This window comes from Ostrinia nubilalis, chromosome 23 (assembly GCF_963855985.1).
Source record: "Ostrinia nubilalis chromosome 23, ilOstNubi1.1, whole genome shotgun sequence".
NCBI classification, from domain to species: domain Eukaryota; kingdom Metazoa; phylum Arthropoda; class Insecta; order Lepidoptera; family Crambidae; genus Ostrinia; species Ostrinia nubilalis.
Genome location: NC_087110.1, coordinates 3,234,390 through 3,295,337, shown reverse-complemented (window position 1 = coordinate 3,295,337; position 60,948 = coordinate 3,234,390). Strand labels below are relative to the sequence as shown.

Genomic DNA, 60,948 nt, shown 5'->3' with positions numbered 1-60,948 from the left:
TTTGGATACTGATAACAAAGTCACCTGTATATTTCTGTATTGCAATATTGTCACACATGTTCTGATAAATAAAAATATCTTTATCTTTAACTAGTCAGTGCCTGAGGTATGGAAGCGGCACGGGAGGGGTAATCGCCTCTGTGGTCTAGTCGTAAGACCACCTGCTTCAGACGCAGAGGTCCCGGGTTCGATTCCCAGTGGGGGCAGAATTTCTGTTCGGTTTGGTTGGTGGTAGGGCTTGTTCTAAGTCCGCCTGGCCAGCTTCCACCATCTTACCTAAGTCTGTCGCCATAACAATGTTAACAGCATTGTTGTGTTCCGGCAGTTAGAGGTAAGATAGCCAGTTCCTCCGTGGTTGAGGATTCCGGGTGAAGGTCGCTTTCACCTTCGGCCTGATTATCACTTACCATCAGGTGAGATACAGGCCAAGAGCTTCCTAGTTGTGGATAAAAAAAACATTTGCATACAAATCTGAAGTGTCACTGACGTTTGACGTCACAAATACACCATCCCGTGCTGCTCCCATATGTCAGTATACAGGGTGTTAGGTAAATGGGTATATGAGCCGACACTAGCCCATGTTAACATGGGCATATAAATGGTATGGTGAAGTCAGAAAATTGATATCTTCATTTTAATTATTTTAATTTTCATACAAATCGGATTTTATAAAATTTATTGTGTATGAAAATTTCGTTTCGTTTCGTTTCGTTTCAGCCAAATGACGTCCACTGCTGGACAAAGGCCTCCCCCAAGGTTTTCCACAATGAACGGTCCTGCGCTGCCCGCATCCAGGCTCTTCCCGCGACCTTTACCAGATCGTCGGTCCACCTAGTAGGAGGCCTGCCCACGCTACGTTTTCCAGCCCGTGGTCGCCACTCGAGAACTTTCCTGCCCCAACGGCCATCGTCTCTACGAGCTATGTGCCCCGCCCACTGCCACTTGATTTTAGCAATTCTGCGAGCTATGTCGGTTACTTTGGTTCTCCTACGGATCTCCTCATTTCTGATTCGATCACGCAGGGAAACTCCGAGCATAGCCCGCTCCATCGCCCTTTGGGTGACCTTGAGCCTTCTTATGAGGCCCATAGTAAGCGACCACGTTTCGGATCCATATGTCAACACTGGCAACACACACTGCTCGAAGACTTTCGTCTTGAGACACTGCGGTATTTCGGACATGAGTATATGGCGAAGCTTCCCGAACGCTGCCCATCCGAGTTGGATTCGACGATTGACCTCTTTCGTATGAAAATTTAAAAAATTAAAATTTTTAAAATTTTAATTTTCATACAAATCGGATTTTATAAAATTTATTTTGTATCATAATTAAAAAAATTAAAATGATGATATCTCTGACTTCACCATACCATTTATATGCATATGTTAACATGGGCTAGTGTCGGTTCATATACCCATTTACCTAACACCCTGTATAGTTACTTTTTTTAACCACAGTTTGACTACACCAGTCTGTAAATCTTACCTAGTAGGGAGTTCAATTTTCAGATTGTGCTTCCGTAAACTAATCACCGTGGTGTCACTGTCATCATCCTGTAAAGAAAAAATAAAATAAGACACCTGAATTCTTTAAGTTTTTTTAGCGCTTCAACATAATAAAAAGATAGAATAAATAATTTTATCCAGCAGTGGACGTCAATTGATTCACCATAATAGTCCAGCGGCAATGGAAGTAGCACTCCTCGAATCTCGAATGGGCAGTTTGACGCTGGCTTCGTTACGCTATTGTCGCCTCTTTGAACCATAATAATAAGGGAGTACTCTCTTTGAACCATAATAATACACCTCTTACCACGTAGGAAAATTACGTAACTTAAGTGGCAGTGGGCGGGGCTTATAGCAGTGTCTAGAAGACGTAGTGTTGACAGGCTTCTTACAAGGTGGACCGACGATCTGGTGAGGGTCATATGGAGCACCTAGATGCGGGTAGCAATTGCTGCATTGCTGAAATCTTTAGGAGAGACATTTGGTGGAAATAAACGAAGAGTAGGTTTCAATAGCAAAGCGGTCGACGGAGTTCGAACTAGCGTTTCTCGAATCTCGAATCTCGAAATTCGAGAAACGCTTTCTCGAGATTCGAAAAAGGCCAGTTTGTGTCAGTTTGCTAAGTATAGGAAGTATCTGAATGCGAACAACGCAGGACCGGTCGCTGCTGAAACACTTGGGGGAGGCCTTTATCCAGCAGTAGACGTAAACGGTTCCAAATCTCGGATTAAATTCGAGATTTGAGATTCGAGAAATGCTAGTTCGAGTCAGTTTGACACTGACACTGTCACGCTATTGTCACCTCTTTGAACCATAACAATAAGGAGGTTTTTACCAACCTTGACCTCGCTATCTAGCTCTCTCCCACCAAATGGGCGGGGCCAGCTCTTACTCACTTGCTCAAATAACTTAAGTGGCAGTGGGCGGGGCTTATAACAGTGGCTGGAAGACGTAGTGTAGGTGCTTCTCGCTTACTCCGAATCTCGAAATTCGAGATTCGAGAAACGCTAGTATTGCCTCTGAACCACGATTAACGAAGAGTAGGTTTCAATAGCAAAGCGGTCGACGGAGTTCAAACTAGCGTTTCTCGAATCTCGAAATTTGAGAAATGCTTTTTCGAGATTCGAGAAAGGCCAGTTTGCTATCGCCTTTTTGCACTATGATAAAAAGGGGGGTATTACCTTTACTAACCTTAATTTCTTCATCTATTTCTCCCTTACTAAACAGTACCACCGTATGAGGCGGCACTCGCGACGCTTTGTACACAACTAGTGCCCGTCGCTCCGAAGAATGCTGTCCGCCGAAGAAGCACAACAACGATTGCTTGTTGCTTCGCTTGTGGACGCCGTAGTTGACGCTTTCACTGCCTATGTGATATTACACACACAGTATTGTGCATACCGGCACAAAGCACAACAACGATTGCTTGCTTCTCTTGTAGCTACCATGGACTGTGTGACAGTAGGCGGGGCCAGCTCTTACTCACCAAGTAGCAGAAACAAACTTGCTTAGGCTACTTCTTACTTAACACGTAGGAGTAACTAAGTAACTTAAGAGGCAGTGGGCGGGGCCTATAGCAGTGGCTGGAAGACGTAATGTAGGTAGGCGTCTCGCTTAGTGGACTGACGATCTGGTGAAGGTCGCCTTGTACACGACTAGTGCCCGTCGCTCGGAAGAATGCTGCCCGCCGAAGAAGCACAACAACGATTGCTTGTTGCTTCGCTTGTGGACACTATAGACTGTTACTGCCTAGGTGGCTAACAGGCTACTTACTTACCAAGTAACAGAAACAAACTTGCTCAAGTAACTTAAGTGGCAGAGGGCGGAGCTACCTCTTACTACGTAGGAAAACTAATTTAATAGCAGTGGGCGGGACCAGCTCTTACTCACCAAGTAACAGAAACAAACTTGCTTAAGTAACTTAAGTGGCAGTGGGCGGGGCTTATAGCAGTGGCTGGAAGACGTAGTATAGGTAGGCTTCTAGCTTACTCCTTTCTCGAATCTCGAAATTCGAGATTAGAGTATTACCTTTACTAACCTTAGAGAGAGTATTACCTTTACTAACCTTAATTTCTTCATCTATTTCTCCTTTACTAAACAGTACCACCGTATGAGGCGGCACTCGCGACGCCTTGTATACAACTAGTGCCCGTCGCTCAGAAGAATGCTGCCCGCCGAAGAAGCACAGCAACGATTGCTTGTTGCTTCGCTTGTGGATACCGTAATTGACGCTGCCTAGGTGGCTAACAGGCTACTTACTTACCAAGTAACAAACAAACTTGCTTAAGTAACTAGTGGGTGGGGTCACCTTTTACTCATCACGTAAGAGAAACTAAGTATTAGCTGGTAGAACTGATGACCGTTGGGGTAGATAAACTTACCAGTGTCTAGAAAATGTAGTGTTGACAGGCTTCCTACAAGGTGGACCGACGACCTGGTGAGGGTCACAGGGAGCACCTAGATGCGGGTAGCATAGGTCAAGTCATTGCTGAAATCCTTAGGAGACATTTGGTGGAAATAAACGAAGAGCAGGTTTCAATAGCAAAGCGGTCGACGGAGTTCGAACTAACGTTTCTCGAATCTCGAAATTCGAGAAATGCTTTCTCGAGATTCGAGAAAGCCCAGTTTGAGTCAGTTTGCTATCGCTTTTTTGCACTATGATAAAAGGGGGGGTATTAATTTTACTAACCTTAATTTCTTCATCTATTTCTCCCTTACTAAACAGTACCACGGTATGAGGCGGCACTCGCGATGCCTTGTACACGACTAGTGCCCGTCGCTCCGAAGAATGTTGTCCGCCGAAGAAGCACAACAACGATTGCTTGTTGCTTCGCTTGTGGATACCATAATAGACCGTCGCTGCCTAGGTGGCAGTGTCTAGAAGACGTAGTGTTGACAGGCTTCTTACAAGCTGGACTGACGATCTGGTGAGGGTTGCAGGAAGTATCTGAATGCGAAAAACGCAGGACCGGTCGCTGCTGAAACACTTGGGGGAGGCCTTTATCCAGCAGTAGACGTAAACGGTTCCAAATCTCGGATTAAATTCGAGATTTGAGATTCGAGAAACGCTAGTTCGAGTCAGTTTGACACTGACACTGTCACGCTATTGTCGCCTCTTTGAATAAGTACCACCATATCAGCAGCAGCAGAATTAAGCAGCGTAAGTAGCAGAATCAAACTTGCTCAAGTAACTTAAGTAGTAGTGGGCGGGGCCAGCCTACTTACTTACCAAGTAACAAACAAACTTGCTTAAGTAACTAGTGGGTGGGGTCACCTTTTACTCATCACGTAAGAGAAACTAAGTATTAGCTGGTAGAACTGATGACCGTTGGGGTAGCTAAACTTACCAGTGTCTAGAAGACGTAGTGTTGACAGGCTTCCTACAAGGTGGACCGACGACCTGGTGAGGGTCACAGGGAGCACCTAGATGCGGGTAGCATAGGTCAAGTCATTGCTGAAATCCTTAGGAGACATTTGGTGGAAATAAACGAAGAGCAGGTTTCAATAGCAAAGCGGTCGACGGAGTTCGAACTAACGTTTCTCGAATCTCGAAATTCGAGAAATGCTTTCTCGAGATTCGAGAAAGCCCAGTTTGAGTCAGTTTGCTATCGCTTTTTTGCACTATGATAAAAGGGGGGGTATTAATTTTACTAACCTTAATTTCTTCATCTATTTCTCCCTTACTAAACAGTACCACGGTATGAGGCGGCACTCGCGATGCCTTGTACACGACTAGTGCCCGTCGCTCCGAAGAATGTTGTCCGCCGAAGAAGCACAACAACGATTGCTTGTTGCTTCGCTTGTGGATACCATAATAGACCGTCGCTGCCTAGGTGGCAGTGTCTAGAAGACGTAGTGTTGACAGGCTTCTTACAAGCTGGACTGACGATCTGGTGAGGGTTGCAGGAAGTATCTGAATGCGAAAAACGCAGGACCGGTCGCTGCTGAAACACTTGGGGGAGGCCTTTATCCAGCAGTAGACGTAAACGGTTCCAAATCTCGGATTAAATTCGAGATTTGAGATTCGAGAAACGCTAGTTCGAGTCAGTTTGACACTGACACTGTCACGCTATTGTCGCCTCTTTGAATAAGTACCACCATATCAGCAGCAGCAGAATTAAGCAGCGTAAGTAGCAGAATCAAACTTGCTCAAGTAACTTAAGTAGTAGTGGGCGGGGCCAGCCTACTTACTTACCAAGTAACAAACAAACTTGCTTAAGTAACTAGTGGGTGGGGTCACCTTTTACTCATCACGTAAGAGAAACTAAGTATTAGCTGGTAGAACTGATGACCGTTGGGGTAGCTAAACTTACCAGTGTCTAGAAGACGTAGTGTTGACAGGCTTCCTACAAGGTGGACCGACGATCTGGTGAGGGTCACAGAGAGCACCTACATGCGGGTAGCATAGGTCAAGTCATTGCTGAAATCCTTAGGAGTCATTTGGAAGAAATAAACCAAGAGTAGGTTTCAATAGCAAAGCGGTCGACGGAGTTCAAACTAGCGTTTCTCGAATCTCGAAATTTGAGAAATGCTTTTTCGAGATTCGAGAAAGGCCAGTTTGAGTCAGTTTGCTATGGCTTTTTTGCACTATGATAAAAAGGGGGGTATTACCTTTACTAACCTTACTTTCTTCATCTATTTCTCCCTTACTAAACAGTACCACCGTATGAGGCGGCACTCGCGATGCCTTGTATACAACTAGCGCGCGCCGCTCAGAAGAATGCTGTCCGCCGAAGAAGCACAACAAGGACTGATTGTTGCTTCGCTTGTGGATACCGTAGTTGACGCTCTCACTGCCTATGTGGGCGCGGTCGCCTTTGCTGATTGTGAAAAAAATATGAATCAATCAATAGTTTATTCAGTAATAGGCCCTTTCCAGGGCGCTTATACACGTCCAAAATATAGCTTGCCCTACCATCACTTCGGGACAACATATGGGCTGATGCTGAGAAGTGAAGAATGAGGTTGAGGATATGAAGTTAGTAGAATTACAGTCTATTGAATACACAGAAAAAGCCACAGTAAAAGATAAATAACTAATAACTTCGTTTATTTCAACAGGTAGGCTTACATTATACCATAAAAGTTGATTTTAACATATAATATTTGGGCAATAAATTCGATGGGTGCCGGGAATAAAGCCAAAATCGACAAAACACAATTTTACAGGAGAAGAGATTTAGTGTCAATTTTGAATAATTCTAAACTACGAGGCGTATCAAAACGGTTTGTATATCAAACGATGCGTTATTTTTTCTGGAGTAACATTTAATGTGCATGAGGTGGTAGTGCTTAGAATATACTTTAAAAAAGGTAGAAATACATATTGCCGCTTCATACATTGAAAGTCGGTTCCGTAAGAGTCCATTGTGGTTTTATTCCGGTAAAAAGTGTGCAATTAATCAAACAGCAATAGTGTATTGCAGCCTCGGGCGCTGATCTGAAGGATACAGTAATAGCCGTTTGCTTGTAGAAGATTTAAATAAAAGTTTTAACATTGTATATGGCACGATTATTCCGGTCAACAAATTTTAAATGATGAATGGGAATAACGATTCAATATCCATAGTGCTTTTGGTAAATCAGGCAGTTTCAAAGATAAAATTCTGAAAAAAATTCAAAAGGTGTATGTGGACCCGCAATTTACTAAAATCACTTAATCGGAAAACTGCTGCTATGGCTATTGCGGCTTTATTCCAGGCACCCATCGAATTATTAGAAGTAGTTTCCTCATCATCCAGAGAGTTTTGACCATTTCAACTCCTTGCCAACCAGTTTATTTAGGGTAGCTGCCAAAGCCACGATGACCCAAATTTCATGATTCACCAGCATTCTATCCTATATTGGGAGCATACGCTGACAAACTTTCAGCCTTTATAAAATAACGTAGGTCTGGCGTTCACTAGCTCTTAGTCTATAAGTAGGGGAGAGGGGGGCAGCTTTGGACCGGGGCAGCTTAGAACAAATGAATTTAAAAATCACTGGTTTAGGCTACAATGGTATAAATCATAATTTATATTGCCAGCACTGATGCGCATAGCCGTCACATCTCATTTTTAATATTTAACTGTAGGTTAACCGGTAAAATTGTTTTTTTTGTTTTTGACTGCCAATTTCGCACTTTTTTATTTTGGTTCTAAGGATTTTGTGGACGTAGTTTTATAAAATAGTGAGTGGTTTATTTACTATATGGAAGTTTAAATAGTTTCAATGAAGATTTGATAAGAAATTGCAAAATAAAAATATGTTCCGTTTTTAAATTTATGTTTTTTTCTGGAAATATACCCATGGGGCAGCTTTGAACGAAATGGTTGGGGCACCTTTGAACTTTATAAATTTTCTTTTTTAAGTGATATTATGAAATCTTAAGTTTTCTAATACTTCGTAGAAGTTTCTTACTTAAAAAATAAGCAGATTGCTTTACTGTGACAGATAAAATTTCAAGCTGGGTGAAGTCCGGGCAAAAGCTAGTTTTAGTAGTTGATTAATATTTTTTAAATTATGCAGTTTTGTCTTTGATGTGTCATTAAATAGAAAGTTTATTAGTATTTAGTTAATTGATGTATCTTATATTTACTTTTTTTAAATAATATCCCTAAGTTTTGTGTTACTTTGTACAGAGTGATGTAAAATAAAATAAACATGTTAAATTGATCCCAAATGACACTGATCATTTAAAATTTTGTTTATTAATTATTTAAAAAATACACATTCATAAATATTCAGTTTTATTTAATTGAAAAAAATACTAATTCAAAACTGCCCCAGGCGTGTTCAAGGCTGCCCTACGGGGCAGTTTTGAACGTTTACAGGTCTGTGCAAAAATCTAAATATCTTAATAAGCGTTCATGAATAATAAAGAACAACATCATTATTTTGTTGTGTGATAACCATGACCTCTATCTAGGAAGAAAAAATTAATAAAATCAGTCAAATTTAGAAGATATTTAATAAAGTATGAAAATTGTTCAAAGCTGCCCCCCTCTCCCCTATAGCAATAATAAGTCATTTAGCAGTATTTATTGAAAAATCACCTCGTAAACAGCTCAGTAACTGTAGCCAGTTTCCCTTTAGTCTTCACATGTCTTTTAGTGGTGAGCAGAGCGTCCGCTCCGGACAGTAGCATGGCTGCGGACAGCTCCTCGACGTCCGAGAACCGGGTCAGCTCCTCGGTGTCCGGATTCGGTTCTACGAAGCCGGACTTGAGGAGCTGTTCTAGGTGGAGATTGGAGAGCGCTGAAAATATGCAATAATTATGGGGTTTTATTGGCTGTCCTGCCCTTTGCCACTTCAGCTTGCTAATCCGTGCTAATGCTAATGCGTTACAAGGTGGACTGACGACATCGTAAAGGTAGCAGGGAAACGCTGGACGCAGGCCGCTACCAATCGATCAACGTGGAAAGCATTAGGGGAGGCCTATGTTCAGCAGTGGACGTCCTATGGCTAAAATGATGAATGATGATGATGATTATTGGCTGTGCAGAGAGGCAGGATCTTATTGTCATGTTTGTCTAACTGAACCAGCGAACTTCGTACCGCCCATGTTCATCACCATAATGTAAGATTCTAATGGTGAAGAAGAAGAAAGGATAGTGTACAGATAGTGTACTGTTTTCGCCACTAGCAATTGAAAGTGAAAAAAAAAAGAATATGAATGAATATGAATATCCTTGGACATTTTACACTGCGCTTCTAGTCCCAAACTAAGCAAAGCTTGTACTATGGGTACTAGACAACGGATATAGACATACTTAAATACTTTTTTTTGTAAATACATACTTATTATACATAGAAAACACCTAGTCCAAGTGACCTTATTCTACAGAGGCGCCAACTGGTGAGCAAAAAGATAGTGTATGTAGTGAGTAGGCGCTAGGTTGAAACGACTTACGTTTAACCTGCCTGTCTCCCCTCAGTCCATTGACAGTATTCTCGAAGTCTCCCTATATCCAGTATAGCGTAAACTAAACGCATTCATAGGTCACTTAAAGAGAGTTGAGGCCATCAACACAAGCAAAGATTTGTATCTGTATACACTGTCGGCGCTAAAATCAAGTGCTTTCTGTTTCGCTCACAGACATTAAGGAAGAGCGAGATAGCTGTGTATTCGATATTTGAATTGAAATGTGTTGTGTTCTGTATTCAACTATTACATTAATGTGAATACGTGTTCGTCTCAACTTTCGTTGCGCGAGCTGTAACAATTTATACTCACATTTAACATAATTGAGCCTGTCTCTCCTCAATCCATGTTTCTCGCACCAAACATCAGCTTCTTTCCAACCGAGTTCATTAACAGTATTCTCGAAGTCGTATTGTATCCAGTGCAACGCGCTGTGATCTGACGTAGCGCTGAATTTTGATTTGATTTCACGGATTTCTGTAAAGAAAGAGACAGGTAATTAGAGATGGTAAGAGAGGGGGAGTGAGAGGGAGTGTTACTGTCTTTCCTGAATACTAAATCCGGGCCTTTTCAAGGCGAGAGTGAATAGGCGCTTACAGGGCAGATATGTACCATCCTAGACTGCATCTCACTTAACATCAGGTGCGATTGCGGTCAAATACCTGCCTTGTCTTGGATAAAAAAATATAGGGGCAAAATAAATAAGAGAGACATTAAGATAGCAAGAAGGCGAGAGAGAGAAAGACAGAATGAGAGAAATATAAAACAAGCAAGATCGAGAGAGAAATCCTGATAGCAAGACAGATGGAAAGAAAAGAGAGAGAGGTAGGACCATTCATCTTATCAGCTGCATTTATTTAGAAAGAAAGCAAGAAAGAGAGAAAAAGATCAAGAGAGAGAGAGAGAATAGGAATAGCCTCCTCACCACCTCAACTTACATCAGCGGCATCTGTTTATACAGGGTGAAATGGGTATATGAGCCGACATTAGCCCATGTTAACATGGTCATAATAATATAAATGGTATGGTGAAGTCAGAAAATTGATTCATCATTTTAATTATTTTATTTTTCATACAAATCGGATTTTATAAAATTAATTTTGTATGAAAATTAAAAAAATTAAAATGATGATATCAAATTTCTGACTTCACCATACCATTTATATGACCATGTTAACATGGGCTAGTGTCGGCTCATATACCCATTTACCTAACACCCTGTATAGAGAGAGAAACAGACAGAGAGAGAAAAACTCACCATATCTCCTATCGGCCGCGTCTCTAAACATCTCCACATTGTCGAAGCAGTGCGTGGCAATATTAGCGAACGCCAGAGAGAGAAAGAGAGTGCACGAAAGAAAGAATAAGAGAAAGATAAAAACAGGCTCATCATCTCACCTTATGTCAGCTGCGTCTATTTGGAAAGAGAACAAGAGAGACAGAAAAGAGAGGGGAGAGAAATAGAGAGGGAGTGAAAGAAACAGAAAGACGAAATTAAAGTCTCTTTATCATCTCACCTTTTATCAGCCGTGTCTATTTAGAAAGAGAACAGGAGAGAGAGAGAGAGAGAGTGAGAGAATAAGAACAGTTTACTCACCATCTCAATCACCTTATGTAAGCCGCGACTGTTTAGAAAGAAAGAAAGAGATAGCAAAAATAAAACAGCTCCCCATCTCTCCTATCAGCCGCGTCTCTAAACACCTCCACGTTGTCGGAGCAGTGCGTGGCAATATTAGCGAACGCCAGCACGCTTCCACTCGCGGCCGCTTGCAGCAGGCCGGTAGCAAGTCGCGGGTGTAGCGTCATTGTGGATATTATACTGCTAGCGGTGTGAAGAGAGAGAAAGTGAGATAGAGAGAGAGAGAGCGAGAGAGATAGAAGAGAGGGAGGAAGAAAGAGAGACGATAAGCGGGAGAGGGGAAGAGAGAGAATTGGCGAGAGGAGAGAGCTAGAGAGTGAGAGTGAGAGAGAACTAGAGAGAGTGAGAGTGAGAGAGAGCTAGAGTGAAAGTGAAAGGGAGCTACAGAGTGAGTGAGAGAGAGAGAGCTACAGAGTGAGTGAGAGATAGGCGAGAGTGAAAAAGAGAGGGAAAGAGAGGGAAAGAGAGCCAGCGAGACAATAAAAGCAGTCTACTCACCATTTCACCTTATGAAAGCCGCGACTGTTTCTAAAAAGAGATAAAAAGAGACACGAAGAGAGAAAGAGATATTAGTAAAAATAAGAACAGTCCACTCACCATCTCACCTTATGTCAGCCGCATCTATTCAGAAAGAGAGAGAGAAACAGTCTCCTCACCTTATATCAGCGGCGTCCGTTTAGAAAGAGAGAGAAACAGACAGAGAGAGAATAAGAACAGTCTACTCACCGTCTCTCCTATCAGCCGCGTCTCTAAACACCTCCACATTGTCGGAGCAGTGCGTGGCAATATTAGCGAACGCCAGCACGCTTCCACTCGCGGCCGCTTGCAGCAGGCCGGTAGCAAGTCGCGGGTGTAGCGTCATTGTGGATATTGTACTGATAGAGGAGTGAAGAGAGAGAAAGATAAAGGGAACGAGAGAGAGGGGGAAAGAGAGAGATAGAAGAGAGGGAGGGAAAAAAAGAGAGAGGTTAAGAAGGACCTCTCACCTCCCTTCCCCTCGGAAGAGAGAGAATTGGCGAGAGAAAACAAGAGAGAGCTAGAGAGAGTGAGAGAGAGAGAGAGCTAGAGAGAGTGAGAGTGAGAGAGAGCTAGAGAGAGTGAGAGAGAGAGAGCGAGAGAGAGTGAGAGAGAGAGTGAGAGAGAGAGAGCGAGAGAGAGTGAGAGAGAGAGTGAGAGAGAGAGCTAGAGAGAGAGAGCGAGAGAGTGAGAAAGAAAGAGAGCCAGAGTGAGAGCGACACAGTGAGAGAATAAGAACAGTCTACTCACCATTTCACCTTATGTAAGCCGCGACTGTTTCTAAAAAGAGAGAGAGAGACGAAGAAAAAGCAATAGTAAAAATGAAACAGCTCACCGTCTCTCCTGTCAGCCGCGTCTCTAAACACCTCCACGTTGTCGGAGCAGTGCGTGGCAATATTAGCGAACGCCAGCACGCTTCCACTCGCGGCCGCTTGCAGCAGGCCGGTAGCAAGTCGCGGGTGTAGCGTCATTGTGGATATTATACTGATAGAGGTGTGAAGAGAGAGAAAGTGAGATAGAGAGAGAGAGCGAGAGAGATAGAAGAGAGGGAGGAAGAAAGAGAGAGGATAAGCGGGAGAGGGGAAGAGAGAGAAAAAGAGAGATAATTGGAGAGAGAAGAGAGCTAGAGAGAGTGAGAGAGAGCTACAGAGTGAGTGAGAGAGAGAGAGCTACAGAGTGAGTGAGTGAGAGAGGGAGAGCTAGAGAGAGTGAGAGTGAGAGAGAGCTAGAGAGAGTGAGAGAGAGAGAGCTACAGAGTGAGTGAGAGAGAGAGAGCTACAGAGTGAGTGAGAGAGAGAGAGAGCTACAGAGTGAGTGAGAGAGAGAGAGCTACAGAGTGAGTGAGAGAGAGAGAGAGAGCTACAGAGTGAGTGAGAGAGAGAGAGCTACAGAGTGAGTGAGAGAGAGAGAGCTACAGAGTGAGTGAGAGAGAGAGAGCTACAGAGTGAGAGAGAGAGAGCTACAGAGTGAGAGAGAGAGAGAGACAGAGAGAGTGAGAACGAGACAGGGTGAGAATAAGAACAGTCCACTCACCATCTCACCTTATGTCAGCCGCGTCTATTCAGAAAGAAAGAGAGAAACGAAGAAAGAAGGAGATAGCAAAAATAAAACAGCTCACCGTCTCGCCTATCGGCCGCGTCTCTAAACACCTCCACGTTGTCGGAGCAGTGCGTGGCAATATTAGCGAACGCCAGCACGCTTCCACTCGCGGCCGCTTGCAGCAGGCCGGTAGCAAGTCGCGGGTGTAGCGTCATTGTGGATATTATACTGATAGCGGTGTGTAGAGAGAGAAAGAGAGGGAAGGAGAAAGGAAAGAGATAGGATAAGAGGGACCTCTCCCCTCCCTTCCCCTCGGAAGAGAGAGAATTGGCGAGAGAGAGCTAGAGAGAGTGAGAGAGAGAGCGAGAGAGTGAGAGAGAGAGAGAGAGCTAGAGAGAGTGAGAGAGAGAGAGCTACAGAGTGAGTGAGAGAGAGAGAGAGTTACAGAGTGAGTGAGAGAGAGAGAGCGAAGAGAGAAAGAGATAGTAAACATAAGAACAGTCCACTCACTATCTCACCTTATGTCAGCCGCATCTATTCAGAAAGAGAGAGAGAAACAGTCTTCTCACCTTAAATCAGCGGCGTCCGTTTAGAAAGAGAGAGAAACAGACAGAGAGAGAATAAGAACAGTCTACTCACCGTCTCTCCTATCAGCGGCGTCTCTAAACACCTCCACGTTGTCGGAGCAGTGCGTGGCAATATTAGCGAACGCCAGCACGCTTCCACTCACGGGTGCCTGTAGCATGACAGGAGCTAGCCACGGGAGAGAGAGGAAGAGAGAGAGAGAGTGAGGAAGAAAGAGAGGAAGAGAGAGAGAGAGGGGAAGAGAGAGAGAGAGGGGAAGAGTGAGGGAGAGAGAGAGATAATAAAAATAAAACAGCTCACCGTCTCTCCTATCAGCCGCGTCTCTAAACACCTCGACATTGTCGGAGCAGTGCGTGGCAATATTAGCGAACGCCAGCACGCTTCCACTCGCGGCCGCTTGCAGCAGGCCGGTAGCAAGTCGCGGGTGTAGCGTCATTGTGGATATTATACTGATAGCGGTGTGTAGAGAGAGAAAGAGGAGAGAGAGTGAGAGAGAGAGTGAGAGAGAGAGCTAGAGAGAGTGAGAGAGAGAGCTAGAGAGAGAGAGAGAGAGCTAGAGAAAGTGGGAGAGAGAGCTAGAGAGAGTGAGAGAGAGAGAGAGCTAGAGAGAGTGAGAGAGAGAGCTAGAGAGAGTGAGAGAGAGCTAGAGAAAGTGGGAGAGAGAGCTAGAGAGAGTGAGAGAGAGAGAGAGCTAGAGAGAGTGAGAGAGAGCTAGAGAGAGTGAGAGAGAGAGAGAGCTAGAGAGAGTGAGAGAGAGAGAGAGCTAGAGAGAGTGAGAGGAAAAGGGAGCTACAGAGTGAGTGAGAGAGAGAGTGAGAGAGAGAGAGAGAAAGCTACAGAGTGAGTGAGAGAGAGAGTGAGAGAATAAGAACAGTCTCTCACTCACCATTTCACCATATGAAAGCCGCGACTGTTTCTAAAAAAAGATAGAAATTGAGACGAAGAGAGAAAGAGATAGTAAAAATAAGAACAGTCCACTCACCATCTCACTTTATGTCAGCCGCATCTATTCAGAAAGAGAGAGAGAGAGAAAGACAGAAAGAAAGAGATAGAGAGAGAGAGTGCACGATAGAAAGAATAAGAGAAAGATAAAAAAACAGTCTCCTCATCATCCCACTATATTTCAGCCGCGTCTATTTAGAAAGAGAACAAAGAGAGACAGGAATGAGAGGGAGAGAGAGAGAGAGAAAGAAATAGAAAGACGAAAGTGAGAGGGGAGAGAGAAAAAGAGAGGCGAGATAGAAAGAGAGGAGAGAGAGAGAGAGTGAAAGCGAGACAGTAAGAAAATAAGAACAGTCTACTCACCATTTCACCTTATGTAAGCCGCGACTGTTTTGAAAAAGAGAGAGAGAGAGACGAAGAGAAAAAGAGATAGTAAACATAAGAACAGTCCACTCACCATCTCACCTTATGTCAACCGCGTCTATTCAGAAAGAGAGAGAGAGAGAGAGAGAGAGAGAGAGAGAGAGATAAAGGGAAACAGCAAGCTATAAGATAGACAGAGAGAATAAGAAAAGTCTACTCACCATCTCACGTTATGCAAGCCGCGGCTGTTTAGAAAGAAAGAAAGAGATAGTAAAAATAAAACAGCTCACCGTCTCTGCTATCGGCCGCGTCTCTAAACACCTCCACGTTGTCGGAGCAGTGCGTGGTAATATTAGCGAACGCCAGGAAAAGAGAGAGAGAGAAAGAGAGAGAAAGAGAGAGAAAAAGTGAGAGGGAGAAAGAGAGAGAAAGATAAAAGACAGTCTCCTCATCATCTCACCTTATGTCAGCAGCGTCTATTTAGAAAGAAACAAGAGAGACAGGAAAGAGAGGGGAGAGAGAGTGAAAGAAATAGAAAGACGAAATTAAAAAGTCACTTTATCATCTCACCTTTTATCAGCCGCGTCTGTTTAGAAAGGAAGAAAGAAGGAGATAGTAAAAATAAAACAGCTCACCGTCTCTCCTATCGGCCGCGTCTCTAAACACCTCCACGTTGTCGGAGCAGTGCGTGGCAATATTAGCGAACGCCAGCACGCTTCCACTCGCGGCCGCTTGCAGCAGGCCGGTAGCAAGTCGCGGGTGTAGCGTCATTGTGGATATTATACTGCTAGCGGTGTGTAGAGAGAGAAAGAGAGATAGAGAGAGAGCGAGCGAGAGAGATAGAAGAGAGGGAGGAAGAAAGAGAGACGATAAGCGGGAGAGGGGAAGAGAGAGAATTGGCGAGAGGAGAGAGCTAGAGAGAGTGAGAGTGAGAGAGAGCTAGAGAGAGTGAGAGTGAGAGAGAGCTAGAGAGAGTGGGAGAGAGGGAGAGCTAGAGAGAGTGAGAGTGAAAGGGAGCTACAGAGTGAGTGAGAGAGAGAGAGAGTGAGAGCGAGACAGTGCGAGAATAAGAACAGTCTCTCACTCACCATTTCACCTTATGTAAGCCGCGACTGTTTAGAAAGAAAGAAAGAGATAGCAAAAATAAAACAGCTCACCGTCTCTCCTATCAGCCGCGTCTCTGAACACCTCGACATTGTCGGAGCAGTGCGTGGCAATATTAGCGAACGCCAGCACGCTTCCACTCGCGGCCGCTTGCAGCAGGCCGGTAGCAAGTCGCGGGTGTAGCGTCATTGTGGATATTATACTGCCCAGTTTGGTTAGCTGTTCTGTTTTTGTTAGGGCGCCTGGAAATTGAGAATGCAAACCAATCTTTTTTAATGTATTAGCTGGAGCAGTTAATGTTATCACTCCTTCTTTCTTAAATAGTTTTATTATTAAGGTGCAAGCCGACTCCACACACCAACAGCAGACTTGTCGTCGCGATACTACTGATGTATTTATATGACACGTTGTGACAGTATTTCATAGAATACATAAAACGCGTCTCCTGCTGCTGCTGCGTGCAGTAGTTTTCAAACTTATACCTTTGTAGACATGTTAGATTAGATACGGCTTCGATGTATCGATACTACGAATGGCAACGGATTTTATTTTGAAAGGAACCATAGATGGAATTGTGTAAAGCAATCGTAATCATTTGACAGTTCATAACGTACAATAAAGTCAGTTAAACAAAGCGTTTGAAAGAATAATCGTACGTTATGAACTGTCAAATGATTACGATTGCTTTACACAATTCCACCTCAGAACTTTTTTTTAATAACTCGAAAAAACAAAGGTTAATTTAAGACATTTAGTGAGAGATATATTTCCTATCTCTATATTTAAATATTAATATTCAATAATACGTACCCAAATCAATCAAATCATTAACGGCAAACTTGATAGCTTTCTCTCCAGGCGGCTCGGGCAGTTGCGACAAGAAATCCGCGACCTTATCGTCTGGAGCATAAGTCTTACAATCCAATACGGTTTGCTCCAGCGGTATTCTGAGAATCTCTGGTGTGGTGTGTGGAGCGAAATCGGATTCCTTGTCTTTGGTGTATAGTCTGTAGCAGTGACCTGGGAATAGATGATAAATTAGATATTTATAATGAACACTAAAGCTGAGTTGCACCACCTAACTTTGACCGTAACTATAACGATAACCGGTGGTTTTTGTATGGAGTTTGACAGATTTTTGACGTTTGTCAAAGTTAAAGTAAGATGGTGCAACCTAGCTATAGTTAAGAACAAAAAGCTTTCCTATTTGTCAAGGGCAGAATTTAAAAGTAAATTAGAAAAAGAATAAAGACGTCACTTTGAAACAAACGCAGAAAAATACGGTTTTTTCATTTTGCTCTTTTCTTAATATTACAAAATATTATGTAGAGAATCGCTATTGTTATGTAAGGCAGTCTATTAGATATTGATGAATATTGCAATTGATTTTACACTTTAACATAAGAATTTAAAGTTCAAAGTCTGTTGGGGAGAAACGTTGTAGAATTGTAGGCCGTTTTCCTACATGAGATCTTTAGGAACGCAGAGAAGAGTATGGCGACAGATAAAAATTGTTGAACATTATGAAAAAAAAGGTTAATAGCAGAACATTGAGGCATCTTGCCCATTTATTGTCCCGAAGCAGTGGTAGGGTTAATACTGGGACGTGTAAAAGTGCTTTTCAAAAGCCTATTTGCAAAAATATAGCCTGACCAGGAACATAAAAACCCTCGCCATGTTGCGGAAAACTAATGGTACTAATTTCTTTTAATGGCAACAGTTACTGAAAACTTCATTGACATGTCACCTTGCATGTCAGTCTATAGCTGTCAAAGTGTAAACAAACTTTATTTTAAATGTGCGCAATTGATTTTGTGAATTAAATTGATAAAATATTTTTATAGTCGTGAATGAAGGTTGTCAAATTGACTGACATGTTTATCGTATAGTACAGTCCACTATGAAAATTAGCTGTGGTTTGTTTCAACTACCTATTTTAAAGTTTTTTGTCACTTTCTAAGTGTTGAATTTTATGGAATTGGGAAAGAAGTACCGAGTTTGAAGCGTTCATGAGCACACATTGCAGTTGAATATTCAAGTTCTGAATTTGATTATTGACGAATAATAAAATAAATCCTACTACTCGATTGATGGTTTCATTTATTTAAACCAGGTTACCTATAATAATATTTTTTCGTTAATTTATGAAAATATCAAATTAGCCCCTAATCCAGAATCCTGATACATAAAGTTAGCCTATTAATTTAACACAGGTACGACTGTACTCAGTGTTGCACTATCAAATGCAATTGACGCGCCTCTATGCCAGGGTTTTTATGTTCCTGGTCAGGCTATAAATGAGTTTTATCAGAGTTTTTTATGAGACTTGGCAATCAAAGAAAACCATTTTTTTATGAAACCAACAAATAAATAAACACACTGGGGAGGAGGCTAAAATAAAATACATAAATACCTGGTTGCACTCTGCCCGCGCGGCCCGTCCTTTGTTTGGCGGCCGCCTGGGAAACCCACACTGTTTCTAAGCTGGCCGTGCCTAAAAAATAACAAACAATTACATTCAATGAGAACTTCATCCTTTTTGAAGTCGGTTATAAATCGATATCTAGCAAACATCAATACAAAGTAGATTTTTTACAGTTAAAAGGTACACGCTTGATATTTTTCCCAACATGTCGTTAGCTTTGAATTTAATTTCTGAGTGAAACCTGTCTTTTTCTATCTTATCTTTTAGTCTTTCACTTATCACGCAGCGTCCTATACATCTACGTGTTAGGCCCAGAACACACGGTGAAACGCAATTGCAACGAAACTGCAAATTCTAGTTACTTTTCTAGAAAGTTTCTGCCATAGATTCCGTTGAGAGACCACACATGACGCGACCATTTCAAACCGGTTTCAAACGGTCAGTTTCGTTGCAATTACGTTTCACCGTGTGTCCTGGGCCTTAACGATGTTCAATTCACGCTACACAATTTTGTTGACAGAAACAGTCCAGTAGTTTTCGCGTGAAGGAGAAACGAAACCAACTTTTATCAGATTTATAATAATCGCGTTAAGAGTAGGCGCACACCGTTGATTTTTCGTCGGCCGATAGTTTAGTCGGGCAGTTGATCAGTATGGGCATGTATGTGGAGTGCACACACTACGCCGATTCGATTTGGCCGATTCTTCATACAAATTAAAATCTGGCACAACTATCGGCCAACTAAAAATCAACGGTGTGCGTCTACTCTAAAAGCTGTTTAAATTAATACAAATATGCCACGCGAAAGTTTAAAATTAATTAGATTTATAATATTAGTATTAAATACAATATTCCCCATACCTGTTCCCTCTTTAATTCTGTTTTCCTTATGTGCTCCCGAGTCTATAACGTACACCACATCTGGTATAGTGATAGAGGTTTCAGCAATATTTGTAGAAAGGACTATTTTGCGGATACCGGGCGATGGTCTTGCGAACATTTTGGTTTGGTCTGCGGTTGATAGCCTGAAAATGGAAAATATTTAAAAAATACATTTTTACTAGGATTTTGTCATTTTTCAACTACCTTACCTACTTATCAGGCACATATCTTGTAGAACTGATGGCCGTTGGTACAAAAGTTCTTGAGTAGCGACCACGATGGACCGATAGATACATTGTTTAGAACTGTTGTAGAACTACCCATTCATAAATTCAAAGCACATTAAAAGTACCTTAATGAAAAAGGGCTACTATAAAGTCGATGATTATTTAAAAGATAAAAATGTTTGGGATGCGTTACTGCCTAGCTCGCATAAATATTTATAACTTTGTACATTTTAAAGCATGTAAACCTTTGAAAAAGAGGCTGACAATAGTGACTGAGTTTCTTGCGCTGCTTCTTCTCAGCACTGGCCCATTTATTGTCCTGAAGCAGTGGTAGGGTTAATACTGGGACATGTAAAATTGCTTTTTCAAAGCCTACTTACAGAAATAAATGAGTTTTATGAGTTTTTATTTTTCCAGGGAGGCCTGCCAATATTGTAATATTGGCAGGCTTTCCACTCGGTGGACTGACGATCTGGTGAAGGTCGCGGGAAGCACCTGGATGCCGGCAGCGCAGGATCGGTTGTTATGGCAATCCTTGGAGGCTTTTGTCTAGCAGTAGACGTCATTTGGTTGAAACGACAAGCAGTTAGGTAACCCATAAAAAATATTCGTTTTCGCCAAAATCATTTAGACGTCACTCAATCTTTAAAGTACCCCCTAGATATAGGAACTCTAGTTATAAAAGTAAAAAAAATACTTAAATACTTACCTAGAATGAACAGGCAGAATCATGTGCGTAGTAGAATTCCCGTATATTTCCTCCAATAGCTTTTTTGTAGTTTTGATTTCGACCCAGCCCGGGAGAAACACTAGTATAGCTCCTTCTGGCTCATTGCTGTCCACTGCTTTTATTACTTCTACCAGCTGAAATATAGAAATAGAAAAAAGTTCATTTACCCAGTAATTTATTTATTTATTATTATTCACACCTTACAAGCTAACAGAATACATTCCAAAGCGCTTATAAGAAAATCATGCATGTCAATAAGTATAATAATAGTTAATTCAATGTCAATAATATAATAATAATTAGGTCAAATTAAATAAAAACAATAGAATTGAATCAAATTACCGAATGTCAATAGAACAATAAAATTTCTGATTAATAGTAAATTAAGAAAATATAATAAGTAACATTTATACAGGGTGTCTCATAAAGACCGTGGCCAACTTAAGGAGAAGATAGACTGATGGATGACCATCTAGATTCTAGACAAAAATTGACCTTAGTAAAATTATCACCTTTTCAGATTTCGCTTGACAAGTTTTACGTGGACCAATGATGTCATCATCATCATCATTTCAGACATAGGACGTCCACTTCTGAACATAGGCCTCCCCCAATGATTTCCACAATGCCCGGTTGGTAGTGGCCTGCATCCAGCGCCTTCCTGCTACCTTTATGAGGTCGTCTGTCCACCTTGTGGGTGGACATCCTACGCTGCGTTTTCCGGTACGCGGCCTCCACTCCAGAACCTTGCTGCCCCATCGGCCGTCAGTTCTGCGTACTATGTGCCCTGCCCATTGCCACTTCAGCTTGCTAATCCGTCGGGCTATGTCAGCGACTTTAGTTCGTTTACGGATCTCTCATTTCTGATTCGATCTCGTAAAGAAACACCGAGCATAGCCCTCTCCATAGTACGCTGTGCAACTTTGAGCTTCTGTATAAGGCCTATATTTAGAGGCCACGAAAGCGAAAGGTCACTGACTCACTCATCACGAAATCTCAGAAACTACAAGTGCTAGGAGTCTTTAATTTTGCATGGGAGTTCCTATTAGAACATAGGTGCTCACTAAGACGGGATTTTGCAAAATTCAACCCCTAAGCGGGTAACAAGGGGTCCACACGTAAGAAGTCGCGGGCGGCCGCTAGTTATTTAAAAATCAAATAAGGTAATTTTTACCTCTTGACAATTAACATAAGGTTTCCCGTCCACTTTCTTGCTGTTCTCTTCTGTGACCCGTAGATTCAATCCGAACTTCTTCTGTATGTCTTCTAGATGGGACACTTCAACTGGATACGTTCGGCCTGGCACTTCTATGACTGGACATGAGTCGAAATACCTGTGAATTTGTAAATTGGGATTTATTATCAGAATAATAAGTTTTAATTTTATTTAATACTATGTAACCGTGCGCTATGTTCACAGGATGTTAAAAGCATAACTTTTTATTACAAAAATCGTATTTAAAAAATATTGTAGAGAGAATACACATAAATATAGGGAAAGAAAGAAGGTAGGGGGAGATATAGAAAAGGGGAAATAAAGGGGGAGGGAGAGGGGAGGAAGTCAGGGAGAAAAAGTAAGTAAAGTAAGTAAGTAAGTAAACTTTTATTTGCTGCACACAAAGTCACATGCATTGTTCGACAAGATTACATAATTAAATATTTAACATGCACATTCAAAATAAAAAAAACAATTAGAGATGAAATAATGTGAGCAGAGTTGTGGCAGCAAAAGGTCTCCGTCTCAGCATTTGTCAATAAGAGAGAGAGAGATTAAAAACTCTCGGGTCTACGCGTATGAAAATGAAAGGCACATGATAATGGTCTGAAAAAAAAATTCTAAGGCTGAGTTGCACCGTCTTAAACGTCAAAAATCTGTCAAACTCTATACAAAAAACACCGGTTATTTTTATAGCTACGGTTAAAGTAAGTTGGTGCAAATCAGCCTAGATAACTAATACAAACTTCTACATATCCAGCAATGACAACTTTCAATTGAAAGTTACATTTAGCGCCCTCTTTTAGTAGCAACTAGCTGACCCGGCGAACTTTGTTCCGCCTTAATGGCAATAAATAAGCAGACTTTTTTTTTATTTCGAACGGGATAAAAAGTATCCTATGTCCTTCTCCTGGCTCTAAACTACCTCCCTGACAATTTTCAGCTAAATCGGTTCAGCCGTTCTTGAGTTATAAGTGAAGTAACTAACACGACTTTCTTTTATTATATAGATATAGATATAATGAGTTGTTAGTGAGGCAGAGTGACGTTTGTGTGTGTGTGTAAGGATGGTCTGTAATAAAAACATCTTACAAACTTACTTGATAAAAACTTCTGTATCCAACGTAGCGCTCATGATGACAACTTTCAAGTCAGGGTTGACATTTAGCGCCCTCTTTAGCAGTAGTAATGTTATGTCAGTGTTGACGTCACGCTCGTGCGCTTCGTCTATGATCACGTGCGTGCATCCTTGTAGACCTGAGAGTGGAGATATTACTTTATTATTATACAGGGTGTTAGGTAAATGGGTATATGAGCCGACACTAGCCCATGTTAACATGGGCATATAAATGGTATGGTGAAGTCAGAAAATTGATATCTTCATTTTATTTTTTTAATTTTCATACAAAATAAATTTTATAAATTCTGATTGTATGAAAATTAAAATAATTAAAATGTAGATGTCAATTTTCTGACTTCACCATAGCATTTATATGCCCATGTTAACATGGACTAGTGTCGGCTCATATACCCATTTACCTAACACCCTGTATACTTATTAATACTGAATCAAATGTGACGATTTTTGTGTACATTTAAAATTAACGTTAGTTTCGATACCGCAACATCTAAGCATTAATGTAAGGTCACTAGGGCCGGGGCGAAAGCAAATACCTATATGGCTAAAGTGACTAATTGGTTTTATTCTGATGGATTTTCAATCAGAGCAATCATTGCTTTTTTATGCTTCAACAGATGTCACTTTTATTTGTTTAGTACAAATGTGGTATATCATTATCATCTCAGTGTTGTAACGGTCACAGCTATAGGACATTATAGGACTCCCAAATCTTTTCTAGATTGGTCGGTTGGAAACGGCCTGTATTCAGCGCCAAAAATGTGGACAAGAGCTTCCTCGTTGTGGATAAAAAAAATGACCGTTCATTCCAACCAAAGGACGTCCACTGCTGGACAAAGGCCTCCCCCAAGGATTTCCACAACGACCGGTCCTAAGCTGCCGTTTATTCAGACGTTTCCCGCGACCTTCACCAGATCGTCGGTCCACCGAGCTAGAAGTGGGTAATGTTACTAAAATTGAATGTACCTGGATTCGTCTGAAGTCTCCTGAGAAGTACTCCTGATGTGCAGTACAGGATAGATCCTCCGGGAGGCCTGGGAGGTTTAGAATGGAGTCTGACTTGGTACCCAATAGATTCTCCAACCTGAAATTGACACAAAGTGAGGGTATACTAAGAGCTGAAAAATAGATACAATATGAGGTATAGATCTCAAAATCTAACGCTTAAGCGTTCGGCTTGATTTGGGATGGCTTTGCGCATCATTTCTTCTTCTGCCTCGCCTTATCTCGTTACGCGGGGTCGACTTTCCCAATTTATTATTTATTTAAAATATTACCCATTTATTTAAACTACTTCCTTTAGTAGGTATCAATAAATACTATCGATACTGATTATATCAAGAAGACAGACATGAGAAGTCGATTCATCATCATTTCAGTCACAGGACGTCCACAGCAGAACACAGGCCTTCCTTAATGATTTCAAGATTGGTCGGTTGGTAGCGGCCTGCATCCAGCGCCTTCCTGCTACCTTTATGAGGTCGTCTGACCACCTTATATGCTATGCTTGCCGGTCTACATTCCAGAACTTTGCAGAAGTGCATTATTGACATTATTGATTAATAACAACATTAACTAAAATGTTGTTTTTTCTTTTTGTGTCAAATAAAGTTTTTCTTATCTTATCTTACTCTAACGCTGACTTTAACTTATTCACAAACGATGCTTGCGTAAGTAAAGCAGCAAATCGAACGCACAGTGCTCTGTGATTGGTTCGTGTATCACCCTGTGCGTCCACGCGCACTGCGAGACCTTTTTTTTATGTGACAGGAGGGAAACGAGCAGACGGATCACCTGATGTTAAGTGATTACCGTCGCCCATACACACAGGGGCGTTACAGGTGCGTTGCCGGCCTTTAAGGTGAAGATACGCTCTCTTCTTGAAAGCTTGAAGGTCGTATCTCATAGTAATGTTTGTGAATACGGGCGTAAGTAACTTACTTCTTCCCCCAATTCACTGGCAACCCTCTGCGCAAGTCCTATAGCAGCCACTCTTCTCGGCTCCGATACTATCGTTGCCATATTAGCGCCGCAGCTTTTCAAGATGGCCGCCGGCGCGCGCGTCGATTTTCCGCAGCCGGCCGCTCCCACTATCACTAGCACGCGGGAGTTTTGTAGCGTTGATGTTATTTCGTGACTGGAAAAAAGAGTTTTTGTTATTTAGAGTTTTATCAGAGTAAATACATATGAGTAGGTCATCTTCATAGAAACGCACCGAGCGCGGTTTGTATGTGAACGCGCCAATACGTATGCGGCGCGCACGCACACACTGACAAAATTCGGGGCAACTACCCGCTAATCCATGCTAAATTTTGTCAGTGTGTGCGTGCGCGCCGCATACGTATTGGCGTGTTCACATACAAACCGCGCTCGGTGCGTTTCTATGAAGAATATGAAGATGACCTACTCATTTGTATTTACTCTGGATTTATTGACATCTGATGGTGGTACAGTCAGCATTCGTGACACCCAAAGTGGCTAAAAATTGACAATACAACGTAACAAAGACGTGTTGCGAACTTTTCGGTTACTTTGGGTGTCACAATCTATTTGACGCTGACTGTATGTGTGATGTTTCAATTATTTCAGCCATAAGACGTCTACTGCTGAGCCTGCCCCAATAATTTCCAGATTGGCCGGTTGGTAGCGTAGCGACCTACATCCAGCGCCATTTTGCAACTGCTAACTTTGTGATGTTTAACTTTCTTTAGTTTCAACGGGACTAAAAGAGAACATTATAGCCTTTTAATCTATTTTATACGCCAATAAATACATTATTATTTTGATATAAGCAAGTATAGTTTTTGATGGTTTACTTTCAATGCCCTGATACAATTGCCAGACTGTAAAATGCAAAATTGCACCTATTCCAACAAACATAAGATGCTATTTCTGATGTACCGCTGTCACTGTCAGTTCCTCACAGTCTGCGAAACAAGCCAGAGATTTCAAAGCGCTAAAATCACTCTTATTCCGTTCAAAATACAATCCAATATCGCTCCCATTTCTCTACCACTTCATTCTCAAACCCCAGTGACACACTTACCCACTTACCCCAATAGCTACGTCACGTCATACCGTTGGCAAACGAAATCGAGAGTGCGAAAGTGCGTGACGTATGCACGTCGGTGAAACGTCACGATGACGTCATTGTGACGTGCGCACAGCTGTCGCGAAAGCGAGAGTCACTTTCGATTTCGTTTGCTTTCAGTTTCGCTCTCGTTGCTGTGACGTATACGTTACGTAGTCGCTTTAGAGGGGGGAATGGTTTATTTTTGTTATGGAGGGGTTTCGAGTATGCGTAGAAAGTGCGGAGTAAGTTATATTCAATACTAGCTTTCCGCCCGCGGCTTCGCCCGCGTGGAATTTTGTCTGTCACAGAAAAACTTTATCGCGCGCGTCCCTGTTTCAAAAACCGGGATAAAAACTTTCCTATGTTCTTTCCCGGGACTCAAACTATCTCTATGCCAAATTTCATCAAAATCGGTTGCGAGGTTTAAGCGGGAAAGCGTAACAGACAGACAGACAGACAGAGTTACTTTCGCATTTATAATATTAGTTGGGATGATATTGAAAAATATTTGGGTGTTTTTGGTTTAAAGACTCTAAAGGCCATAATTTATGTTTTGCAGAACAAATGAAAGGGCTCAAAGGGGGGTACCTAAACGAGTCCTCGAGTGGAGATTACGTCAGTAAACGTGGTAAGACACCCAGCTCGATGGACCAATGACCCCATGGGTGACAGAGGATGGGAGAGAAAAGCTCTTTTTGCGCATTTCTTTCAGATGCCATTGTTAATTTTTGATTTTAAATTTTAATTTGCTTTATTTTCGACGATAACTGAGAAGGGTATACTCGGGTGCGCGTAAAAACTGATAGCTTTCAGATGAAAAAGGCTTTGACACTGTGGATAAAAAACGGGACTTTTCCCACCTCTCGTTCCCACCGCTGCAACTCCTGTGTAGCCAGGATACCGTGGATAATAGTTGTTGACCTATTACGAGTATTAAATTTAATCACTGCTGGACATAGGCAATCCCTTCTCCCCGAAAAGAAACCAGCCGTCACTTCACTTAGAATGCTACGTCAGCACAATCTGTCAAACGCGTGACGTCACAGCCAAACGTCATCCGAAACCGACAGTGTTCGCGATTCACTCTCGCCCAAAATTTTCGCCAGCGCGGTTTCACCTCTCCAAATGGGGTCAACTCGCTTCGCTACAAAGATATCGAGGTCATATTCCGCTCTCTAAAACGTATTTTGGCTGCACTTTCGACTATCGAAAGTTTTGACGGCGAACGACGTTGCGTTTCGTCGTTGAAAGGGACAGTGGGGCGATGCGTTGAGTTTTGTTTCGATGCATTTGTTAGAGAGATCGAAAGTGAATTTGCTTTTGATGACGTTTATTTTGTTTTAGATGCGATTTATAGAGGAATTTTTTAATATTGCTGGTAGGATTTAGAACTTTCTAGTCTTGTCCATGGAGTTTAGAGTCATAATTATCTAACTTTTGTTTTTTTGTCATCACCTTCATTTTATTAGCGGTTTCGCTTTAGCAGAAAGACGATAGTTGGTTTGGACGTCTTCCTCTATTCTTTTATTTTTTGTAGCATAGCACCACAGATATAGATATATCTATATCTGTGCATAGCACAATTTAAAAACCTTTCAAGCGTTAATAACAGCATTAGTCAAAAGTCAAATTTCGTTATTGTTTTACTGATAGTTAAACTTTCCCTCGTGGGATTATCCAAGCCTTCATAATTGGGTTTTATTAAAAATCAAGCTGTACGAGTAGGTATACCTGGCTACACAGGAGTTGCAGCGGTGGAAGCGGGAGATGGAAATAGTCTTTTAAAGAATACTAATGACACTGAGACAATGATAATGAACTCTGCCCTACTTACGAACATTTAAGTTTCAGTAAGATATTATTTGTGCTTTTAAAAATATTTTTAAAACAAACTTTTTAGCTAGTCCTTTTCTTTGATAGCATATAAGTGAAAATGAAATATTATGTCACTCATAATTCTATTGTCTGTGATTGGCAAAATGACCTAAAATATTTTTTACATCAATCGCTACGTAACCAAACCTCATTGAGCTCCAAAAAAATGACAGACCAACCTCAAATCCCCATTCGCCGATATCATATCTACAACTCGACCTCGTTGTCCAATTGCCCCAAATTCGCGAACCTCGTACCGTCCCACATTGCCTGTACCGCGGCCCCGATCGGGGCAATGTGACCTTGAGCCCCAGTTTCGACGGGGTGACCCCGTAACGCGAGCGGTTTGACCCTGAACTTTGTTTTGGGGTCATCAAGGATGTGGGACGGAGTATAGGGTTGGTAGGTCATGGACGTAATGTAAGGTAGTTGATGCCATCAATCAATAATACTAAGGGAACTTTTTATAAAAAAACAATCTAGCCATCAAAATCAAATTACTTTGGAAATTGTTGCAAAATTTTATTTTTAGTAGCTTTAAAACTAAAACGCTAGTCAGCTGCTTTCTTAAATTATGCTCTTGCGTGTTAATAATTGTCTGTAATTTTATTTGGTAAATAAATGAAAAAAAAAATTGACAATATTTTTTTTATCCCTTTATGTAGGGTTAGCAAATTAAAGTTAGGGTTACTAAATTAACTATTACATAACCCAGAGGTAAGTTAGAGGGTTATTTAGGCCCGTTTTCTATATTCAATCCTTGTCCAAATCCGGATTTCAACTGGCAAATTTAATTCAGTTTTACACAATTTTCTATGCGTTTTTACTTTAATATTGTTTAAATAGTCTTATAAACAATATCAAAATGTAAAAACATCGAAAACCGTAGATATTTTGACCAAAAACTTACTGAAATTTGACAGTTGACGGGCGGATTTGGATTAGGATTGAATAAAGAAAACTAGCATTAACTCATGACATTTCCCTTGCCGGTTGATTGTTTTAATCGCTCAGCTATGGAGACAATGGGTGTGTAGCATATTAATATTCCTAAGGAATTATTCTACTTGTTTAGGAAAAATCATCAATACTTACGCATATCCATCAATAGGCAGCGGCGTTATTTCCTCGTCATACACCTGGAACTTATGTTTAAGCGTCCTATCTCTTCTTTGTAACGACTCTTCAGTCGGCTGACGAATGTTTCTTCCATACACCGGGTGGAGTGACCGCGATTCTGTACGGGCGAGTGCAATTTAAGTGCATATTCAGTGCAAGTTTAGTGCATTTTGAGTTCAATTTTGATCGACTGTTGTTATGGAGTAAGGGCTTTCTAGTGCACTCGCTTATGGGTGCAATTCTAGTGCACATACAGTTCAATTTAGATTGTCAGTTAGGCCGCAGAAAGTTTTTGCAAAGGTACTTAAGATTAAAAATGCTCTTGATGAATTTGGAAAGAAGTTAGTCAAGATCGGTGCAAGTACAGTTCTTCTACGGTTGAATTTTGCTATGCTGATGAATAAAATTGAACAGCGAATAATAAAATTTCATCGCCCATAGTTTGCTTAAAAGGGGAAATACTCTTTCTCCCAGGTTATTTTTCTATATTACCAAATTTCATCGAAATAAATGTTAAAATAAGATAATGGACATTTTGAATTGGAAATGAGAAGGGATTGTGCATCACTATACCTGTTACTTCTTCAATTTCTTCATTTTCCATTTCATCATCTGAAAATTCATCTGCAACAATCCAAAGAATTATGATTTAGCGCCATCTATCCGAAAACTATGGAATTATTATAAAGCACGGTTAGAGCACAAACACTTTGTAGTTAGAGCGACAGAGTTCTCAATGTTGACAATAGATGGCAGTTATTGCTATAAACAACAATTTCAATGATTAATTTTTTTTACAGTGTGCCAGGCATAGTAGAATAAATAGGACCACCTCCAAACTTCTCGTGGATGTCATAAGAGGCGACTAAGAGACAAATGCAAACATATGGCCTCACCAACCCGTCTGGCAAACATGGGGAGTGTATACCAAATCCTCCATTTGTCTCTAGTAAATTAGAGAGGGTCCTGCTCCTGCAGTGGAGACTAAATGACCTGATTTTATGATATTTTTTTTATCCACAACGAGGAAGCTCTTGGCCTGTATCTACGTGATGGTAGTGTCCGACCGAAACTAGTTTTACGACCGAAACCGAAACCGAAAACGAATTTCGGCAACGGTGTCTATTTCGGCCGAAACCGAAACCGAAACCGAAACTTCCTTACAAGGCTCATATTTTTAGGGAAAAATAAAGAAAACGTTATTATAATCAGTCAGTCTTTATTGTTTTCTCTTTAAACTGCATTAAAATTAAACTTATAAAGCGCCTTTTTACTCTAAAAGGTATCCAATTGTGTATTAAAAAAGAAAAAGAAGGATTTATAGTCTAGATTTTTTTAGATTCGTCATGTCTGTCTGTCCGTATGTCACAGCCATTTTTTCCGAAACTATAAGAGCTATACTGTTGAAACTTGGTAGGTAGATGGTATTCTGTGAACCGCATTAAGATTTTTATGCAAAAATAAAAATAAAATAGATAATAAATATTGGGGGCTCCCAATACTTAAACTGAAACTCAAAAATTTTTTTTCATCAAACACATACGTGTGGGGTATCTATGGATAGATCTTCAAAAATGATATCGAGGTTTCGTTAGTATCTACTGTGTACTTGCCACTTGGATACCTTGGTGATAAATATTAAAATGAACTTTGAAACTCTGAATCCATAATATTATCACCAATGCACTATAGTCATTACTAACTACCTAACTAATGTTTGTTTACGTATAGCATTTGCGAACCAAAAATTTTTTTTTGATGTTTACTACCCGCTCTTATGTTATAACGACATAAAACGAGATAAAACTTACCAAATTCAAAATAAATCACTCGAAAACTCGCTACCACAACAAAACAAAACTAACAGCAAACAAACAAGCGAGCGAATCACGACATTGGCTCTGATCGGATTCATTCACTCTTTCAACGCGCCGAACATGACCGATAACAGCGCGGAAACTCCCGAATGCACATTCGGTTTCGGTCGTAGTTTCGGCAAGTTTGCCGCCGAAAACGAAACTAAACCGAAACTCGTGTTTTTACCGAAACTCAACCGAAAACGAAACCGAAACCGAACATTCGGTCGGACACTACGTGATGGCAAGTGATGATCAGGCCGAAGGTGGAAGCGAGCTTCACCCGGAATCCTCAACCACAGAGGAACTGGCTATCTTACCTCTAACTGCCGGAACACAACAATTGATTACTTACCATCGTCCAAAGAGGATTCCTTAGATAATACTGGTGTTGTGATCTCTTTGCAAGCAGCGTTTTTGAAGGCTGCTTCATAGATTGGCCCTGAAAGATATAATAATTATTATAATTTACTCATATACAAGCCACCATTATGAATAATTAGGCACAAGGACAAAATTACATGCTGCTACAATTTTAAAATATAATTTAACAAAAGCAATTACATGCTGCTACAACTTAAAAATATAATTTAATAAAAACAAACCTACTTATCCCACTTTGATACTCGTTCCATATACGATCAATTCGTTCCACGGATTTCTCACTTATAGTTATTTGTATTGGCTTGTTAACGGTGTCCCGAAGTTCGGATATCACCTCCCTGCAATATTAAATAATGTACATGACATTTGGACATTTTAAACACACATAATAATAAATTAGTGAAAATACATAGGAAAATATTTTTTATTGGTGTGCAATATTGTGCATATGATTTTCATGGGTCGCACGATCTGTCATTGGCCTATGATCAGGGTTCGAAATTATCAAGATAATTACGCTTCGTGATAATTATCTGATAATTATCAACAGTATAAGATACATTTGTCATATTTTTTCATAAGATATTCTGATGTTACATTGAGAATGTTGCTTTACGTTTTTTGTTACTGATTGTTGTCAAGTTATCCATCGCTAGTCCCATAAAGCGTTGTGGAAAATAGATAAATATTTTGACAAGGTAACAAGTGATCGTTATGGAGCTAAATAGATAGGTTTTAGAACTATCTATGTTAAATAACATCCACCACTAGACGCAAGTGCGGAAATACACTTCGAAAACTTCGAATCCAGTTTCACGAGCGAATTTTTTTGTTATTATCAACCGATAATTATCCATCTGTTATTATCGTGATAAATATCATTGATAATTATCCGTTCGAACCCTGCTTATGATCGCGCCGGCGATGGCGACCTGCAGGCGTTGGTGTGGAAGAAGCTATAAGAAATAAAGTAAATTGCCAAACATTGAAACAATAGCCATATTATAAGAGAAGAAGTAGAAGAATAAAGTAAAGGTTGTTCATCATACCTGTCATATATTGGATTTCCTTGGTTGTCTATTCGTTTATTTAAATATAACCACATTAATGCTTGTGTCGCTGCTTTGTCAGCTGCATGTCGTTTTGAGATGGCTGTACTGAAAAATAATATTTTTTCATAAAATATCATGAATGGTCCATTGCGTTGGCGAAATAATATCATAACTTTTCTATGCTTTTACTATTAGACTGTTTATGAAAAGTCAATTGATATAACTAGATGTCAATTGACTGGAAATTGATGCTGTGGCAGAACCATGGACTGGAAGAAGTAGTGTAGGCAGGTCTTCCACTAGGTGGACCGACGATCTTCCCAAATGCGTGCGGCGCAGGACCGGTCATTGTAGAAATCCTTGGGGGAGGCCTTTGTCCTGCAGTAGATGTCATTTGGTTGAAAAGATGACTAGTAACATTGTTGATTTATTTTCTTACCTGTCAAACTTCATTTTCTCTGGCCATATGAATGCGTACGTGCAAGTCCAGTCGCCTTGAGCCAGTTTCTTTCTGCCAGCAACCATGTGCTGTTTGTAATGTATTTCAAATACCTTCTGTGGAGTTTTAGCTGTGAACTCGTTAAGCGTCACACGAGGTTGTGGGAATAGTTGTCGGATTTTTGTGAGATCTGGAACATAATATGCAGGTAGTAAGTTTTTGGTGAAAAATATCAGTTACACACATAGGTAGGTACATGCGGCGTCGTCTGCTCAGGCGCGATGAATTTTCTACACCCGCCCGCATTTGCAAAATATTTTCGCCCGTGGTACAGTCAATTCGACAAACTAATAATGTACTAATGTTTTTCAGGTAAAATCTTTGGGAGGGTAAATACCTTTTTACCTTTATAAAAGTGTTTTGTTGCCAAATCTCGTTATAGTGATAATTTATAATTTATCACTTTCAGTCAGGTTTGGTTTAGGCTGTCTTTAATGTAGATGAAAAATTTGTGAAAAATGTACTTACTTTTTTCATTCTGAATAACTTGAGCTTCTGTTAGATCATCTGTAAATTTTTTTGTATAAAATCTTCGATTTTCTAATAAGAATGATTTTCTTGACTGTATTTGTACTTTTTTGTTGAAATGATGACATATGCATGCGTATTCTTGCTGAATGTTGCATGTTACTCCTGAAAATTAATATTAAAAGGTTTTAAATTAATGGATTTCAAAGATAAGGCAGTGAATCACACACACATTACATAAAGTTTTTGGTAGGAATTAAATTATTTTTTCCACAGTGGTTGCTGTGTGCATATTATGCTAATAATATTATCTTAAACAGAGTTAAGCTATTGCATTAAAGATAAATAACAAGAAGGAGTAAATCAAGTTTAAGGAAGATGGTTCAATGAGAATTTTGAGGTTATGTCATATTTACCGGTGTATTTACGGAATGGCGATATGAATCTGCTGCTAGCTGCTTCAGAGAAGAAGATATTCTTCCATACCTTAGATCTAGTACCCAAATATCTAGATAGGAACATGATTTTAGGTAAAAATCCCACTAGTCCATAACGACTTAAAATGTTATGTTCGTGCCTCAGAATACGGAACAAACCAGAAACCGTCAACGGGCGTAAATGTGTATTCATATAAAGTACTCCAAATCGCACTACTTTGACTTTAAAGCAATCAGTCAATGGCCGGCGCGCGCATTGTTTACATATCCGTCAGATTGACACTTTATAATTAAATTATGCCGTCTTGTGCCGTTCCGACATGTAAGAATGCTACTGGAATTACGAAGAAAGTGCATGGGATCATGTTTTATCCGTAAGTAGCACATTTCCAATTCATTTTAATTAAATAATAATTTTCAAAAAAAATCACGGTTGTATTTTGTAAGTGTTGCCACAGGTCAACGGAATATTTTACCCTACTTTTTTATATTGAATTACATTTGTCTACTTATAAAAAATTCACGCGTTAATTTTGTTAGCGTTACCACAGAATAATGGAATATTTTCCCCATCCTTTTTGTTTTAATTAGTTTTTAGTGTAATTTCATCCATGACATGACAACCTGATTAATTAAATTAAGTGCCACTTGTGGTCTAAACTGAATAAATATTTTTGATTTTGATTTGATTTCAATATATTGAATTAATTTATAATATTACTCCCTAATAATGAGGAGATAATAAATTACTATCGTGAATTTCATACTTTCCCATTTATTCAAAAGTAAGGCATTGGTATCAACAGATCAGCAGCAGCAATATTTGTATATTTAATAATAATTTTAAGTAATTAATTATTGCTTACATACTTACTCTGATTTTTTTTCAGGATACACAGCCAGAGTTGCCTCGCAATCAAATTTAAGTATTGGTGATGTTTTTGATTTGGATTCTGTTTTTCACTCCAAGAAAAGTTAAACTAAAAGCACTACTGCGCCGTAAACAAATGTTTTGTTGTCGATATGTTTACATAATAAAGAACCTTAAGTTTCTTTTTTGTTTTACTTGGCATTCTAAAATTTATATTCGACTTTTGTAATTGACTTTTAAATAACATATTATACCTACATAAAATATAGTACATATATTACACTATTTAATAGAAATAAATAATCATCTTACACTTAGTTACTTCGGAGTAAAAATTAAATTCATAGGTAGGTAGGTACTATCTATGCCTATGGCCAGTCATGTCGTCTCGTTCTATCGCAAAGAATCACCATTTGATAAGAGCGAGAGCAAAAACGGAAATGGATAGTTAACACTGGCCGTGTGTACTTATTTCACTTACTTATTTTTTACTTGTTTAACATCTCTTTAAAAATTACATAATTTTACCCCAAAAATGGGGGTGTCACACGGCGCTAGTAACACTAAAGGGGGTAGAGGGGCGCGGGAGGGGAAGTATTTTGGACACAAGTTGCCGCGTAGAAATGTTATCGAACACTCCTTCTGGTTTGTTCTGTATTCTGAGGTTCGTGCTAAACCTTTATCACTGAACAATGACTATAAATATAAACTAGGTTAGGTATCAATTCCGTACCGCGCGGGAATAACTTGACATGTCATTTTCGCGTACTTTTCAGGGGAGCGATTTTAAAGTTTAGAGTTCTCTGGTAAATCGGAATTAATGATAATTGATATTTTTATGATTGAAATAAGCTAATTTGATGCATATCTTTCGATTGGCGTAAGAATTTGATTAAATTATCTTCTTAATCTATTAAAAAAAAGACTTGTCAAGTTGTGTACCGACGACTTGTCAAGTTATTCACCAAAGAAAAACAAATATTTAAGGTATAAAAATTGGATTTAAGTTAATTATTTGGAATTAAGTTTAAGTAAAAAAACAAAACATAAAAATAGAACATATTTTTATCACTTTTGCAATGAAATAGTAACAAATTTATTAGAAAAATCAAATATAATCGCAGATTATGATCGCTTTTGATCAGATAATTGTACGTTTGCTTAAAATGAAAAAAAGACAAATAAAAGAACAAAAGCCATGCTTCATAACAAGCACAATTAATTTTAATTATTTTAAGCTTACCATTAAGCTTAAAATAATTAAAATTAACTGGATATATTTTTGCGTAAGGTCGACACGCCCTTTCGCGTCCATCGTCCAGTTCACGTCCAAATGACGGATCAATCTAGAACGAAAGCTATTGCTATGGTTCCCTGAATGTATGACAGGTAAACCCACATTAAAAAAAACGTATAGCATGCTACCGTTTTTGCCAAAAATAAATCCCACGTGAGCAGGTGCGCGTTTTAAGGTAAGTTTTTAATATATTTAGGTCTAGTTTGGGATTTACAGCAGTCTCTAAGCCTTAACCATGAACCATACAATACGGATAATGATATCGGTAATGTACTTTATTAAATGACACTTAAAATAAGGTGGATGCGAATTTACTACAATGCAATTTCCACTTTGCGTCAGAAGTGATCGCGGTCTGGTCTAACTGGGTCAAAGATATTAAAATATACAAAACAATGCATGTTTTATATCATTTAAAACGATATTTACATGACGTATCGAACACAAAGATTTTTTTCAGTACTTAGGCCTTTTCCTGGACGCTAATACACCCTCCAAATGTAGCTTACCCTTTGTGATAGCCAATTTGCGTCCACATTATCACGACTATTTTCTAAATACAGACGTTGTAAATAATGTTAAAAAGCAAACTGTGCCTAGAGAGGAGACCATAATATTGCAAATTGAGCCATGCTATTGAAATTTCAAAAAATGTAATAAACTAAAATATATGTATGTATGTTTATAATTATTAAGTGTGATACCTTAATATTTTGAATACCAATTAGTAAGATTTTATTTATATTTTTTTATTTAAATGCTGTTATTAATTATTAGTGATTTTGAATGCATTTTTTCTATATTTCATTAATATTAAAAAGATAATATTAAAACTTCTAATGGTTTAGAGCAAGTTTAATACTATACTTATAAAGACTAAAGGGAGCATAATGACAACAATTTTTCGTTCAAAATGATTACGAAAAATTGTAGGGTGGGTGTACCAGTAACAAACCGAATAAGCGACATTTTAAAAGTAATTTTGATATTGCGACTCAATTATTACAACAATCATTGCAAAAAAAAGAATTCACTACTCCTTATCTATCATAGAATCAAGTAGCTTATTCAAATTTTCTTAATAGCTGTAAGTTTTATTTTTATTTAACAATCAATGTGGAAAGTCGCAATGTGCCTAAGGTTGACCAGTCGTGTTTGTCGCTTTTATTTATGACTAATGATTGGTAGAAGTACGGCAGTGCTACCAAACGTAACAAAAGTGGCGGGAAATTGGACAGATTGTTAATATTTAGATGTGAAATTAGAAATGGTGTACTACTCGTACTGGTTCCTGGTGTGGGACTGGTGCACCCACCCTATATTATTTTTATTCCTCAAATCTACCAACTCACTAAATGGACGAGATCTGGCGTATCGACCCTACTTACTTTTACCTCATCATTATTCCTAAATAATGTCATTGAAGTCAAATAGACTATAATAATTATCCGGAACTTAAAATTGACCTAAAAGTTTATTATTAGATTTTTTACTTAAATTCTGTTGTCAAACGAAATATTAGTCTGTTATGAAAAAAACATTAGTAGATAGACCTACCTATTGACTAAACATATCCTTCTACTTTCAACTTGCTATTTAAACGTTAATTTAGTTTTAAACTATTGAAAATAGTAATAAAAGTAATAATTAACGCTTTGATAAGTAAAAAATATATAAAGCTAACAATGTTATATTTTAACAACTGCTAATGACACATATAAAAATATGATTATACGAAGGTAATAGCTGGATAACTCCAAATATCCAAACTCTTGACAGCGTGCATAACTAGACAACTGCACATATCATGGATGTGTTTAGTACTCAGAGGGGATCATAACTTGATAACTGTTTTTGTCAAATTAAAAACGAAAATCCATAAATGTATAAGTCGAGATATTAATAAATACATGTTCTGACATACATTGATAAATCGAAATATAAATGTTTGTACGAATAATATTAATTGGATATATCGTTATGTCAAATATTTATTGCCTAAATTGTAGATATTTACTTATGAACAAGAGCTGTATTTCAAGTATTTTTGGGTATTTCGAGTTGAGTTTTTTATACCAGTAGGGTATAAGGTAGAGGAAGCGTTTAAGCTAATAAAAAAAAAAAAGTGCAGGTCGAGATGTCAAGTTATTCCCGCGCGGTACGGAATTTACGATTTGATTTTCTTATTTGTTATAAGTTAGCCTGAAGGAAGTTAAAATTAATAAACAAATTGTAAAACCAGGTGATTCCCCGTTCAAAACAATGAATGTTTTTTTTATGACTGACACTGACATTGACATATTTTATGTCATAAGTTGACAAACAGGTACGTTTCGTTTCTCGATAAGTATAAAATTAAAACTTATAAAATAACAAATATTTACCGTTATAAATAATATTAATAGCGCCGCGTTGCGGAGCATACATAAATTAATTAAAAACTCAATTATTTACTGAATGACTACCTATTGATCGAATATTAGTAAAATATTATTTAGACAGGTTGCAGACTAATGTGGATTTATGCTCTTAGTCAATGATATTTTTTGTTTTTATATAATATCATTGCTCTTAGTATATTATTCCACCTCCGCCTGATGTTCGTTCGGGATGCTCTTCACCTGCACTTCACCTCAGATCTTATTCTTATCTATGCCTCAGACTAAGGATGGTCTGAGCACTCCACCCACAGGCCAAAGGTGGTAGCGAGCGAGCTTCACCAGGAATCCTCAATTTAGTACTATGTAGTAAGTTACTTATGTAATAAGTAAGTCAGGAACATACCTACCTACCTACTCCCAAACAAAATTAAGTATAATATCTACTTACCTACTTGTAGACAATAAATGTCGGATGTCGGTTAAGAAGGTTAATGAGGTCATTTTTTGGTTTTTATTTAAATGTCGCAGACAGTGGAGTGGAAAATCCAACTACACACCTAAGTCCTAATACATAATGAGAGTGGTTCCATGTTTGCTATTATGGTGCAAGTACACTATGCGGAAAATTGTCCAACTCGAAGCGCTGGCCAGCACACCGAAGTATTTTTTTTAACAAAAGATTATTAGCAATTTGTATAGCCCAAATTACTAATAATCCCATTAACCCCTCGTGTTAAGCTAAATAAGCTTGTGTTACGATTGGGCTCACCACAATTCGATGGCTCCTACGTATACTGGCGTAAGTGAAAAAAGTAAATTTTACAGGAGAGCCATTTTAGTGGCCAGAACCATATTTTTTGGTCATATCTTCTGACCTACTAAAACGAATTTAATGAAATTTCACATTTAGCCTTAACATGTAATGCTTTTGCTACTGCTGTTATCAATTTTTATATTTTTCTTATATATTTTGAGATTTTAGGCATTGCCCTTTTACGTCGGCATATTTCTATAATTTCATGTATATTGTTCAACTTAAAGAGACTTAAATGACAACGTAAATATAATATTTTAAGCGATTACTCTCTTTATTTATGCATGTAATTATTTTTAATTGTTATCATGTGCTATATCAATAATAAATCAGTTAGAAAAAGTCGTTTAATGTACCGTTTTACGTTTTAACGCAAATACGCCCATATACTGTGCTCGAGATTTAGTTAGGTCTTTTAACATAATGTGTCATATTTTAAAAAAATATAAATATCTTGAAAAAATCGAATTGCCTAAGGCGGGAATTGAACCCACGATGCCTTAGGCAGTTCGATTTTTTCAAGTTATTTATAATTTTCAAATTAGTTTGAGATGCGACTCTTAACGCTAAAAATTAAATAACTATATAATGTGTCATAATTTATAAATAAAACAATTTGCTAAATATTTTCATGGCTTTATTTAAGATTTGGATTATAAAAAATATATGTTTATGTAAGCAACTACTCGTATAGATTGACGAATCGTATGATTGGGCTATATACGTGGCGTAGTTTTGCACATACGCCTATTTGCCTAAAATTTTATTTTGTATCTAATGGAAAACAATTTTTTTTTTCTTACTGATGTTATAGATTAGAGCAAAGTGAAATCATTGCTTAAATAATTGGAAAAAGGCGTAAGCGGCAGTTTCGCCCTTATACGTAGGAGCCATCGAATTAGTCGAGCGGCGCGGCGGTGGGATTCGAACCCGAGTTCCTCGGATCTCGAGTCGGCCACTCCGACCCCATCACCGTTCGGTTATCGTGGCTATACTTATGTGGCGAAATATGGGTGACGCACGAGTGGGGAAGGAGAAAGTAACCAAGATGGTGTTCACACTATTAAGTCTTGGTTAATTTCTACTCGTTCTAGAAATTAACCAAGACTTAATAGTGTGTAGTTAGGTTAGTTTCTACTTGTTGTTAATGTCTACTCACGACGACTCAACTGAATCATAGTTTGCGTGCATCATCATAGCTATAGCATTGCTGATGACTTGTGATCAGTGCCGGACTTATAGAGCCTCTTCTTCTAGGAGCCAGGACCCCTAGGTACTTGGCACTTGAGACTCCCTTCTCCACCAAGGCAAGCCAGACTCCTTTGAGCTTATGTGAAGGTTTCCCGGGTTACACGAGCCGGAAGATGTAGCGTGGGCACTTGGGCAGGCCTCCCACTAGGTGGACGGACGATCTGGTGAATCGCAGGATCGCGGTAGGTGCCTGGATGCGAGCGGCGCAGGATCGGTCTTTGTGGAAATCCTTGGGGGAGGCCTTTGTCGTCTTTCGGCTGAAACGAACGAAAGTTTCCCTAAATTGGAGGGGCCCCTAGGCCCGGTCCTTGTAGGTCTAGGCGCGAATTCGGCGCTGCTTGTGATAGGTAATATATTTCTTTTAGAAATTCATTAACAGTCGCCAAATGTTAACTGGATGCTCGATTCGGCCAGTCCGTCACCATGGGCCCCCTCAGAATGGTTTGCTGCCCCCCGTCACATGGCATGTCAGGGGCCAGGCCCCCCTGGAAAAGTACCCTAGATACGCCAATGGGCACATACCATGTTATGCTATTGTCGCATTATCTTGTACCTTTTTTTACTCACGGCGACTGTACGCCAGTATTATTCTTTCTAAACGGTTGTTAGAGGCGATTTTGCAACAAAAAAACTAATACTACAGTCTGGTATGCTGTTGACTGTAACTTATTAAGTTAAAAAAGGTGTCAGGTGTAATGTTTTTGTGACTAACAAAAATAAGGAAGGCTACATCTAAATCACATTAGTGAAGTCATACGTGGTAAAACCAGATTTCACTGTTCCAAAGAGTTAATTGATTTTATGACCGAGTGTCACAGTACAAAAAGTCAGTAGCTTATGTGGGTGTTTGAGATGATGACAGGAAAACGCAGCGTGTGATGTCCATCCACAAGATGGGCCGACGATCTCATGGAGGTAGCAGAAAGGCGCTGAATGCAGGCCGCTACCAACCGCGCGATATGGAAATCATTGAGGGAAGCCTTTGTTCAGCGTGGTTCAGCTGTGGCCGTCTTGTGGCTGAAATGATGATGATCACTATAGGCTAGCTAGCGTCATGTATGTCAGACAACTAAGTTCATAAATCTATACTAATATTATAAATGCGAAAGTAACTCTGTCTGTCTGTCTGTCTTGCTTTCACGCCTAAACCACTAAACCGATTTGATAAAATTTGGCATAGAGATAGTTTGCGTCCCGGAAAAGGACATAGGTTAGTTTTTATCCCGGTTTTTGAAACAGGGACGCGCGCGATAAAGTTTTTTTGTGACACTTGTGACAGACAAAATTCCGGAAAGCGCGGAAAGCTAGTTCTGATATAAGTTTCCAGTCGTGACCAAAGATGGATTTTTTTAACTTATATTTTGTTACCAGTGTGAGCTAGCTTTCCGCATCTTGTCTGGAACTGTGTCAATGTGAGTTAGGTTAGGAGGTACTACAAAAATAAATTATTACAACAAAGCAGTAAGTATGTACAATAAGCAGGTTTTATACATAAGATACTTTAAATGCATTAGCTGACCTTTGTTTATTTTTAATGCCTGTTTAGCAATCGATATTTTTGGATGTAAGTAGGTACCAAGATACCAACCGGGCAAATGGAAATCATTGCTAAAGGTCTATGTTCAGCAGTGGACATCATGTGGCTGAAATGATGATGACGACGAAAACTGTACCTACTTACTAAGTAAGCAAAAGTAGGATATTGCTGCTATTGCAATATAAATAGGTATTATTATGACCTAGTATTGTATATTAATCTGTGTTATTATGACTAAGCGTGTAGATATTTTTAGACCAATTATTTGCTGTTTCCTGGATTTGATATTGCTACAAAAACATTCTAAGATAAAAATACACATAACTAGGTAGGCACACGCGTGATTATTAATTTAGGCTGGGTTGCACCATTTTACTTTAACTTTAACAAACGTCAAAAATCTATCAAACTCCATACAAAAAGCACCGGTTATCGTTATAGTTACCGTTAAAGATAGGTGGTGCAACTCAGCCTTAAAATTTTAAAACGGTAATATTAAAACAAGAAGACGTATTCACATAATTTAAAATGTAATTTAAGTCCGAAAATGAAGATAGAAAGCTATTTAAATATTGTTATTACAAATTTTCTAATTGGATTTATCATTAAGTCATCTTAGTTTAATTACATAAAATATTTCTAATGTCATAAGATCTTTTTCATTATGAATTCATCTAAACTTTCAGCTTACAAACATGGCAGTCTTTTTTATCACTAATATTTTAAATAACATAAAAACATACACTTAAAACACAGTAGGTTTCGAGTAAATGCCTCCGAAGATCATTGTCATGGTGGTTTTCTCCATCAAGAAGTAAATGAAAGGTTTGTTAGCATGGAAAGTAGGCGAGGAGATCCTATCTGCGAAGAATGCTTCAGTGACAGCTGACGCCACCGTCCCTGACTCTGTAACCTCTATATCAGCTTTGTGCACTATCGCAGACACGAAAATATCTTCAGCTGATACTCTACCGAAATTAGCCAAGTTAGGCTGGAATATATCAAATACACCCATATCGTTTAACGGCTTGTTCATAACCAAATTCGTGCTGATCTTGAATCGAGGAATTTTCACATCAATTTCCTCCTCGCCGAATTCCTCAACGTCCTGTTCTAGCTGTCCAAAGATATCTTTCAAGCTTGTTTTGGCTAGATTCTTGTAGGCATCAGTGACTTTCACATTTGGGTACGGTAGAATGAAGAGCATGCTGTATTTCTTGTCGTCACCGTAGGGGATTTCTAAAGCAAACGCTTCCATTGATCTGATATTCGAGAAAGCAAACATTGACTTCTGGGACATCATGTTGACACGTCCGATCACATTTTTGCCCTCGTCGTAAAATACCTCCTCTTTTGTGTCTGAAGCATTGAAAGGTGACGACCACAGGCCCTTGAATGAGATCACATTTGTCAAAATCATCCTAGACTCTTCGAAGTCTTCCGAATGCAGCACGTTTTTCACGTTCGCTCCGGTCCTTTCTATTTCATTGTTGGCTATGTTAGCCGAATTTGGATCTTGGAAATTCAGGACAGTCACCGTCGAGTTGAAGTCTTGTCGCATGCTCCGTTCGAATTCCGGGTAAACTTTGAAGTTGGAGTCGAGAAACACGAAGTTTTTGCTCGTGAGTGTGACGCCGGTCGTCGAAGGGTTCAAAACGACTGACGTCAGCTCTTTGTACCCACTCACGAGCGTTCTTTTGTCTTTCGGGAGAATGAAGGTCCGTGCAAGCTGGTTGTAGCTGTTGCCCGTAGCCCCAAGGGCCACCGCGCTCATCAAAGTCCATATTCCAAACGGTGATATCACCACATGACCTTCTTTTTGCAGTTGCGTATGATGCACTAGCTCGATGCTAAAGTTTCTAGGTCTATCACTAAAGTCAATGGCACAAAAACACGCCGATACGTGAACCAACAACAATAGAGCTAACTTCATTGTGTTGTCGACCGTTGCTCGGAATGAACTGAGCAATTATCATGCGAAACGAGATTCTGACTAATTTATAGCTATGTATAAATACAAACAAACACGTTGGGTATTTGATATCTTATTGCCTTGTGTTACGGTTTTATTTGGATGTGCTGTCGTTCGGAAAAGATGCTCAACCGGTTCACAATCGTTCTGGTTGTAGAGTAACTTAGTATGCGATGAGGCATCCAAACTTTTTCACCTTTGCATTCGGCAACTTCACGTGTGTTTACGGGGTGATGGAATATAAATACAAGGAAAATTCCTACAAAAACTGGCTTTCAAAGCTCAAATTAGCATAAAACCCAAATGTATTTTTCTATTTAAACAGAACCGTCTGAATGTAACTGTTTGCCAATGTAAATACACCTATATGACCCTAGTTAATTCTATTTTTTGCTTTAAAAAATAGTTACCTACCTGCTTATCTACAAAAAGTTACTTAATAGGAAAAAATATGTTTAACCTCCTGGGGCCCGGGAATTTTTTTAATCGTGAATTCATATGAAAACTATCCAAATCGTGTTAATAATTGATATAATTATCTTAAAAAATAAAATAAAAAAAAATATCTGGAAAACGGCAATTTTCTCAATGTCATATATTTACGACATCGGTTCCCAATGTCAACGATTATTTTGTTTCATGTACAGGATTTCCCGTAATAAATAGCACAAAATTAATTCCTAGTTAAGTTTCTTGACTACCTACAACGAATTTAAATCTATTTTTGAAATATATTGAGTTTCCAAAATTTTTTTGGTTTATTTTAATTTTTTTTTCTGCCTGTACTTAGTTTTTTCTATGCAGTGGATGCAAATATTGATATTTTTTAAGTATTTTTTCGTTACAATGTAGCTAGATAGATTCTTTATCAAGTTTTGTGTCGTTTTTGGGCAATAACATTGCTACTCTATTTTTTTTTAAATAGTATTTAAAAAAAATATTGCATTTCATTTGGATGACTCAAATCAAAAAATCCTCTTGATAAAAAAATGCATCACACCGAAGTGTATTTAATATTAAGTGATGTAGACAAGGCCAATAGCAATAATAAAAATTAAAAAAACAATTTGATTAAGTGCCTAATGAAATTATTTTAATTTTATAAAAAAAATCAAAGTGACTTGAGGTGTTGATAATACTTTTGGGCCGACTTTACCAGTAAAATCGAGTTTTGTGTGTTCTAATATGTTATATTCGCATATATCTACTTAAACAAATAAGAAAATAATATCAGATTGTATGCTATTTAATAGAAAATGTATAATGTCATACAGGTATTACACTGGGCTCTGTCAGTTTACACTAGTAATTGGGACCTCATGTAATACCTGTATGACATTCAGATTTCACCATGGTTTTTATTGAGAATAATGATAAACTGTTTGTAGATCAACTTGCTTTTATTTCAGCACATTTTATATTAATACAAATTAACACCGGTGGGACGCTCGGCGCGACCAGAGAGAAGAAAAAAAAATTGACACTAGTGAAGTGCAAATCAATTGACGATCATAGTGTTGTGCTTTATGTATTTCAACACTCCTCCTCAAATTTAACAATAACGTCTTAAATTTGCTACTTGTAAAGCACCACACTATGTCCACAAATAAAAACACAATAGTTAGACTATAACAATTACAGCTTTTTATATTTACTCATATCATTAATTACTTTCCTTAAGTTAAATTAAACAAAATACAACTCCTCCTGAATGTATATAACTTTTATAAAGTTTTAATAAAGTATTTTTAGTTACTGACTCATAAAGTGATTAACACAGTTTACAAACTTTTCTTTACATAAGCTTTTAGTCATTAAATCTGCTAAGTTATCATTTGAATTTACATATTCAATGTTGATGATGTTCTTTTCAATAAGATCTTTCAAGAAATGAGCCCTTATGTCAATATGCTTAGTTCTCTTAGAATTTTCGTAACTTTTCGACATAGATATAGCACTTATATTATCAACAAGTAAAATAGCATCACTATTGATGCTCAGGTGTTTGCTGAGGCCCTTGATGTTTACCAGCTCCTGTGCAGCAGCAGCAGCAGCGACGTACTCCGATTCAGCGGTGGATAGCGCCACACACGATTGCTTTTTCGAAAACCAAGCTATAGGGTTCACTCCATGTAGTATTATGCTGCCGCTTACGCTTTTCTTGTCGCTTCTGTCTCCAGCCCAGTCTGCATCAGAGAATCCATACAGGTTTGTATCTTTAGTCTTTCGAAATATTATACCTTTATCTTTGGTTTCTTTTAGGTAGCGTAGCACTCTCTTACTAGCTTTCCACAGTTGTTCATTTGGTTTATCTAGGTATCTACTCAGATAGGATACCACAAATGTCAAGTCCGGTCTCGATGTCACAGTTAAGTATAGCAGGCTTCCAATCAATTCACGGTAGGGTACATTCAGTATTTCTTCATTATCATTTATTTTTATATTGTAGTCTATTTCCATAGGTGTCTTCATTCCTTTGCAGTCAGTCATATTATATTTCTTTAGTATTCTCTCTATCATATTAGTTTGTTTTATTTTTATAGAATCTTCATTTCTCTCAACTTGCATGCCTAAAAATGTTTTCATTTTTCCTAGGTTCTTCGCATTGAATTGTCTAATTAATTCCTTTATAGTAGTTTCTCCATTTCCAATAATGAGAATATCATCGACATATATCAACATCCAGCAGTCTTTTTTGTAGTACATACAGTAGTCGTATTCTGACCGTAGAAATCCATTTCTCTTCGCGAATTCATCTATAGTTTCATTCCAACATTTAGGAGATTCTGTCAGTCCATACAATGCTCGCTTCAGTTTCAACACTGTATTTTTATTTTTAGTTTCATATCCTTTTGGTACTTTTATGTATACATCCGACTTTAGCATTCCATTCAAAAATGCGGTTGGTATGTCTAGTTGTACAATTTCAAGATCTTCTTGTACTGCTTTTGAAATAAACATTCTTACTGTAGCATGTCTCGCAACTGGTGCATAATTATTTTCAAAAATATCTTCTTTCTTCTGTTGAAATCCTCTCACGACTAACCTTGCTTTCTTAGTTCCTTCTTCTTTTTCTTTAAAAATCCACTTTGTATCTATTGATTTCATTCCCTTCGGTAATTTTGTTTCTTCCCATGTTTCCAATTTCTCAAGTGCTTGTAATTCATGATTTATTGCTTCTTTCCACTCAGTATTCTTTATTGCTTCTTCATACGAGTTTGGTACACTGGCGCTTAGACAAATGACGATATTACTTTCATATTGTTGTAGATATGCAGGTCTTTTCACTATTCTTCCAGCTTTAGTACAGTATTTTTCTTCATCTAATTCTTCAGTTTCTTCACTTGAACTTTCATTTCTTTCATCATTTCCATTGTCTGTATCTATTTCATCTTCCTGTTGTAAATACTTTCCTTGTTTAATTTCTTCCTTCTGACTATATTGAAAATCAGTTTCATCGAATTGCACATCTCTTGACACAATAATTGAGTTATTTTCCGGATTCCACAGCCTATATCCCACAGTACCATAACCAACCATCCTTGTTTCTTGCGCTCTTTTATTCAATTTTCCTTGTCTTGGTATGATAGTAGCCCACACTCTTGAACCAAATACTCGCAGTCGTGATAAGTCAGTTTTCCCATATCTCATGAAGCATGGTGTCTTGAAATTGATCGCCCTTGAAGGAGATCTGTTCAGTTGGTAAGCTGCGCATTGTATCGCTTCACACCACAATGACTTGGGCAATTTTGTCTCTGCAAACAAAGTTCTCACTTTATCACACAAGGTTCTATTTAAGCGCTCCGCCACTCCGTTTTGTTGCGGGGAATAAGGTAAGGTATATTCCAATCGTATTCCTTTATTTCTACAAAAGTTTTTCACTTTAAGTGCTGTAAACTCTGCGCCATTGTCACATCGAATCCTTTGAACTTTATTACTTATGTCATTTTCCAACCTTCTTATGTAATTTATTAATATATCGGTTGCTTCAGATTTATTTACCATTGGAAACACTACGCAAAAATGAGAGTAATCATCCAAAATAGTCAAAAAATATCTCTCACCGTTAAGTCCACATTCTCTGACAGGTCCTGCTATATCGGTGTGTAACATTTCACCCACTCTCCTCGATCTTGGTTTTGATGTCTCCTTGAACGGTCGCCTTGTAGCTTTCCCCTCCATACATGGGCTGCAAACTTTATTACTTGTTGGTAACTGCATTATACCTAAACATTTTCTATTTAAATGTCCTAATCTTTGATGCCAGATATTATTGGAAAGATCATCATCACACTGATTACTAGCTTTACTCATGTTACATTTTACAAAATTTATATTTGCATTCAATTTATACAACCTGTTTTCGCAATAGCCAACCAAATTAACATGTGTGCCCTTTATTATGACATTATTTTTGTTAAAATTTACCAAAAATCCAGCTTCAGTTATTTTCTTTACAGATAATAAGTTATAAGTGACATTTTCAACAATTAATGCTTCTATTTTTATGTTATTATTTTTATGTTTAAATCTCAAGGTTCCAATTTTATTGGTTGTTATGTATTGACCATTTGCAACAAATATTTTTATATGTTTATCCAAGCTTTTAACATTTGACATGTACTTTTCATAATTATTACTTACAATGTGTTGTGTACAACCGGAATCCACAATAAAATTAATTTCAAAATCATTGCCAGCAGCAGTTAACATCTCTTGTTCACTCGCAATGAAACTCAGGTCACTTTGATGTAGTAAAGATGACGGTTGATGTCCTCTTGATCCTCGTCCTTGCCTTCCTCGGCCTCTGCCACGGCTCCTTGCATTATTCCTCCTCTGCTCCGGTACTTTTCCCTTATTTTTGCATTCGTATGATTTGTGGCCGGGTTTTCCGCATGTATAACAGGTGATGAAAGCCTTTTCTTCGTGGTCTTCATTACTCACATTTAATTTAGTTTGTGCGTCGAGTAGTCTCGCTTTTACAAAGTCAAAGCTCAAACTCTTCTCCGTTGCCATTGTTTCAATTGAGGTTATGACATGATCATATTCCTTGGGTAGTGAAGATAGCAGGTAGCAAATTTTGTCGTCTTCTTCTATTTGTACGTCAATGGCTTGTAGATCGCTTATTATCGAGCAGAACTTGATCAAATAAGTCTGTAATGGTTCTGTGCATTTCATGGACAAAAGTTTTCTCTTTAGGTAAAATCTATTATATACGCTTCTTCGTTCGAAGTTATTTTCCAATAACGTTAGCATTTCTTTTGCATTACACGCATTTCTTATAATTTCCACATATTTGTCGGAAATGCACTGAGCTATGAGTGATTTGGCTCGGGCATCATCCTTCATGAATTGTTTGTCATGTTCCTTTGTTTTGTCCTCCTCCAAAACATATGAAACACCTTTTTCCTCCAATATCAATTTCAGACGAAATTTCCATGTGCTGAAATTTGTGTTCTCATTTAGAAGTGGCAAAGTGGTAGCCGCCGCAGCAACGCCCGCAGACGCCATTTTTGTCGAAGTCACACTCACAATGTGCTACCACAATTTTCAGGATCGCAACCCCTTTTATTGTTCCGTTATCCACTGTTGTAGCTAACTACGCTCTGCTACCATATTGAGAATAATGATAAACTGTTTGTAGATCAACTTGCTTTTATTTCAGCACATTTTATATTAATACAAATTAACACCGGTGGGACGCTCGGCGCGACCAGAGAGAAGAAAAAAAAATTGACACTAGTGAAGTGCAAATCAATTGACGATCATAGTGTTGTGCTTTATGTATTTCAACAGTTTTCGTAGTTTTCATACGTATTTCCACAATCAGTGATACTCAGATAATAAAACAGTTCAAATCCCAAAACGAATAATAACAAAGGCTTATAGAAATCGTTCATATTTTAGTAAAAATCTCATTATTACTAACCACTTGTTCCCGGTCGCGGCGCCTTCGCTATTTCAATTAAAGATAAAAAAATATAAACTTCACTTCACTGGCCAATCACAGCTAAGAATGATGGACAGATGCATCATCTAACTAACTAACGTAAAAGTTCTGGTAAATTTCAACAGATAGCGATAGATAGTCAGTGCACGAAAGGTGAGGCAGTTTTTAGGGAGCCGGCACGGCTTACCCGTAAACGTCACATGAACTGTCAAAGTGAAAAATTGGTAAACACGTCCGACGAATTTTAATTAATTAAAACGGTTTGTGCTGTGAAAGGGTGTCTAAAATACATCAGAAAAACAAAAGAAAGTGACCAGTGTTACATTTCATAAGTAAGTACTACGATTCGACGCGTATTTTGCTTGAATTTGGCTTTCAAAAATTAAATACGGGAATGATACCAGTAACAAGAAAATTTATTTCCCAATTGTTCGCCGTACAAATACACTTCCTTTTTTATGAAATCGAGACTTTTAAGTCGATTTATCTTATTGTTATTAGGTAGGTACTTTGAATTCAATAAATAAGTAAGTACATGATGCGTTTTGTTTTTGTTAATTATAAAATTATTAAAAACGTATTAAAAATTTCCCTACTTTCGGGAAAATCGCCTTCACTGTCTACACTCCCCAACAAAATTGACACTAATGACATAAGATTTTTGCCTCACTCTTGACGAAGCGTTTGTATGAAGACTATCCATCTAGGTTTTATTAATCTAAGGTTGATTTATATTTTTTTGTTTTATGTAATAAATATATGACGCCAGGCCCCAGGAGGTTAAAGGATATTTTGTTGAATCGTATAAGGATTTTTCCAATGACGATGGTTCGTTTTCAAGAATATTGTAAGTAATTTATTCTAAGCACGACCGTATAATGGAACCGATTGAAATTATCATTCTTACGGTTTAACATAGCTCGCTAGTTATAATTTTTTGGTTGAATAGTAAATAAGTATTTGTTCTAAGGATTTACTGCTGAAAGTGCGCATTCTTCTATCATGGTCATTGACTCCAATATCCGATTTTATGAGTCGCCATAATAGGCCTTGTAGGTTTGTTGTCGACACGAAAAGAAAGAAAGATAACCTTTGACATGGCACTTGGTTGGTGTCTCCCTCAGCTCAGAAATTCGGAATCATTATTTAATTTCATACGACCTTGTATATTTAAACATCCTAGCCAAATTGGGTATGGGAACTTATATTATGTAATTTTGGTACTCTACGGGACTGTTCCCACCTCACGTTCCCACCGCTGCAACTCTTGTGTAGCCAGGATTTACAGCTTGACCGCCAATTTAGGCACTCTAGTTTAATTTGAAAAGTATAGAAATGTCATTTTAAACCAGTGTTCATCCCGGGTTTAACTTTTTTATAATAAGGCTCTGCAAGTCCAAACATGGAAATTGAACTGAGATCCTCTGTAACTCGGTCGAGAGTTAAACATTATAAGGGTTCGTTTCAGTCGAATGACGTCCACTACTGGGCAAAGAATTTCCACAAAGACCGGTCCTGCGCCGCCAGCATCCAGGCACCTCCCGCGACCTTCACCAGATCGTTGGTCCACCTAGTTGCCCTTGCCCACACTACGTCTTCCGGCTCGTGGTCGCCACTCGAGAACTTTTCTGCACCCGCGGCCATCAGCTCTGCGAGCTATGTGCCCCGCCCACTGCCACTTGATTTTAGTGATTCTCCGGGCTAAGAAGGTGGACTTATGCCAACAACACTCATTTGTTTATGTAGAAGTTTACTGGCCACATATTGTGAATACACCTCCTTATCTGTTTGTCTATTACCTACAGTGTGAAATTTTCTGAATCATAGGAATTTTATTATAATGCTTGTGAATCATAATATTTGTATTAGATTGTGGTTTCTTGTTATCCTGGTTTTTTTATGCACGTAAGTAACCTACTTATACTGACTGCTTTGCGCACAATGACTTTTACTTGCCATTGGGATACTATTAGACCACTGTTGCACACTATCCCACTTTTTTACTATCTGTATTGTCCTGTCTTTACAAGGTGAACCGACGACCTCACAAGGGCAAAAGGAAGGCGCTGGATGCAGCCGCTAACAACAGGTCATTGTGGAAATATGTATTTGGCGGAGGCCTTTGTTCAGCAGTGGACGTCCTATGGCTGAAATCATGATGATGATTGTTCTGTCTTTATACTTCGAACTTTATATTCTTCTGATAAAATTCGTTGCGGGTTCCAAGACAGCTATCCCCAGGGACTACTCAACCTTCACTGGTTGGGTTTCATTGGATGCCAAGCTGAGTTCTTGGCTATACAGGAGTTGCAGTGGTGGGAATGCGGTGGGATAAGTCATAACCCACTTTATTTTAAGCCAACATGACAAACCAATGATTTTTATACTAATTAACTTTTATCTATAAAATTACGTCATCCGTACTGCACTTGAAATATTACAAATCATGCTTATTATAACACCTCATAGTAAATTGATTTGATGCGGAAATGTGTCATCACGTTTGTATGCAGAGTCCACTGATGACATTGTTCAGTTCAAAGTCAAAGATAATTTCTGTAAAGTTTCCCTTAAAATAATTCATCTATGTCATAATATTAGTAGGTAGTTAAACATACGTTATGTTACTTATGAATTGAATAATTATGTGGTTATTTTTTTAACACAAGTAGGTAAACATCATCATGATTTCAGCTAGAGGACGTGCATTGCTGAACAAGTTTCCAATGATTTTCAGATTGGCCGGTTGGTAGCGGCCTGTATCCAGTGCCTTCCTGCTACCTTTGGTTATTATATTTTCCTTAATAAGAGTAGGGGAAAGTAGTACGAGATGATCCCCTTAAGCGGGAATCGCTGTAAAATACATATTTTTCAAGGTAAACCAAAAATAAAGACGATTACTACTAGTATATTTATCTATCCAACTTTCCTTATACTCAAAACCAGAAATGAATTGAGGTTTCATTAAAATATTTCATTTTTTGCAAAACCTTACAAAGTGATCATCTTGTACACCCCTGTGGGTAAGATGATCCCCCAGGTAGGGGTAAGATGATCCCTATGATTCTGTTCTATGATCTATTCTTTTCTGGTTATATTCCTTTCGGAGTACCTAATTATGCGAACAAATCGTTAAAAAGTTAGAAAAGAAAAACATTTACGAATTAAATAACGAAAATAACTGATTCTTTCTTAGTACCTGCTAAAAAGCGTTTAAATAATTGAAACGCTTTTTGGCTGGAGCTGTGTTGAATATATCACAAATAAATTCACCTGCTTCATCACCCTCTACCCCAGCACATGCTTAATGGCCCCATTTTCCACATGCATAACATTTTATCCATCCTTCACCCTTGGTATCGCCTGAAAACTTTTCTGTTCAGTACAGCCACTCAGTATCATCTCCTTCAGACTCAGGTGAGTTATATGAAGTTCTCTTTCTTTTATTTCACTTCCCTTTACCTACTCCATTGACTTTTTTGTTTTAATTCCCAGGGATCATCTCGTACATATAGGAAGGGATCATCTTGACCCAAGTCCCACTTTTTGTTAAATATTTGCTAAAATAATCTACAAGTACGCGGCTAAGTTTTTATGGCCAAAATATTAAAATTAAACATAATAGAAAGCCTAACGACAACAGTAATTACATTTAACATTGTTTGAATAAAAGTAACATAAGCTCAAAGTCATGCCTATTTTAGATCAGAAGTACACATTTTTTCTTTTTTCTCGTCAAATTCGATGTATCGCTCACGCCACCATTACGATTTGACTGAGGCGGGGATGTGTCCAGAGCTATGTTTTACCAGTGAAAGAAACTAAATGACGTTAGTGGTTTCAGCACAATCGCGAAAGATCATCTTACCCCAGGGGATCAACTCGTACTACTTTCCCCTAATTATTTAACAACTGAAGTTCAATAATCAGTAGGATATATTTATCGTTCCCCATACTTATTTGGTCATTATTAATAAATGATTCAATTAAAAAATACCTAAAAAATAAAAAAAAATTAAATACTCCACAACCTACATAACTAAATTACTTATCGAAGTTTCGTTTTCGTATTCCGCTAGCAGTAAAATTGCTATTGTAAATGTAAAGGAGTTATAAATAAACCGTTTCTCTTTCAGATAGTCACATTGATTAATTAATTAATCAATATTTATTAATTAGTTTTGTGTATCCTCATTCCTCAGTTACTTAAGTAACTGAGGAATGAGGATACACAAAACTGAGTCAGGGTGCACCTGAGAATCAAACCTAGAACTACAGGGTAGAAGTCTTTCTCGTACCAATGGACCAAGATGCGTAAATGCAGAAGGACAGAGTGGCGTTGTAGTCACCTTGAAGGTTTATGAACTGATTTGTATCAAAGCAAGGTTAATTTTAACGTTTTTTTTAAACCGCATTTTTATGATTTAGGGAATAAATAAAATGTTCCACTTCAAAATTACCTACATAGACACATTTACTTATTTAGCCCTTTAAGCCCTGCGAATCGAGATGTTGGTTGATTGAATGGTGTAATTAGTTCCATCATCATTATGGCCATGGGAGGTCCACTGCATTATGAGGTGTCGATCTACCTTGTGAGTGAACGTCTTACGCTGCGCTTTCTATGTAGCATCTACTTTAGAACCTTACTGCCCGATGGGGCGATGGCACCACCAAGCAAAACATCCTCAACATAAACAGTGTAGGTACATACCTACTTACCATGAGTTTACGTTAGGTGTGCTTGCTGGCGAATGCGTCAAAAAATCTATGAAGATTTTAGTTCTTGAAAGTAGCTGCTAGGGGCGTTGCACAATCTGTCACACATTTTCATGGTATTTTTTCCGCAGTCGCCATTAACGTAAACTTATGGTAAGCACATTGAACGCCCTTCCAAAATAACCACACAATTACGGAGATGAATCGAACGCATAGTATAGGAAATGAAACAATGTAAAACCTTGGCGGTAACTGTGCGAAACGAAGACAATGCTGATATACTTACGCAGACCAAAATGTATTTGTCAGGGAACATGGTCCAACACCAAGGTTAATGGTTTTGCAATTTAAATCATTCAATTCAGGATGCACTCGTCTTATTACGGTATTGTTTGGTGTGACGTCATTTAAGCTAGGTTCCCATAGAATTTCTGGTTCGTCTTCTGACTTAATGGCAGTTTTAACTGCCCAAATGCCCAAAACCCTTGAAAACGAGCCAGACAATAGTGATTAAGTTTCTTGCGCTGCTTCTTCTCAGCACTGGCCCATTTATTGTCCCGAAGCTGTGGTAGGGTTAGTACTGGGACATGTAAAAGTGTTTTTGAAAGTCTACTTGCAAAAATAAAATGAGTAAGTATTATGAGTTTCTTATAAGTTTTAAATATGGCTGAAACATTTGGACGGTTGGTGAAACATTTTATGGTCATCAGCCTGTTTAGTGAGTGTATGTCCCACATAATTAATTTGGCACTGGTGTTTTCTATTAAGTCAATCTTATATTAAAACTTGAGTTTCTAAAAGGTATAAGGGACTATGATGAAGTCAATATAAAATCAAGCATAAATGATTGGTCGAACAACATTTCGAGCAATTATAAACTTAGATCTTAAGAATTTCTTAACTCAGTGTCGTTTCATAATGATCATAAAATTCCTACCACAGAGCCCTTATTAGATCGTAATAAATGTAGTACAGGGCCTTCACCAAAAGATAAGGCACTTGTTACAGTAACTATGTTCATGGGAGAAGTTATATGATTGTCTTCCAGATAGTTGTTTAACTATGGGAACTAACACTTTGTTTGGTGTAAATTTACGAGCGAATTGTGGCATCTTGATACGTTTCGCACACCTATTCGGGATAGTTTAATAGTTTAATTGTCCGCTATCAATCTTAAGGATTTACAGAACTAGGTAGTTCCGTTGTAATATAGCGTTAACAATATAACTTATGCTGCAAACGTGTAACATTTCATTTGGAACGGTCATTTGATTGTCACAAAAACTTTTTGTAAAAACTGACAGATGTTTTTTTTCTTCTGCAAATAAGCAGGCTTTTACGAAGCGCTTTTACACGTCCCAGTATTAATGTTAGCACTGCTTTGGGACATTAAATGGACCAGTGCTGAGAAGAAGCAGTGCAAGAAACTCAGTCACCTTTGTCAGCTTATTTTTCGAGGGTTTACAATAGTTAAATAAATATTGACGTGCGATGTGTATTGTTTTCATGTGCATGGTTAAAGTAGCAGGCACATTTCTATGAAATCAATCGGTGGCATCTGTATCAGGCCTAAAATGAGAGGTCACGTTTCTGAACCTTAAGTCATCACTGGTAACACACATTGGTTGTTAGCCTATGTTCAGCAGTGGACGTCCTATGGCTGAGATTATGATGATGATGAATATTATTTCACACCACTGGATCGCCATGATAATGTGTATCTACGAGGTAGTATTTTTTGTTGTCATTCATCGATTGTATTGAACGATCACAAAATTGTCATGACCGTAACATAAGTTCATGACAACGTGCGTGAACATGTAAAAAAATGCATGGCAAATTGTTACATTGTGTGTAGTAAACTACGAGGGGCGGCTGAAAAGTTTTGAGCCTAAGTATCTTCAAGTGTTATTATTGACTCGCGCTAAATTTAATTATGTACAAAGTTTCATTTCATTAGCGTCATCACGCTTTTAGTAATTAATTCGTAAACATCATCATGTCTCAGTCATCCACGCAATGTACGAAATTGAAGTACACAGTTGTCATAAAATTCCTCAAAAAGAGGAACAAACCGCTGACGGTAACATTTGATGAGATGTTTACAGTTTATGGGGAGTCTGGGCCTTCATTTGCTATCATGAAAGATTGGATCCGATAGTTCAAGCATGGCAGGGAGTCGCTAAAAGATGACCGCAAGTCAGGGCGGCCAGATTTCGCCATTAACGAATAAAATAATGAAAATTTTATGAATCTTGCTTTAGAGATCAGCGAATTAAGCTGTGACAGATAGCTGAAGCCATAGGCATTAGCAAGGAACGTATTGGCGATATTTTTCATACTAATTTGCACATGAAATAGGGGTGCGCGCGATGGGTGCCAAAAATGCTCACGCCGCTCGACAACCAGCGTCGAGTCACAACTTCGCAGGAGTTTTAGGACATCTTTGGCCATAATCCTAACAATTTTTTTCTCACATTGTCACTATTGATAAGTAATAGATCCGGCAGTACGATGTAGAGTCAAAATAAGAGTCAATGCAATGGATTTAAAAGGGAAAACGCCGCCGCGGAAATTCAAAGTGGAGCGATCGACACCCAAGCTCATAGACACTATTTTTGGGATTGTGGAGGAATTTTATTCATTGACTACCTATTTAAAAAAAACTACAATAAACGGAGATTATTACAATGTACTGTTGATAAGAGTGCGTCAAGTGGTTGTTGAAATATTGAGAGGCAAACTGGCGAAAGGAAATCTGTTATTGCAAGACAATTCGCCCGCGCACATCGCGCATGTTGCATGGCTTGCCCCAGGTAAAATTGGATTTCAAGAAATTAATCACCCACTACACAGTTTAGTCCGAATCCCTAGCTATTTTGTCTAATTCTCAAATTGGAAAAAAGACCTTCAGGAACGAAGATTTTTGAGTGACAAAGAAATTAAGGCGGCGTTAAAGGCTCATTTCGAAGGCAAAGATTGCGATTTTTTTTTCAGTGGGTTAAAAGCTCTTTTACACAAATGTAAGAAGTCCGTTGTAGTAGAGGGAGATTAAAGAGGAAAATATATTTTTTATACTTTTCTATCGGCATTTTTAATACCCTAGGCTCAGAACTTTTCAGCCGCCCCTCGTACGTGTGGGACCGACGATCTGGTGAAGGTCGCGGGAAGCACCTGGATGCGGGAAGCGCAGGACCGGTCGTTGTGGAAATCCTTGGGGGAGGCCTTTGTCCAGCAGACCAGCAGTGGACGTCATTGGGCTGGAACGAATGTGTAGCAAAATTGTATCATCAAATGGGGTTTTCGTTGCGGGTCCAATGACAGCTTAACTTTCCCTAGGACAAACTTGACCTTCACTGGTTGGGTTGTTATTGGCGGTCAAGCTGTAGATCCTGGCTACACAGGAGTTGCAGCGGTGGGAATGAGAGATGGGAATAGTCCCTTATGTAGGTATGTAAGGAATCTTTTGAGCGCTAAGGACCACGATCTCCCGGATTTTTTCTCCAGCCTCTATTGTAGTAGATAAAGATTTGTCACCTATGTAAATGATTATATTACTGTGTAAATGAATAATGTAGGTATTTAAATTACTCAATTGATAGATTCTAATAACTTTAGCGACATAAACAACGGAAAATAAATGCTTATTATAATTTTCCTTGTTTACGGTAAATATGGTTATCATTGTTGTTAACAGTATAATTTTCAATTAATATAATTATGGTTCATAAATTAGAAGTAGTTATAAATAAATAGTTATCAATTACGCAACGCCAAAGATAGGTAGTATAGGAGTCTCGTGGAACCCATGAGACCGCGGTAGCAATTTTCTGTAGTATCTTTCGCTGGTACTTGAACGGATAGCCAAACTTAAAACAGCTTGGTTTACATATAGGGCAAGATTTTCATTATGAATCACTCTGTCATGTTCACACAATTAGAAAACCGATTTTGTCCGAATATAACCTTGTTTTCTAGAGACGTATAATTTATTTATTTATTTATTTATTTATTCAAGGAAAATCTACAGCATATTCTTATAATAATTACAAGTATTATGCTTAAATTATACAGTGTGAGTCACGTTAAAGTGTACATATGGAAATAGATGAAACTAGACCTATTTTTATCGACAAAAAAGAGGTCAAAAATTTTTTGAGATTTTTTTTTAATTTTTTATCGAATTTTTTTTCTTCCAATTACTTATTGTAAAGAAAACGTAATAACTTTTAAACTAAGCGGTATATCCTGATAAAATAAAAACAGTAATAATGCTAAATAACAGGCGATACTAAAAAATACATAAAATACACAAAAAAAGGCCAGAAAATAATAAAAAATGATACTTTTTGAAAAAAATCTGCTAAAAAAATTGTGTTTTTTTGGTTATTTGATAAATTTCTCCAAAAAATGCCCCTATAACCGGTGGTTTTTATTACTTTTTATTATTCTGTATCGTATTACCTTCGTAAAACCAAAAATCGCATGTCTCTATCCCTATCACAACGTTTGCAATGATTGTTTGAACTAAGCCTCTCCGGGCACGCCATTCAACGCTTCGTTGACAACGAAACTGAAAATGGCTCTAGATTTGTAATTTTGATAAAAACAAGTTAGATTTCAAATAAAAACAAAAGATTTCGAAGTAAAATAAGCATTTTAGTTAAAATTAAAATTGTCTCTACCTGTAGCGGAGAATAATGTTGTGGCAGGCCTTTGTTCAAACGATCATAGCAAATGTTGTGATAGGGATAGAGACATGCGATTTTTGGTTTTACAAAGATAATACGATAGAGAATAATACAAAGTAATAAAAACCACCTATTATAGGGGCATTTTTTTGAAAAATTTATCAAATAACCAAAAAAATACGAATTTTTAAGCAGATTTTTTTCAAAAAGTCTCATTTTTTATTATTTGTTGGCATTTTCTGGGTATTTTATGTATTTTTTCAGTATTGCCTGTTATTTAGCATTATTACTGTTTTTATTTTATCAGGATATACCTCTTAGTTTAAAAGTTATTACGTTTTCTTTACAATAAGTAATTGGAAGAAAAAAAAATCGATAAAAAATTAAAAAAAAATCTCAAAAAAAATTTGACCTCTTTTTGTCGATAAAATAGGTATAGTTTTATCTATTTTCATATGTACACTTTAACATGACTCACACTGTATAGCAAGTAATGCCAATTACAGGTTTTCCTTAGTTACATATTAAACTAAATGCGAGTCGGATACAATGATCACAGTAGGTCTGTATATCTAACAGTAGATAGATGTTGTACTACTATAATAGGGACCGTCGTCGTAACTTTATTGTATCGCCAGCGCCTGCGCAGCGTTTACACGGCGGCTGCTGACCGTCGAATTATAGAGAAAACAGTCTAACGCCCGTATTCACAAACGATACTTGCTTAAGTGAAGCCGCTAATCGAACGCACAGCGTTGAATAGAGCTCTGTGATTGGTTCGTGTGTCAGCCTGTGCGTCCACGCGCTCTGTGGGAGCTCATAGTATTGTTTGTGAAAACGGGCGTAAGATACACGATTGTCACAAAATAGGACCGACACCGATCTACAACTAAGGCTTGGTTGCACCATCTTACTTTAACTTTGACAAAAGGCAAAAATCTGTCAAAGTCCATACAAAAAACACCGGTTATCGTTGAAGTTACGGTCAAAGTTAGGTGGTGCAACTCAGCCTATGACTAGTGCTTAACTCATTCAGTGCCTGAGGTATGAGATCGGTACGAGAGGGTTGATTGACATTGACATATTATGACGTGACAGCGCATATAGATGACCCACGCTGAACTGTCCCACCAAACTCAATGACAGGGGGGCGCTACCATCGTTCAACTATATGGTTTCCAACATGGCAAAAATTGGAACCCGCGATCCGGTATTGACGGTGGCGCCCCGCTGTCAATGTCGTGCATAGGACAGTTCAGTATTTTGGAACTATTTTTTTTTTTTTTTTTTTTTTTATTTGTGGCAACCAAACCTCTCTGGGAGGTTTATTTCTGCCAATGTCGAGTGAAAAATATTGACATAGTTATCAATAGAACGTGGGTGTTTCAGTTCTATTGATTTTTCATGGATTCCGTGGAGTTAAGTATGCCCGTAAGCAGGTTTCGAGACGCCACCGGGTCCAAAGCGGGTTGTTCATACGACAACCCACTCGACACTCGATGCGCGCTCAAATTCGAAGTATTTCAATGTTTTTTATAATTTATCACTTCACTGCACTTTTTTTGGAACTATACAAATCTGAAGCACAATCTGAAGTCTCGCTGACGTTTGATCGTCACAAAATCACCCTCCCGTGCTGCTCCTATAACCTCAGACACTGATTGAGTTAAGCGATAGACCTATATAGTTAAGATTTTATTATGCCATAGTGTTTAGTTTGGTATTACTAAACGGATTACAAACGGAGGAATTTGCACACAAAAAACTATGACAATATTTTATTTTTAAATTTCAATATTACAGACGTATAATTAAACAATTATTTTAGTTAAAAAATCGGATCCGGCTATAGACTTGATAATTTACGGAATTTGGTTTTAAAATTCAAACGGATGGTCACGACTTGATCATAAGAAAAGTTTGTTCAGTAGGTAAACTTAGAGCCTCATTCACTATAACCCAATAAAGTTCTAAGCGATGCTTGCTTA

General features: G+C 38.4%; 2 protein-coding genes across 2 annotated transcripts; both read right to left on the bottom strand.

The window, feature by feature from the left end:
- Nucleotides 1-16,084: 16,084 nt before the first annotated feature.
- LOC135083198 (ATP-dependent RNA helicase DHX30-like) lies at nt 16,085-33,824 on the bottom strand. Its single transcript, XM_063977932.1, has 18 exons — nt 33,457-33,824; nt 33,041-33,205; nt 32,513-32,702; nt 32,071-32,178; nt 31,247-31,359; nt 30,993-31,079; nt 29,355-29,405; nt 28,758-28,899; nt 24,656-24,851; nt 23,681-23,798; nt 22,677-22,833; nt 21,535-21,694; nt 20,340-20,494; nt 19,383-19,546; nt 18,510-18,590; nt 16,907-17,116; nt 16,150-16,338; nt 16,085-16,104 (listed from the first exon to the last, which is right to left on the bottom strand). The coding sequence occupies exons 1-18, from the start codon at nt 33,668-33,670 to the stop codon at nt 16,085-16,087; spliced, it is 2,520 nt and encodes an 839-aa protein (XP_063834002.1). The 5' UTR covers nt 33,671-33,824.
- An 8,315-nt stretch (nt 33,825-42,139) lies between these two features.
- LOC135083510 (serine protease inhibitor 77Ba-like) lies at nt 42,140-43,607 on the bottom strand. The gene has a single exon (XM_063978272.1). It carries the CDS (start codon nt 43,559-43,561, stop codon nt 42,374-42,376), a length of 1,188 nt encoding a protein of 395 aa, XP_063834342.1. The 5' UTR covers nt 43,562-43,607; the 3' UTR covers nt 42,140-42,373.
- Nucleotides 43,608-60,948: the final 17,341 nt, after the last annotated feature.

Bases quoted from the DNA above. Each gene is read 5' to 3' on its own strand.
- LOC135083510 (XM_063978272.1), bottom strand. From the start codon at position 43,561: ATGAAGTTAGCTCTATTGTTGTTGGTTCACGTATCGGCGTGTTTTTGT.
- LOC135083198 (XM_063977932.1), bottom strand. From the start codon at position 33,670: ATGAATACACATTTACGCCCGTTGACGGTTTCTGGTTTGTTCCGTATT. The intron at 31,360-32,070 runs GTATGATGAACA...TTAATATTGCAG, and splicing joins GGAAATCCAATATATGACAG to GGAGGTGATATCCGAACTTC. The intron at 29,406-30,992 runs GTAAGTAATCAA...GGATTGTTGCAG, and splicing joins GGAATCCTCTTTGGACGATG to ATGAATTTTCAGATGATGAA.